The sequence below is a fragment of the Cucumis sativus genome, chromosome 3, assembly GCF_000004075.3.
Source record: "Cucumis sativus cultivar 9930 chromosome 3, Cucumber_9930_V3, whole genome shotgun sequence".
Taxonomy (NCBI): Eukaryota; Viridiplantae; Streptophyta; class Magnoliopsida; order Cucurbitales; family Cucurbitaceae; genus Cucumis; species Cucumis sativus.
The window spans coordinates 7751298-7819854 of NC_026657.2; the positions used below are offsets into that span (position 1 = coordinate 7751298).

Genomic DNA, 68557 nt, shown 5'->3' on the forward strand with positions numbered 1-68557 from the left:
GATCTTCATCTTCAACTGTAGTGACAGTAGTAACCTCTCCCAAGACTAGACCATCATTAACTATATTGACTTTATCACTGTCGACATTTGTGTCGTCTTGAAATGCTTGGGAGGTCTTCTGTGCGTCACTAGTAACTGCATTGTCTGAATCATTCTCAGAATTTTCAGCAGCTGTTTTAGTTTCTTCGTCTTCTTCCATGCTTCTCTGTCTTATAGATCCAGCAAATTACTTATTCATATTTGTAGAACGATCGCCATCTACAAGAGAGAAATAGTTTATCTTATTACAACAATAAATCTGATTCAATAATACACTATTCAATCCATAGAATACCCTCTTCTAAGTTGACCACTCAACAAGTAATTATCAGAATAAGAAAATAATATTTTGAACAAAAAATTGTTTGAAAAAAAAAAACAGATATCTCTTAAGACAAGACTTCATCGATGGCAATTCACCAAATACAAACAATCTGGATAGAATAAAATTTGTAAATATCGTCGCTGCATAGAAGTTCTAAAAGAATGTGTTGTATAGACAATAGATATAAGTTCCAAGTGAAATTCATCTTAACGTTCATCGGGCAGGTCAGTCAAAATAAACCCAACCTGGCATACTTCGTAAGATTTTCATGAAAAGATAGAACCCACGGACTAATTTCAGAGAGACGGACTAAAAAAATAAACACAAGTTGACGCTTTTATTCACCGTGTTCAGAAAAATAAACTCCCGTTCAGAGGAAACAAAAAAATATAGACGCCACCATGCAGCTAGTGGAACTTAATATGCTTCCATCGCAAGCAAACTACGTGAAAAAAAAAAAAAAAAAAATTGATTTCCAATCGTCCTTCTGTATTCAACCTAATTCAATTTTCCGCGACCCAATAAGAATGTCGGGTCACAAAGCTAGTGGTCTTAATTTGACTCGAATCAATAAATCTTTATTCTAAGCGAAGTCGCAGATCTACCTTAAAAGAGAATGCACAAGAAGATCCTTAAACCTATAATACAAATGCCAGTACCACCTGAAACATTTTATTTTCTAAATTCACCAGAAACATCAATTCTTTCAAAGATTGACCTCGTAGAAACAACCATAGTGAATAGATCAAACTTAATCAGGTGGCACACCATTCACCCACAAACGCATTGCACATTGATCGATTGAAAGAAAGAAAAATAAACATACGAGATAAGAAGGATCCAAAACAGATGAAGCGGAAAACAAAGGAATGCAAGGATGTGAGAGAATCAGAGTGAATCAGGCATTGTTGGTGCAGGGGAATGGAGAAGGAGAATGAACCGGAGAATTGATTGGGATGGGGGGATTATGGAGTGAAGCTGAAAATCTAGGAGGTGGATTCACAGCTCCGACCAAGCGAAAATTGAGAAATGAGGTCGTCGAGAAAATTAGCGGGGATGGAAGAGAGAGAAATGATGCGAATTGAGCGCGAGAGGGAAGGGGGAGATTACGGAGCTATTTTATGAGGCTCCGTCCGTTGGATTTGTTGCCCAGTCAAAAATTAAAATCCAAATACTTTTTTCTTTTCCTTTTTTTCTCTCTTTTTTTTTTGCTTAAATACAAAATTGAAACAAATTTCTTTTATATGAATTTTATTTTATTTGAGGGAGGTGTGTGCAAAGTAAATATTAAAAATAAAAAGGAGTTTTTGCAAAAATTGCAAAATAAAAATTACGAGCAAAAATAACAAATTTAAAAATTGTAAACGTTTATTTTTATTATTATTATTTAATGCAATTTCTCAAATAAAAATAAAATAAATATCATATAAAAAAATTAGCAAACTTAACTAAATATTTGTCAATCTCTGTCTCTTTTAAAAAAAAAATTGTTGTATTTCGTAGTTTGTATTTTTTTTATCGATATTAGTTTTCCTTTTTAAATATTTGGAAGAAGAAAATACCTTTAAATTCCCTCGTTTTCAAAAGGTCAAAATTAACCACATAATTATAAAATTTTAAACATGAAAGATGTGTTACATTTTTCAAATGGTAAAAAATGGTAAAACATATCAACTATTTGGGGAAAATTATTCTTTTTACGAAGGGTAATAGTTTGTATCTTTTACTATTATAAAAAAATCTTTTATTTTTTGTATCAAGATGAACAATCATGAATTCTGAAAAGAGTGAGGAGTATTGTTTGTTATAATTTTAATATCTATAATAATTATGTTGACATTTTGAAATACAAGTGAGATTTTAAGATTCATCATTTAAAAAAATTGACATTAACTACAAACCACGTAACCTAGACTTTTGTGACATTTTGCTATTTGTATAAATATTTTCATTAATCCATTTATCTTAAGTTTAAATTTATAATGTCCATGACGTGTTAAATACAATTATAAATGAATGATGTGTTTTGGATTTAAGAAATACTATCTTCTACGACGTGCGTGATATAATCTACAATGAAGGGATAAAATACTAAAATAAATTGTTTGCATATGCAATTTAAAAAACAAAAAATAAAATGTAAATTGAGATTAAAAAAAAAAAAAGTTTGAATAGTTTGAATATGTACTTATTTGGCATCATGCTACATATGGTTGCTATGTGAATTTTGACATTTTCAAAATTTTAAACTATGCAAAATTATTGATAATGCCTAGTTGTCTTTAATTTACAATGTTTATGGCTGCTTTTACAAATGCTAGTAGAAAAGTAAGAAAAAGGAAAAAGTGTGCAATAGACTTTTATTGTAACACAAGTTGTGTATTTTGACATGATCTACTTTAGCAAGTGACTAGATGGACAAATTAATTGATAATAAATGTTTGCGAAATGCTATTTGGCAGATGACAAAAGTCATTATTAAATGATAAATGTAGTATCGATGTTTATTTAAATGAACATTAGTAGCATTCATTGATGAATATCATTCCGTATGTGTCTCAATCAATGAGCCAATTTAGAGATTTTCAAACATAGAATAAATATAGATATATAAAATGGAAACATAACTCATATTTTTGTTCAATTTTTAGAATTGCGTTTTAAGTTTTAGAAACCAGAAACGTAAATGGCTATAAAACACGTTGAATTCTTCAAAAAAATAAAGAAGAAGAAGAAAGAAACATGAGTGTTCAAACGGTCATTAACTTTAAAACTCACAAATTTAAGTTTTGAAGTGTGGGTGGGTTTATATAAATAGATTTCAAATTCATATCTAATTTATAAAGAATGGTATTTGTTAAGATCTATTATTCACGGCTATTATTACAAAGTTGATATCTATTTTATAATCTATAGTATCATTGGGGATGTAGCTCACATGGTAGAGCGCTCGCTTTGCATGCGAGAGGTACGGGGTTCGATACCCCGCATCTCCAATTTTATTTTTTCAATTACATAGCTGATCTATTTAATTTACATTATAAACAACATTTATGTTGAAAATGAAAGAACAAAACCCGACATAGAACTTGAACATACGTCTCATCATAAATCTACTTCACCCACAACTTAAACATACGTCTCTAGTGTGGAAATAAATCTAAATTTACTTCACTCAACTTGAACACACGTCTCTAGTGATGATACATAGCTCACGTCAACTTAATACGACTTGAGAACATTTATGTTGTATGATATTATAATAAAATAATACATAGCTCACGTCAACTTAATACGACTTGAGAACATTTATGTAGTATGATATTATAATAAAATAATACATAGCTCACGTCAACTTAACATTTTTGTAGTATGACATTATAATAAAATAGAACATTTGCAACGTTATAAGCAAATCTACATCACCAACTCAGATCCAATGGTTGAATTTAAGGATTGATATTTTTAAGTTATTTTTTCTTACAGACTTTTTAACCGAAAATATTTACACATCTCATTTACAAATAATTTTCTTTTATATTTGTAAATATTTTTAGATTTTTAAACTAAAATTTGTATGTAGAGAGAGACAAAAAAAAAAAAAAAAAAAAAAAGAACGGAAATCGAGAGCCCAATTTCCAGTTGTTGGATCATCCACACTCCGGCGATCCGCTCCCTCCAATAGGCAAGTTCGGGTTGTTGTATTTCTAAACCTTCCGAAAGAGGAAAGACTCATCAAATTCGCCAAAGTCGAAGTAGCTCGGAGGACGATGTTGTTGAAGAGATTCCGAAGCTGGTTCGGACTGCCGTCTTTGTTTGCCTCTTCTAATTCGTTTTCATGGATTGTTAGCTAACTGTATTTATTTGCGTAGGAATGAGTTTTCTCAAAGGTGTAGTTGACTATATTGGGTCGATCTTCTCAGAAACGAGCTCAATTCACGATTCGCCGCAGAACCGGAGCCACGAGGGTGCTTCAACAATCATGGACAGCGTCAATGGAGTTCCTGTTTCGAACGAGCGATATGCTTCCAAGTTCAAAGGGTACTTTAATTTGTCGCAGGAGGAGATCGCCAAGGCCGTCAGGGCGGAGGAGTGGGGCATAATCGACGATGCGATCCTGCACTACCAGAATGCTAACCGCATTCTGACTGAGGCCAGTTCAACCGCTGTGCCTTCGTTTATCAGTTCCAGGTATTCAGAATTTTGCCAATTTGTTGGATATTTGATCCCCAGTTCATCATTTTATCAATCCACACGGTAAACTGTATTAGTGCAGATGTCTAAATTTTGATGTTTAATAGGATGGAAAGGAATCCATGTCTGAAACTCGAGAAATATATAACTGGGAACAAATGGGCAATAGTTAGAAAATAATTGAAGTTCTAGCGTGATTTATAATGTTTTGTCTTGCAAATTCTGAGAAATAATAACTCGGGAATCTTTGGTATCGTCGTTTGTTTTACCCTGGACATCAGTCTTTTCACTGCTCGACAGTGCGCAATTGTCACGATAGCATTTAGTCATTATTCTGTAGTCTTTTATTATTTGTTTTCTTTCGCAGACTATTTTTTCTTTTATTATTTTGTTATTCATATCTGCCTCATACGATATTCTTACACTCCTTATAGAAGACATACCTATAATTCTGACGGAGTACCAGTTAAAGTTCATTGATTTTCTGTTCTTTCACTTATGCATGGTTTACAATCATTTTCTTTCCCAACAGCGAACAAGAAAAGGTGAAATCTTATAGACAAAAAATCTCAAAGTGGCAAAGTCAAGTTTCTGATAGATTAGCAACTCTAAGTATTCGAGCAGGTTCATTTCTTGTCCTGTAATAACTCAAATCATTTTCATCAATGATGAGCTTTGTTATCGGGGGCATTTACTAACTTATAATGTCTCTTGTTCTGCAATCTTATAAATTCAGGTGTTACATCGCCAAACAAGGTATGGTTTCATCTTTCTGAAGTGTTAACTGTGTAAATATTCAATGTAAGATTCTATGATCGTACGTGAATTAGAAACATTGCCCTTCTTGATGTTATAAACTAGGTGCGTTAAGACTAAGTTGTCTCCCTGGACTTAGAAAAGTAGGCTTTAGAATTATTTGGCACGCTTGATGTTTATTATTCTGAAAGTTAAGGACCAAGCATGAGAGCAATGTTGGCTATCTTATGAAAAAGTATCTTTCTTCTTTTATTTTTCATATCTGAGATATGGTTCAGTTAGTAATATAAAGGTTTCAGATTCTATGTATTTTTTTGTTTCAGGTTTAAATCTCATTTTGAACCTAAATTATCTGTTTATTCTATTTTAGTCTTTAAGCTTTCAAAATGTCAATTTTGGTACTTAAGCTTTCATGTTTGTTCCAGTTTGGTCCCTAAACTTTCATAATGACCATTTTAGTTCCTAAACATTTATAAAACAACTATTTTGGTCCATGTTATGATTTTCACTTGTTCAATGCTCATTTCTAATCTCCGTGACTCGAAATCACACTCATTAAACATTGTACGATAGTACACATACTTCGAAGTTATATTGGTAAGTTAAAGACTCTTCAAAGTCAAGGATCAAAATGGAATGAATCCGAATTCAAAGAACAAAAACATTTTTGAAAGTAAGAAGCAAAATAGAATACATCTGAACTTCAGCAGCCAAAATAAGACTTAAATATTTATTTTGTTAAATTTTATTTCAGAGCTCCTCGAATCATGTGCAAAGAGCTGGAAACGCTTCAAAAATGCCAAACAAAAAGCCAGTGTTAAGGAGCTCTTCTCACAGTGGTGCAAATAATCCAATAACAAGAAGTCAACCAGCTAATGTTGGAACTTCACAATCTACTCGAGAAGTTCCCGATGGATATGATCCAAAATTGGTTGAAATGATAAACACTGCTATAGTGGATCGAAGTCCTTCTGTAAAATGGGATGATATTGGTAGTACATTTTTTTCCCTTTAACTTCATTACATTTTGTTAATTTTATTTTCTACTTTTACTCTTTAATTGGACTCTGAAATAGTCTGGTTCAATTGTAGCTGGACTTCAGAAGGCAAAGCAAGCTTTACTGGAGATGGTTATTTTGCCCACAAAGAGAAGAGATTTATTTACTGGTCTTCGAAAGCCAGCTAGAGGTATTTCTTTCAGAAACGGTCAATATACTCCTAGTAGTACTTCTTTTGAGATTGAAATAAAGTGTCATACCATCTTACACAAAATGCATTCTGTGTCAAGATTCAGGGGCCTGGACAGTATACATTACTGCAAGATTGTGGTTTATGTTGAAACAATAAGAACATTTACATTTGATATGAATGCTCGGTATATGGGTAATTCAAACTAAAAATATTAGAGTATTCGTAGGTTGCAATACAAGGCACTAGATACAGCAAACCAGATGGGGTGCTGAAATAATACTCAGCGTCTACGCAAACTTCAGTCTATTCTTGGTTTTTCCTAACATCTCAACTTGTCTGAGAAGCCTGTTGCAATTGGCAATCCTAGTCAAATAGCTGGAATTTCTTGTCATTTTCCAACACTTCTTAGTTGGATTCTTCAGTGTCTAGCTAGTCTCCATACAATAACCAAACCGATCTTGAATTTTATTAAATTTGTAGTATCAACTTACATTTGTGGAGGCCTCATATGCACAGACCTTTAATTGTGTGGAGGTCTAGGGGGACACCTCTGTGTTTACTGCTCTAAGTAGTAATCTGTCACTGTAACATCCAGTCAACTACTTCCTAAAATTTTTTATCTTCTAAGCTAGTCAATCACTTCCCTATGAATCAGGTTCACCCTTTCTCTAAAGTTTATAATGTTTTAGAGCCAAGCTTCTAAAAAAATTTGTGACTCTAATTTCGTTAATCATCATTGTGGATCCAAATCCACATTTCCTCAGGTCTTCTTCTCTTCGGTCCACCTGGTAATGGGAAAACTATGCTTGCTAAAGCTGTAGCTTCAGAATCAGACGCCACTTTTTTTAACTTGTCAGCCGCATCCTTCACATCAAAATGGGTATGTCTCAATTCCATTTCAAGAATTATGTTTTCTTTGTGGAAAAAAGTTCTTCCCCCTATATTTCTTTTCTAGTTATTATCCTTGCAGATTCTAACATATTGTATTTGCTTCAAGTTAGGAGAAAGTGAAAAGCTTGTACGGACTCTCTTCATGGTGGCTAAGTCCAGGCAGCCCTCTGTAATTTTCATGGATGAAGTATGTCTTGTTCTCTTGCCAAACCATTATTTTAAGGATGAGTTAATTGTATATTGTTTTTGTATTTTAATTTTCTTTGTACATTTTCCTGCTTGGTTGAGTCGCTTCGACTAGAGAACTTAAAACTTGAGCTATTATATTTTCATATCCGTGTATATTTGTTATTACCTTTAGTATGGTTTGATAACATCTCACATAAATTTCATTCTTGTTAATAATTATTTCAAAATTTAACAGAATTGTTTAACCTTCTAGAGTTTTCCCTTTCAGAGTTTTTCTTTTATCTGAATTAGAATCTCCTTGACATGGAAAGACTAGTTGGTCTGTCAAAACCTATTTTTATCTGTTCAATATAGAAACTGGGACTTGATGTACAGAATGCCAACGCCATGTAAAAAGACTAATATCCATATAAATTATCAGAAAGGAAACAGCTCGCAGTAAAAATACTGCTAGGTGAGGTGCCTTTCAAAGGTGCAAGTATCATTGTCATAGCAAAATAAGCTTGTACCCAAAACTGGAACTGGGTCTTTACTGGTTATGCTAGTCAGTATTAGTTGTTCATTATTTAGCCGCGTAGTCAAATAGGTACTTCATATTGACAATCTCAAGCATATGAAATCAATAAATGCTAAGCATATCCTCTAGGATGTTTTTGGATTACAAAGCAATCAAAGGTTTATTTCACAAGCTATTTTTTGTGTGAAACATAATTGATGACAATGACATTCATTTAATTATCTCATCCCCCCAAAAAAGAAGACAACAATTGATGAGATTCTGATTATCTTTTTAATTTGACCGTATAGATTGATAGTGTTATGTCGTCGAGGCATGCCGGTGAACATGAAGCTAGCAGGAGGCTGAAGTCTGAGTTTCTTGTACAGTTTGATGGCGTAACATCCAATTCTACTGATCTTGTAATCGTTATTGGTAAGCTTAGGTCTAGCTACGTCTGTTCTGCTCCTTTGCCAATTCTTCAGTAGTTTGGTGTATATGGAAGGAAAGGAATAACCTAATTGTTATACATTAGATGAAACGAAGTGCAATGATTGACTTTTGAACTTTTTGATTTCCATGCTTGGTCCAGATGCCATGAAAAGTTTGTGGGGCTAAGCTCAAAACGTATAAAATTGTTTACCAGTTCTGGAATTATGAGATATGATCCACTGAACACTATGCGGTTGATGTAATATTATCTATCAACACTTGCATGATATTCCTGTCTCCATATATACTTTTACCTCCTGTTTCTTTTTCAATTTACATTTTGTATGTTTTTATATGTTTGTTCTTTTATATATTCATGGCCGTTTTTACTTCCACATAGGATATCAACAAACTTACATGTGCCTGCAGTCTGAAAAAAATTCTTTTCCTATAATGAAATGATAGATTGCAACAACCTGAAAGAAAATTATGTGCTTTCTTCCTTATTATGAACTCGTTAGCTAGTTGAAATCCATGCGAACTTTTAGATTGCATTCTGATACGAGCTTAGTGGCTGCTGTAAGCATGCTGAATTGTTTTTGCTAGTTTTTGTTTTAGGTTTCTTTCTTATCCTTTGGACATACAAGGTTTTATGCTTACTGTGCAGGTGCAACTAATAAGCCCCAAGAATTGGATGATGCAGTTCTTAGGAGATTGGTATGTAAAATTTATAATGGTTCTGTTTTTTATTTTTTGTTTTTGTTTTTAATGAGGAACATATAGAACAAAAAACGGCTTAAAACAAAAGCCCAACAAGAGGAATTCTATCAAGTATGGGGACTCCTAAAGAAATCAAACCAAGCTGAGTCTCGAGAAACAAATCTCGGAAAGAAGATTGAGTCTAATGCTATCCAAGACTTCTTTTCAAGACCTGTCAATTCTTTTAAGTGCTACTTCACTTATTTTTTCCAAGAGCTCTTGATACTAATAGTTGAAGTGAATAGTCCCCATCTCCAAGTATGTATCAATTTCCCCAAGGCAAGTTTAGTGGTCAAAATGGCGTATACCTCTGCCAGTGAAATCAAGGTTTTTAAGATCACAGATGAATTAAGTTAAAGGATCATAATATTTATATATTTTTTGAACCAATCACAAAAGGAAGGGAAGGAAAGGTTAAAGTTTATGGTTCTACAAAAAATCATTAATATACGTTGACTAAAGGACTCTTTTGAAGACGAACAAGAATACGTCAATATGGAATTGCTCTCTTGGTCGCACTCACACGCACTCTGAGGGCATTGATATCTGGTTAGTGCAGTGTGTGACAACACTGGCCAGATACAACATCCTTTCTGTGATTCTTCACTAAAAGCTTTCTATGTATGTTAAATTTAAACTGCTTTCTCATTCAAATGCCTTTCCCCCACAACAGGTGAAGAGAATTTACATTCCCTTGCCAGATGAAAACGGTAGAAGACTTCTTCTCAAGCACAACCTCAAGGGACAGTCATATTCTTTACCAAGTAAGAATGAGGGTTTAGTGAAGTTCCAGCTAGATATTTCCTTAAAGCATGTATCAACTTTAATGCAAACATTTTATTTTCTCCAACTATATGGTGTGCAGTTTTTTTTCCTTACAAAGATGTCTATATAAGACTAAGAAAAGGCTATTTGATTCCATAAATGATGTAAAGTGTACTGGGAGCTAAAGGAGGAAGTTGCGAAATTACATGTTGAGTTTATAAGTTAAAATTATGGGAGTGACTCCCCCTAAATTATTAAATACTCTACAATTTCAACACTTCATATGAAGTGAGGTTGTTTATCCTACGGGATTAGTCAGTAGCCGATGGTTGTGACTGTGGACTTTATACCTCTCTCCCCTCGGTGAACAGTACCCTTTAGCCCCATACTTTATTTTTTTCATTATTGCCTTTTGTTGTCATTAATGCTACTGAGGTCTGATCGATTAATTTAGTATGCTAGTTAGAATTGCATCTCCTGTTCTGATAATATATTATTGTATTACACGCAAATGGACTGTGCTCATTTGCCCTTTATGTTTATCACTTCAGCCGAACCATTATAATCATCGTGGGTTGATCCAATGGTAAAAAAGGAGATGTAGCCTCAATAACTAACCAAGAGGTCATTGGTTCAATCAATGGTGACCATCTATCTAGAAATTAATTTTTTACGAGTTACCTTAACACCCAAATGTTGTAGAGTTAGGCGGGTTGTCCCATGAGATTAGTCGAAGTACGCGTAAGCTGACCCGGACACTCACGAATATAAAAAAAAACGAAAAAAACGAAGAAAACTTCAGCCGAACCATTATATCTTTTTTCTAATTTACTCGAACCATTATATCTTTTTTCTAATTTACTCTAACATAAATGTCTCATTTTTCTTGACAGCTAGAGATCTAGAAAGACTAGTTAAACAGACTGAAGGTACTATATTATTTTCTTGCCTTGTTGTTTTTCATCTTTCCATACTTCAATAGTTGAGAAATTAGCACACCTTCAAGAATGGCATGAACAGAAATGAGTTAGATAACCCCGTACATCTGATGATCTTACACTGTCCATCCAATGTCTTTGTGCATATGGAAGACTTTAGTAGAGCTAGTTGTGTTACGCTAAGAAATCAAGTTTGTTTTGACAAGTATAAACATACAGAAGCTAGAAGTAATCGTTAACTTTTCCACACACACACACACAAAGATAACAATAAATTAATAAATACAGTAGTTAGAAGTTCAAACTAGAAGGACCGTGTTGAAAAGGGGAAATCAAATAAAAGTGAATATTTGTTCCGAGCATATATCTGATTGAATTTTGCAGAAAAATAAATAACATTTGCAATTAGGAATTCCAAGGTCAGTGATCTATAATATGGTTTGCATGGGAATGCCCTGAAGAAAGCTAGAAACAGAATCCGCACTCCAAGTCTCTTCCCACCGATAACACTTATGCTACAAAACCCTTCTGGAAAGTGAATCTTAACAACTCGAAGTTTGAGCCAAAAAGCTAATGGTTTATTATTTACATGTACAGGATACTCTGGAAGTGATCTACAAGCCTTGTGCGAGGAAGCTGCAATGATGCCAATTAGGGAGCTAGGTGGAAACATTCTCACAGTAAAAGCAGATCAGGTAACTCACATAAAATCTGTTGTGAATCTGTTAACTCTAATTCTCTCTGTTTCACTAAAGATACGAGTGAAGTAGCTTTTTCTTTGTCAATTCATATCACATCACGTGTGATTATTTGCTGAACAAATCCCGTTTATCAATAGTTTCTCCCTTTTGCAGTTAAAACTTCTATATTATATTCATGATAACCTCTTTATATAGCTAATTCGGATCCGGATTTCTTAAATTCTCACTCCCTCCTTTCCCAGTTCCCCGGTTTCCTTTTGGTTGGTGAGAGAAGGAAAAATCTCACTTTCTCCTTCTGATTGATAGAATATAACCTCATTTTGCGACATATCGGATCTAAACTTCTATTATCACATCGTACTCTCACCAGTAACAGGGCAATCTCATGCAAACATGTGTCTGATTCCGTTGAGTGATTATAGAAAAGGTGATGTATAGGAAATTTGTAGTGTGTTTTAAAGTAGCTTGTTGGGAGACTCGTGCATTTCGAGCTAACCGAGAGTCGTCTTCTTTCCTTTTATTTTGCCGTATCGGGGATCGGTAAACATCAATTGTCATCAATTATCGTATCGCAATCTTATCGAATTTGGATGTTTACCTGTACCGTTTCATTGAAATTTTACATTTTTGTATGCACCAGATAAGGTCATTAAAGTATGAAGATTTCCAGGAGGCAATGAAGGTCATTAGACCCAGTTTAAGCAAAAGCAGTTGGAAGGAGATTGAAGAATGGAACCAGAGTTTTGGATCCAATTAGATATGCAAAAATTATGTTTTTTTTTTTGGAGACGGCTGTAGTGAAGAGAAGGAGAACCCTTCGCCACTATGTATTATATTGTACAGACTTAATTCAAATACCAACGTCTAGATAGTTCTATCTTTTGGTTTCTTGTTTGAGATGGCCAAAATCATACGAGAATAATCTGTATTTAGAAAACAGAATCAATGAAATGACTGTTCAAGTTTCGTTTAATAAACGAGACAACCATTGATAGTTTAATTCTCTTCCAATTATTGAAATAAAAAGAAGAAAAGGAAAAAAGGTTAGATATCTTTTAAATAATATATGCCAACTCTCCTCTACACAAATATACTTGTATAAAGAACATAAGGTGGCTCGAATTCTCATTCGATTAAATTCATACTAATTCCACCAGTGATTAGGGTATTTTCTAAACTTTGAAAGCTAAGAAGTTGATTTAATTTTTGACCTAATGTAATTTAGTTAAATCTACATAATTTTCAATGAAATATAAGATACCTACTAATGTTGTATTGTTTTTTTTTCGGGTCAGCTTAAGGGACACTCGTGATCTTATAACATTTTGGTGTCACCATAGATCGAACCTATACTACTAATGTTGTAGTGTTAACGGTTTTGTATGTTACTAGGGAGATGTTATTAGATGAGGAGGGTGTGGTATGAAAAGTTGGAGGAGTAAACTTCACTCTCATCAAGAAATTTAGACAGTCTTATCATTTAAAAGAAGAACAATTTCAAATGTTTTTTCCGAATACAATAATTGGAAGATATATTGATATTTACAATAAAATTTTCCCAACTAAAAAACATAACTTTTATGTCAATTTGTAATATTTTAATTTTTCTTCTTAAGAAAAAAAAAATTAAAGTCTTTTCACTCTTTTCTCGGCTAACGACTGACTCTGATTCTTCTTCTTCATTAGTCGTCAAAAATCTCTCTAACATCTACTGCTCGGTGATTCTCTCCTTCAATCTCTCAATTTCTTCCCGTTTCCAACTCCACAATCGATTAGTTTCATCATATTCAAACCACAATCAAGCCATATGGAACTGATCAATTTCAATATCATCACCTTCTTCTCCATCCTTCTCTGCCTCTTATTCCTCTCCTTCTTCATTCTCCTCCTCAAAACCCTATCCGGAAAGTCCATAACCAACTCCGACTACTCACCGGTGTACGGCACCATCTACGGCCAGGCTTTCTACTTCAACAACCTGTACGATCATCTTACGGCGGTGGCGAAGCGGCACAGAACCTTCCGACTGATCGGAGCGTCGTACAGCGAGATATATACAGTGAATCCGAGAAACATCGAGCATATATTGAAGACAAAATTCGAGAAGTATATGAAAGGAAGTAAGGATCAAGAAGTGGGTGGGGATTTGTTCGGAGAGGGAATATTTGCGGTGGATGGAGAAAAGTGGAAGGAGCAGAGGAAATTGGCTAGCTATGAATTATCGACGAAGATTCTTAGGGATTTTAGCTGCTCTGTTTTTAGAAGAAATGCCGAAAAACTCGTCGGAATTATTTCGGAGTTCTCCACCATGGCGCGAGTCTTCGATGTGCAGGTAATACTCACTTTTTCAAATCACACGTGGATACACATGGAAACCGTAGCGCTATTTTCACACCACTAACCTAAATATTACAAAATATTACCAAATAGTTCATCATATTTTGAAAATATCTTTAAAATGTTTGTCATTTAAAATAATTTCACATAGAATTCATTTATCTCATTTAAATTAAAATAGTATTAAAAATTCATGTTGGAGAGGTAAAGAGAACACTTACTCGAAATAAATTTAAATTAAATTTAAATTTAGTATTTTTTTTATATCTTACATTTGATGTATGAATTAACTTATATGAATCTCGACTAATCTTTAAGAAGCAACTTACTTAATTATTTATTTTAGTAACGATTAGACGAGAGAGTTGATTATTTTAAAGCTTTCTTTTAAATTTAAATATATATTTTAAAAGTATTTTTTTAAAAAAAAGGAAAAAACTTATTTCCGTTTTAAAGTTGAAAGTTTGAAATAATTTTAACATAAATTACCAATATTTCTATCATTTACAATTTTAATTAAATAATTTTGGTAACAACATTTTCAAAGCATATAATCAAGAGGAACGGTAGAAAATAAAATATTTTGGAAAATCAAAGACAATGAATTTTGTTGAATTTGTTATTGATAATTATAATTGAAGACAATTTTAGTAATAATGATTAAGTATATAGAACATTTAAAAAAGTTAAAAATATAACAAAATATGAATTTTTATCCTTGATAGACTATGATTTATTTTATTAGTGATAGATCAATATTTTCAACGCAATCTAGTATTGATAGATTTGACAAATTTTGCTATATTTGTAAATTTTTAAAAATATTACTATATACTTAATTATTTTGAATTTAATGGTTATATTTGTAACTATTGTACAAATAATTTTTAAAAAAATTTAAAAATTTCTAATAATTGTGGGATTTTTAAACCATTTTTTAAAATAAAAAATACATAATAAAATTAATTTTGAATAAAAAATTTACCCGAGTGAGTATATATATATATATACACATCAGGTGATTCTTACTAAATTAAGTATGTACAAAAATAGAAGGAATAAAAAACAGTTGTATAATGAAAAATTCGATTCCATAAAATGGTATGCTGATATTTCAATCACATTTTCATTCCAAATCGTTACTGTATATCATTTCATGTCAAGCATTTCATGTCACGCATTTCATGTCACGGTTCTTGCCCAACGTTAATTATAACAAATAGGGAAAAATAAACACCAAATTTGTACGAAAACAGTACTTAAATGGATCAATCTCTTACATTTAATAAAAAAAAGGTCACTTTTTTATAATTTGTTTTTTTCAAAAACAGTTTTTGTTTTGATTGCATGATAAAACCCATCACTCTAAAGCCAGTCTTCCGCTTCTTTTGTTAGGATCTTCTAATGCGATGCTCTTTGGACTCCATTTTCAAAGTTGGCTTCGGTGTCGATTTGAACTGCGTGGAGGAACCAAGCAAAGCTGCAGGCAGGCGCGGGTTCATGGAGGCTTTCGATAATGCTAGCGCTCAGGTTTTTTGGCGCTTCATTGATCCTTTCTGGAAATTGAAAAGATTTCTCAACGTCGGTTCCGAAGCTTCGTTTAGGAACAACCTCAAAATAATCGATGCTTTTGTGCACCAGTTGATCAGTGCTAGGAGAAAATTGCTTCATCAACCAAATCTCGTAAGCTTCATTTCATTCTTTGAATATTTCAATCCGTAGATTTCCAGTGATTCTTTTTTATTTTTTTTAATGTTTGTAAAGTGATTGCGTACCTCTTTATCTCAATTTAATGATTGAATTTAGGCATGTTATTTGAGCTACTTTACTGAGTATGTTTTTGAAATTTGTGTCAAAATTTTCATGTTTGGCCCAGAAATTTGTAGAAAGTTCAATAAGTGTAAAATGTAGATCTATATTACTTGCGCGAAAGCCATTAGAGAAGCTTGTACACAGTATATTCTACTCTTATACCATATTAAACCATCATTGATCTCAAAAGCTTAAGCTCATGGGTTATGGTAATTTTAGTTACAATACTTCGACAATGTGTACGTGTCATGGAGCTATTTTGTAAAATTAGTTGATGGCAATTAGGATTATAAATGAAAAAGACTATCGTACTCGTAATATACTAGTTAAACTAAGCAATATGCTTGACGAACAATTTCTTAGTACAATGTTCGTAGAGAGGAAATGAATTGAAACAGCCGATTAGTCCAAAAGCTAAGTTGTGGTAACTAGTAGTGTAGGCATATCGAACTCTATGTTTTTGTTAACAAGCTTGCTGAATTTTGTTTGGAACTTGAAGAAGATTGACAAAGAGGACATACTTTCGAGGTTTCTGATGGAAAGTGAGAAGGATCCAACAAGAATGAATGATCAATATCTAAGAGATATAGTCCTGAATTTCATGTTGGCTGGCAGGGATACAAGTGCAGGAACTCTATCTTGGTTCTTCTATATGCTATGCAAGAACCCTTTAATACAGGAAAAAGTTGCAGAAGAAGTGAGCCAAATTGTTGGGGTTCAAGGGGAAGAAACTGACATACATTTGTTCATACAAAACTTAACTGATTCAGCTCTCGATAAAATGCACTATCTTCATGCAGCATTGACAGAGACTCTAAGGCTCTATCCTGCAGTCCCTGTTGTAAGTTCTCAAAAACTGAGATTTTCGCTAACGTGTAGATAATTAGTATAATTTAGTTAGTTACTGTTAGTTTAGTTCTAAAATTTTAGATTAATTAGTGTTTAATAGGCCGTTTAAACTCAATTAGTTTTTTGACTTATTTTTTTCAAGGCTATAAATAATCGCTTCAAGGATTGTACTGGGAGCATTTTTTTAATCATTTTAAAACTGAACTCTGCTCTTGGAGAATGATAGATTTTCCTTGTTTTTCCATGAATTTGGCCTAATCATGAAGTAAATTAAATGTTGTAGCCCAATGAGTATTTGCAACAGATAACTGTGTAGTTTGTGAGTTTTGTGGAATCTGCAAATCATGTTCTGTTGATTAGGATCTTCAGTTTCTTTTCTTTTTTAGAATTTGTTTGTTGTTGATTTAGACTAGTTTTAGAAGCATTATTATCTAGGATGTTTGAAAGTTATTTTGACAAATGGTTAAAATCAATTCAAAACATGTTTTAAGTAATCACTTCAAAGTTGTTCGGGACGAAAAATCACGTTTTAAAGTGTAAAATAAAACCATTGAATTGATTTTGAATGATTAAAGACATGTTTCAGTGTGATCTTGAACATACAAAAACGACTTTAACTACAAACATGCCCTTCACAAGCTACACGGTGTAATTTGTTATTCTTTAACCTATAGTTAAATGCCATCAAAATAACTATAGTAAGAAGATTTTGTGTTAAATCTGTTAGGATGGAAGGACTGCAGAAATAGACGACATTCTTCCTGATGGCTATAAACTAAGAAAAGGGGATGGAGTATACTACTTGGCCTATTCCATGGGCAGAATGCCTTGCCTTTGGGGAGAAGATGCTGAAGATTTTAAACCTGAGAGATGGCTTGAAAATGGAACTTTTCGACCTGAATCACCTTTCAAATTCATCGCATTCCATGTGAGTATTGATTTCATATTTAGTTATATATCGTAGTTATACTTTTACGTGCCTTTACTGAGCTTCTTCATCGTAGGCGGGTCCTCGAATGTGTTTGGGGAAGGACTTTGCTTATCGACAAATGAAGATAGTATCTGCTGCACTGCTTCAATTTTTTCGATTCAAGTTAGCCGATCCAACGAGGAATGTAACTTATAGGATCATGCTTACCCTTCACATAGATGGAGGGCTCCCACTTCTTGCACTACCGAGAGTAAGAAAATTTACATAAAGTACTGTCAAAAAAGTGTACAAGGTGAACGAACTACTTGGTAATGTGAAATCCAAGAATAATAAAATTACCTAATGTATTATGACAAAGTGTATATGGTACAAAGATTAGCTTGTAATGTGAATTGACTTGTCCTATGTGTAAGTGTATATATATTGAATAAGCTTTATGATTTAGATGATCGTGGAAAATGTATGAGCAAAATATTACAAAATTTTAGATATAATTATATCAATAATAGTCACTTTTAGATTTACTATTTATAATAGAAGATAGATATGAATTTTTTATTTTGATTCATTTTGTTATATTTAAAAATATCATTAGTTTTACTTAAAATTTACATACTTTTCTTTTTGACATAAATGAGTTTGATAAATTTTTTCAAAGGTAGATATGCCTATATCCTAAAGCGTTTTTTTGAACCCTAAATGGTGACTAGAATAGTCATTTAACAAAAAATAGAAAAAATCAAACTCGACTTTTTTGAAGTTATAGAAAATAATATTAATAAATGAATATTTTGAAATGGGCAATATTTGTAAATTCTAGATTTCATCTTTCTTATATTTGTTCACTCGAATCACACAAACATAATATATAAAAACGAGTTAGCCAATTAAGTAAAATTGTAAAATGAAATTACTAATAAACGTAGGAATTATAAAATGAAATTAGAATTATTTACGAATATAGTAAAATAAATTATTCATAAACTCTCATTTAAAATAATTACACATGAAACTGCTTACACGTCAATAATAGAAAGGAAACGCCAACTGTCGATGAAACGATGCGTTTAAGAAGGTAAGAGAGACACAGTATAAGAAATTCAAATTCATTCAACGTTCCCATTTCCCTCGCTTTGCTCCGTCTTCAGATTTCTAGCAACCGGAGTTCGACGGTGGCGATCCGATGAAATATTTGGCGAAGAACAATAACGAATCTCCAAAGCGACAATGGTCCTTGAAAGATTTCGACGTAGGAAAACCCCTCGGCAAAGGAAAATTCGGCAGGGTTTATCTAGCTAGAGAAGTCAGGGTTCGTTTTCCTTTCATCTCATCTTCTCTTTGATTTATTGAAATTTTCGTAAAAATTTTGTTGATTCTGGAACCCTAGACCTTCTGTACTTTGATTTTTTTATTTGATTGATTTTTGGATGGCTTTGGTTCGTTCTGGTCTACTTAATATCTTCTAAGTCTGAGCGGAATTTCGTCGTTTCTGGCCGCTTCTGATGGATGGAATTGTTGTGAGTTGATGTTTCCTCTCTTCCTTTCTGGTAAATCAAGTTGAGTGTATTAAATCGCCATTTCTGGAAATTATCGTAGCTACATATTGCTATCACTTCGCGATGACCTAACGGAGTGATTTTTCTTATTCTTTGTACCGAATAGCGATTGTATGATTGTTTTCATTAAAGTTCAACATGAATCTCTTTTGTAATTTCCTTTTCTGAACATAAGATTGTATATCTGGATGTTTGTTTAACCTTTGGAGCTCCGATTTGATTTCCAGAGCAAGTATATAGTAGCACTGAAGGTGATTTTTAGGGAACAGATGAAGAAGTACGGGATTCATCGTCAGTTAATGAGAGAGATGGAGATCCAGACCAGTCTTCGGCACCCCAACATCCTACGTCTCTACGGATGGTTTCATGATGCCGAACGGATTTTCATGATATTGGAATACGCTCACCGCGGTGAGCTTTATAGGGAACTTAGGAAAAATGGTCATCTCAGCGAGAAGCAAGCGGCCACTGTAATTTTCCTCTCTATAGCCTTATAAACTTTTATTTGAGGATAATGAAGTGAATGATATTAGAAGATTGAGCCAGAAGCAAAATCTTAGGAACTCATATCCCATAAACTTCAGTATTTTGCATGTTATAATTAGTCTTTTATTCTTTTTCACTTTGCAACTTCATATTTCACTGAGATAGAGGACACCGAGATCTTGCAGCCTAAACTTAGTCATTATCTATTGTTATCTGAGGGTTCTTTTATGTTTGTCTTGTGAACTTCAGTACATGTTAAGCCTCACACAAGCATTGGCATACTGCCATGAGAAGGATGTAATTCACAGGGACATTAAGCCAGAAAATTTGCTGCTTGATCACGAGGTATAAAACTCTCCTTCTTTTGTTATTCCACAGCTTAGAAAATGTTTCATTACATGATTCTTTTAAAACCTTAGTAAAACCCTTCTTCAATTATTGAAGTAGAATCAGGATTTCACTGCCCTTCGCCGATGAAAGAAAGAAGCCCATATTATATGTCTTTCTTAATATTGTAACTGTAGGGCCGGTTGAAAATTGGAGATTTTGGATGGGCTGTACAGTCAAGAAGCAAGAGATATACCATGTGTGGAACTCTGGATTATTTAGCCCCAGAAATGGTGGAGAATAAAGGTCATGACTTTGCCATAGATAATTGGACGATGGGCATCCTTTGCTATGAATTCCTTTATGGAGTCCCTCCATTTGAAGCTGAGAGTCAAAGTGACACGTTTCAAAGGTTAGGGACTTAATTTTCGAAAGCAGCGAAATTAGTTTCTTATCTTCGTTAAGGAGTGGCCACTGGTTTAAGCTATTATAAATACTAAACTAGTTTAGTCGTTGAACTTGAAAGTTTACGTCGATTTGGTTTTTAAAATCTTTAAAATATCTAATAGTTAATCCAGATTTCAACCTTATGTTTAATACTTTCATAAAGTTTGAAAAAAAATTATACGTCCTCGAGAAGATATCTATTAGGTACAAGTTAAAATTTATGTCTAATGAAAACCAGATCCAAGATGGTACATGAAATTAAAACAAAATTAAAAGTCGATGTTTATTAAACATAAAAGTTCAAGAACAAAGATTATGAATCAAATAGAAATCTCAAAGTTCAAGGAAAACTTGTAATCTAACTTATTCGTTTTCTTTTTTGTTCTCTTAGAATTGATTACAACATGATCAAAATTCTTAATAGTTGTATGTGCCATATATGCAGGATAAGGAAGGTTGAATTAAATTTTCCTTCGACTCCTCGTATTTCTACAGAAGCAAGGGATCTAATAGGCCGGGTTAGTAAAGTTGTTGATATTGATTGGTAGGATTAGGAGTAATATGCATTAATTTTGGTTAAGTTCTTAATGTTGTTATAATTATACGCAGCTATTGGTGAAGGATTCGTCTAAAAGACTTTCACTTCAGGAGATAGAGGAGCATCCATGGATAATCAAGAATGCAGATCCATCTGGTATTTGCAATACCAGGTAGAAACATCACCTCCTCATCACTTCACTTCTTAACTAATTGCTCTTAAATCACGCCTCCCTATATTAAAAAAATAGAGTTTGATTAAGATCAGTGTGTAATTTTCTAATATCATAGTATTCATGATTTAATAGTATTCATGATTTAACCGTAACGTTAAAAAAATGAGTTGCTAATTGCACTCCTCTTCGTACAAATGAGTTGCTAATTGCACTCCTCTTCGTACAGTCTTAGGCTAAAGGGTAAATGTTCCAATTTCCCTTTTCGTATTATTTTGATCATCTCATATCTTAACGAGTTAATTTTGCAAACATAGAATGTTACAAAAATTAGGTCGAAAAACAATTTTGTTTAGGTTACAAAACAGTAAACACATATTGTCGATTAAAACTTTAGATAGTTGTGTTGTCTCAAATCTTAACGTTTTACTTGTGCAAACGTAGAATATTACAATAATTAGGTTATAGTATCATTGGGAAAAAAAAAACTATTTCGTTTAAGTTACAAAAAAATGAACATATATAGTTGATTTAAACTGAAGTAGTTAAACACATCAGACGTTACATATGTGTGTATATATTCCAATAGTACAATAGGGGCATGGGATTCGATATCTCTCGATTGCAAATAAATATTATATCAAATGCAAAAAAAAACGTTGGATATCAGTAGTTAAGCTAAGCTTGCAAGCTTGTTTTTACGTTAGAACACGTGTATGTATACTTTTTAACAAATTTATTTGATATGAATTAATTTCTTTTAATAACATTAATTCTGAATATGAAAGATTTGGACAATTACCACAACCACTCTAAGTTGCAATATGAATTAAAATTTTTATTTAATCAGTTTTGCGACACAACCAAGCCATAAATTTCTTTAATTTAGTATAATAAAGTTACTTTGTCAAAATACACATAGCTCCATATTAAACACACATTAGGGTCTAAATTAAAATATATGTATATATATACACACTATATTCATAATCATATCCTCCATGAATGCCTGCAGCTGAGAAATGAGAAAGGTTACTTAAGAAAATTGGCATCATTTTTGTTTGTTAATCATCCAAAAGCAAAACATATTTTTGTAAAACCCTATGTCCAAACAAGAAAATTTGATTACTCAAACCATCACTCTTCTTTTTCCTCTAACACAAGATTTATCCAAAGTGAGTCTTGTTGTTTATGTGTTGAAATGGTACAAATCCGAAATGAAGAAACAGCAGAATTTGAAGTTATCCGTAGCCAAAGGATTCTGATTCATACCTTTTCGATGTTTTCTTAACCTGTGATTGTGGTGTCGGTAATGGTGGTCTCGCTGCTACTGCTGGCGTTGCTCCTTGCTTTGGTGGGTCTCTGTTTGTTGTCGACCTGGATGGACATTGAAAGATTTGTGTTCGGGGTTGCAGGTTCGAGTTTAGTGAGCGGAGTTGTTACCAAAGGTAGCATAGTGCCATAGGAAGCAACACAGGGAGCAAGAACGGGTGCATTTTGGATTGGCTTCAAATGCTTCTTTGAACCTCTGTGCATGTGTAGAGCACAATACTTCTGATCTGGAATAACATCTCTCCGGCATCGCCATTTCTTACCATCCGTTCGTCGACACCGTCCTGGTTCAAGTTCAAGGTTGATCTTACTGTCACATAATGAGCTGCTGCAACCAGGAACTGGGAAAAAAATAACACGGGATTCAGATCATCAAATACAATATGAAAAATTTGTATTCTACACCACGAACTAGAATGATTTTACTAATAAAAGTAGTCTTTATCAAATGGACTATGAGCAGTAAATATTGTGTCAAAAGTAATCTTCATCAAATGTTGGTTGCACAGTTCATTGTTAAAAACCTTGAAGAACACTGTTAGGAGAGAACCCAAGACTGGGAGATGCAATCTTCTGGATATTGGGATCGTTTCTTCCAGCGTTGTTACGGCTCTTGCTGCAATTGTCACGAAAATTCATATTGCAAATGTCTTTCAAGTCGGCTATATAGCCGGTGGAGATGCTGTTAGTAGCATTTGGATTTACACTGGGAACTGTTGTAATACATGTAGCCGTGGTGTTGGGGGCACTGGCAGGAACCATTCTGTTGGTTTTAGTTGCATCAGCACAGCTGGTAACAATGGCCGCTGTACCGTGCATGCTGCCAGTAATGGTTTCAGTAACTGATTTAGTACGAGTATCAGAAACGGTTTTGGGGCCAGGGACTGCAGCTTCCACAGGAAGAAAGGGAATGGCAGTGGTAAAATTACAACTTGAGTGATTTTTGGTTTTGATATTCCCACAAATGGTGGAGGTAGGAACATCAAGAGTACATCTAGCATCTCTGTCTGGAATATTGAGTTGAATTCTCTTCGATGGAGATTCATTTTCTGAAGCTTCCACAGGCTTTCTTGAACGCTGTCGGCCTCTATGCATGTGCCGCTCACAGTATTTCTGATGTGGAACAGTATTCCGGCTACATCTCCATTTCTTCCCATCAGTCCTCCTACATCTCCCTGGTTCAGGATCCATCATACTTCTGTAATCAAATCCCACAGGACTGAATCCTATAACTGCAGACAATTAATAAAGAGAAACAAAATTTACAAGCAAATTGAAAAAAGATTGGTTCAAAATGCAAAACCCCACTCATTCTGATCATTATCCATGTTTTCAAAACAGAAGAGCACCTCATTAGACAATTGAAATAAAATTATTCTGAAATTGCTCTTGTTGAATCCTCAAAAAACTCAGCTGTCCAACAAAGATGCCCTGCCCCCTAACCCAACACACACACTCCTATGGTAAGAGAATAATTTGGAGGGCAAATATGTATTTCCCCAGATGGTAGTATATTCAACTGATAATTCATTGTTGTCTCAGAGATACTGTAGAATCAATAGAGTCCAAGACTTGGATGTTTTATTGTGGCTATAATCTTACAAACAATAAAAATTAATAAATATCAACAATATAAACGTAAAGACAAAAAAAAAAAAAAACCCAAAGAGTATTCAATTTCCTAGTAAACAAAAAGTTCCATCCTAAGTCCAACCAATGGGTCACAGATAAAGGCTATGCCCAAACAAAATACCAAAACAATAAAACAAATACAACCGGTATGCATTGGCAAAAGGACAATGCACAAAAAGGTGATTTAGGCCGTTCGTCTCTGTTGAGATGTTTACATGAAACAAACCGCAGAGGCGGTAAGTTGACAAGACAAACACAGTTCAATCAACAAAAGAACATGACTAAATTCCAATTGAACAAGCACGAAATATTTTATCTTAATAACAATAATTCGCAGTTGTTCATTGAAACCTAACATCAGTGAAAAGAAATAGTTCTTACTTAATCAAGAATTTTCAGGCATGATTCTTGCATCAACATGATCATCAGAAATGGAAAAATAAATCTCATGCAAGATTTTAAAAAATAAAAAGAAATCGTTGCATTTGCTAGAATTACTTCACACGGAGATTTCCAGACGAACTCTTATTATCCAGATAGTACCTTGACAAATTCATTTAGACCGGATTTCATAATATATGAAATCTCCAGTATACCGGTCGTTTTCAAATTCAGAGCAACTAGACTGCAAAATCACAAATCGTGTTTGAAATGAAATACGAAACAGAAACCAGCATCAATATCTCCAATTAACACAGCAGCATGAAATTAGAAACAGTTTTAGTTATCTTAAAGAATTAAACTCGCTTACAGCTACGGTAGCTCTCGTAGATACCATTGATATTAGAGCCCAAGGTCCTGGCAGCACTCTTCCAAATTGGAACGAGAAGGTGCGTAGGAACACGGACACCAGCAGCCAGATACTTGTGAATAAGAACTTGCTGCTCAAGCTCCTGCAATTGGCCAGCCGTAAGAATCGACTCCCTCGACCGACGAACAATCGAGTTCCTCTCGTTTCGACTTCCCGCCGAATTCGTACCAATCTGAAGACCGAGATTAATCGACGGCAACACCGGAGTCGATACCTCGTCGTTTTCCGACTGATTAACCTCCTTTTTCACCTCCATCATCATCACGGCCGTCGCCACCTCATCTGCCTTCCGCAGCCTTAATAATCCTCTCCCTAAACATTCACAACGAGCACAAATAAGAAGCAGAAGAATAAAAAGGTATAGAACAACAAACAAAATACGTAACCAAAAATGGTGAGAATTGAAAAGAACAGAGAGAAAGAGAGAGAAAGAGATACCAGTTTCTGAAGAAGGAAAGCTCTGAAGTGGATGAACTTCCATAGGAATTTCGGAAACATGAGCTCGATTATCAAAGCATTGCTGCAGGATTTTAAATGCAATGAAGATGAACAAATTTTTCAAATCGGAAAAAGCCAAAAAACTAAAACCTCTCTCTCTCTCTCTCTCTCTTTCTATAGAGAGAAAACAGAGAGAAGAGAGTTAAAGCAGGTGGCAGAGTTTTCTGACATATTTCAGTCTTTTCTTCTTTTCTTAAAAAAAAGTTTTTTCATTTTGGTCCAATACTCTTCCTTATTCCATTTTTCATCAAATACCCTTCATTTTCCAATTTTTTTTATCTTTGCAAACTTATCCTTTCTTCCACTCATTTTAAGTCATTATTTTCATTTCTATATTTTTATTTTTAAATGATAAATTATAAAAATAAAAATATCTAATAAATTTTATCTTTTTAATTTACTAAATTTTTATATTTTTTAAAAAATACCTCTTAAAGTTTATTAAACTTTTAGTTTCCAACATTACAATAAATCTTCAATTTTTTTATTTCTTTTTGTAGTTTTTCAACGTTATTTACATTTTCACTCTAAATTTTTAAAACATTTATTTATTGTTTTTCTTTACAAAAAAGAAAAAAAAAGATTATTTATTCCATTTCTATCCAAATTAACATTAGCGACTCAATGTAAAATTTAATCAAAGTACAAAAACAAATATTCAATATTTAAAAATACAAATACTAAGATAAGTACATATATCAAAATAGAAATTTAAATTAAGTTTCTACCTAAATTTTGTCGTAGATTCTTATTATTTGTTTTTAATAAGGTGATTTAAATTTTGATTTTAAATGTTAAACTTGTTTTTTCCATCTTTACTAATAGTGTTTTTGGTATAATTGGGAGCATCAAATTTTAACAACACATCTTATAGTTATTAATACACCCAATTAATTCAAAATAATTGTAATTAATGATTTAAATTTTTATTTTTTGCTTAAAGTTTAAAATTATAGATGATCATAGGTCCAAGTAGTCAATATAGTAAAGTGTCAAATGAATCTCAACGTTGATGAGTAAGAGTCAGACGAGTAGGCAGATAAATCGATATTAACATTTAAAAATACTTTTTGAAAATCCTCAATTTGAAACTTGTAAATTGGTCAGCTCGATTTTTTGGTTTATTATGCTCACCCGTAATTAAAATTAAAAATTAACTAAAAATATAATTTTGTTAAAAATGTCAAAATTAAAAGCATAAATCTTAAAATTTATGCATTAAATATAAAAAAATAACCTCAGATTTTAAATTATAACATTTTGAAACCTTACAACTAAATACTAATTAAAGTTAAATCACACAACTTAGACAGACGGAACTTTTGAACATACGAATAAAAAAAATTATTCAAATTAATCATTACAACTATAATTTTTTTAAAAAAATTGCATGTTGATATTTTTAATATAATTTTTTAAAAAATATATTTTTAATAATAATAAAATAAATTAAAATATTTACGAGAGCAATAGAAATTTGTTATATATTATAAATATTTAATAACTTTTCAATAGATGTTAAATATTTTGTGAAAATTGCTATTTTTGAAAAAATTTATTTTCTGAAAAAGTAAAATTAAGAATTATGGGAAACAGAAAGGTCCAAAAATGAAATAAGGGTTAACAGAGGGGCCAGATTGATATTGGATTTTATTTAATTTTGCCTCCGGAAGGTATGATATACATCACAAGAATGGCGCGTTTGAAAAATTGTGCGTGTTTTACACGCCTCTAATGGTGGAACTGCCAGTCTTTTGCTTTTGTCAGAGCTGATAGAGCCAGTCACGCGCTCTTGTCGCCCTTGTTTACGTGGCGCCCATTCTCACAAGACACGTCATTCGTCGAGCCGTCTAATCACTCCCTCCTCCTGGGCCCTTTCTCTAATATTCTTCTCTCTTTGTCACTTTCTGTTTCTCAGTTTCCAAACTACGAAATCATCTGCTCTCACTAATTTGGAAAACCATCTCCTTTTTCGTTTTTCGTTTTTCCAAAACTCTCTCTATTTTATTTAGCCAAATTATAAAACACAAATCCATTTTCAAAACAGAAATTGATTTAGATAACAAACAAATAGCTTATTACACTTTTTTTTTTTTTCATATGATAGATAAATATAACTAATAATTATAAAATAACATATGAAGTCTATTGTTGTACTAAAAACATAAACTTTCGAACTTACATTAACTATAAAACTAATAAAATATATGAAAAATTTATTAATTTTGAGGTTAATAGAATTTTTATTGATTTCAATAAACAGAATTTTGACCAATTCACAAATTAAATATGCAACAACTTTTAAAAAGTTAACAAATAAATTTGACACATTTAATTTTGTTTAAATCCAATACTTGTCAAAAAATATAATACAAACATATCGTTATATAAATACATTCACATAAATTAAATATAGTTTTTTGAAACCTTGAAATCAAATATAGTTTTTTTTTAAAACCATTGGATCAATATATAAACTTGACCTTAGGGTTAGGATAAAAACGGTTTAAAGAAAAAGAAATTGTTAGGCAATATAACATAACCAACAAAATTCAAGGGAATAGAACTTGTAATTTAGCTGTTTATCTCAATTTCTCGAGGAAATCGGCCTAAGGCCATGGAGACCATTCCCGCCGCCTCCGCCGTCGTCGTTAGCAATACCCCACCCATCCCGCCGGAGAAACGTAACCGTTCCATCTTCGACGTTCCGGCCGACTTCTTCGATTCCTGCAAACTCCTTCGTTCTCCACACTCATACACATCACCAACCAGCGGCAGCAACAGGGACGGCCCAAGCGCTGTAAACACAGTCGATTTGGAGCAGAACTCTAGGGATTTCAAAGAAAGTTCCGTCGCCCACCGGTGGACCTGCAACATATGCAAGGCCGAGTTCGAGTCCCTCCTTGACCAGCGTTCGCACTTCAAATCCGACATTCACCGGTTCAATGTACCGTTTTTTTTTGCTGATTCTGTTACTTTGGTATTTGAATTTCAGTTTTTTTTTTTGCCCCAGTTTAACTAGCTGATTGAGTAGAGTGTCTAGTAGACTGAATTATCGTGTCAAGCGTCCATTTCTGTTTAAAGTTTTTTTCTCGCTCTCCCTAATGGGACCTATCGTGTGTATCTAATAACCATTTGTCTTAAATGTTTGTAGACATCGAAGCTGAAATTTATCTGTTGACATGCTTTTGATGAAGTGAATGGTTTCTTAATTTTTCTGTGTTTCGGAGTATTTACTGGGCTATAATTAAATATTAGGTGAAACTAAGCATTGCTGGAAAGAATATTGTGAAGGAGGATGATTTTGATGAGCTGACATCTGATTCTTTCAGAGACTTTGATGTGTCAAGTATTTCTGGATCAGAGGACGAAACAGAGAAAGAGAGAAATTATCGGAATGAAGGGTCTAAGGGTACTAGTGATAATGTGAACAAGAAGAGGCTGTTTGTTCATCTTCAAACAGGCGAAAGAGCTTCGGTATGGAAGTGTTTGCTCATAAACGAATCGGACAATATTTTGTATGAAGAAGATAAAACATCAGCCAGTGGTGATGGCGTTCATGCACAGTGCCTTAGAGAGAGTGATGTTGTAGCAAGATTAAAATATTTAAACCATGAACCAAGAGATGGCTCCCATTTGCGGATAGTGTTGCTTGCAAGTGGTGGGCACTTCGCGGGTTGTGTATTTGATGGGAACTCGGTTGTAGCTCATAAAACCTTTCACAGGTCTTGAAATCTTTCCTTTGTCTTCTCAATCTTTTTTTTTTTTTCCATTTGAGGGAATTTCGATTTCCGTTGCTTTTCAGTCCCTTTTTTTTTCCATCTTGGAGTCAGTGATGAAAACAGACTGGGGATATCCAGTGAGTGGATAGAAAGTGGAACTTACAAACTGTTCTTATTTGTAACTCCAATACCTGAAATAAGTAATGCTATTGTTATCAAAGAACATGTATATTGAGAGCTTGCATTTTCACTCGTAGAGCGAACCCATTTGGCTTTGTTGCTTCTTGTTGCACTTATCTTGCATGAAGTCCAAACTTTCTTTATGTAGATACGTGGTGAGAGCCAAGTCTGGAAAGAAACAGTCATCAAAAGATGCAAGTGGCAAATCAATCAGTTCTGCGGGGGCTTCACTTCGTCGTCATAATGAGCTGGCATTGAAGAAGGTATAATAAAGTCTATTGATGACTACAAATTGGCTTGAGTTGTGCATTTCTATTTTCTTTCTCTTTTTGTAGTTTAATATATATTTTCACCCATAATTTTCTATTTATTTCATGATAGAATTCAATTATTTAATGAAAACAGTTTCCCTTCTCAAGCCAGGTACACTTAAGAGCTATTCAGGAAATGATTTTGCAAACAGTGTCATGTTTTTGTTTCAAGCCGTTTTGAAAACTGTGATTGAAGATGAAATTTTGTCCCCCTAGGAACTAAACATTCAGTTCCTAAATTTTATCTATTTCTCTTGGTACCATATGGTGACAGAATCACATTTAAGTCAAACTCGTTTCTGAACTGTAATTGTTAATTGGCTTACATATTGAATGCTTTTAGGAAATTCAAGATCTCCTTGCTGCTTGGAAGTCCTACTTTAATGCTTCATCTTGCGTTTATATTTATGCTCCTTCAAACAACCGACAATTGCTTTTTAATGGAGATAAGCCATACTTCAGCGATCAGCACTCTGCCGTGCGGAATATTCCTTTGACTGTTCGAAGGCCTACATTGAAAGAAGCTCGGCGTATTTATGAACAATTGGTGCAAGTAATGTATGAAGTAGATGAGAAGGAAATATTGTCCACCAGTGAGCACAATGCACTGTTGAGTGCGACTGCAGATATAGCAGAAAAGGGCACCCAAGATATAAGTGGTCAGAAACTCATTGGAGATTTGAAAAAGGATGCTTGTACTCATCTTGAAGAATCTGTTGAATACCCCAAAACTAGTGAGAGTGAAAGTGAAGTTATTTGTAGAACTACACCTTTGCATGAAGCATCACAGTCTGGAAATGCAGATAGGGTTTTGGAACTGCTTGAACAGGGTTTTGATCCTTGCATCAAAGACGAAAGAGGACGTACTCCTTACATGCTAGCAAGTGAGAAGGAAGTCCGGAATAACTTTAGAAGGTTCATGGCTTCAAACCTTGATAAGTGGGACTGGGATGCTGCTAAGGTGCCCAGTGCATTAACCAAGGAAATGGAGGAATCTCAAGCAGCTAAGCAGGTGACTCAGAAACTGTTTTTCCTTCTATAAAGTTTCGATTCCATATAGTATAGGTGCCTTTATCTTGTGTTTCTGCTTCTCCTATTTGAATTACCTCAAGGAATTCTCTTCTGTGATGATGGTAAACCTGGAAATATATCCTGCTTGGGGACCTAAAAGTTTTGGAGATGAAAACTAAAATATTATGGGGTCAGGAGTTATTTATTACTGAAAACATTCATCTCGTCTGAAATCTTTACACGTTATTCTAGTTCAGGTGAATGGACTGTCAAGATCTTTTTACGTTCTTACAGGCGTACAGCTTTGCATCTGCTATTTGGCAGTAATGATCGTGGTGTGCATGTTTTCAACCAGAAAACCATATTTGTTTTATTTTGTAGTTCATCATATAAGGCATTCTATTTTGTTGTGGTCTTCTTCCTTACGTTTTCTAGCATTCATAGAAGCTCCAATTTTGTTTTGGGTTTTCCTACAATTTGTTTGTCTCGGGTCTGTTTGCTTATTTTTCTAATTAGCAACGAGTGAACTTCTTCATTTTCTTTATTTATTTATTCAGTTTTTCCATGGACGTGAACTTTTTGTCTTTCTGTGATTGTTTAGGCTGAAAAAGATGCCAAACGAAAGGCAAGAGCAAAGGAGTTGAAAAAATTAAAGAAAGAAAAGGCCAAAAAAGCACAGGTTTGCATTTAACTGGTTTGTTTCTAATGTTTTATTGAAACTGGTTGAGTAACGTTAGTCTGTGCTTCTTCCTCAATTAATTGGTTATACTGACATCAAATTTTCCATAATTTTTTTGTGAACAATGTCTAGACTTTTCAACCTTCCCAAGGTTTCCTCTAATAAACCGGTATCAGGAGTACAATTCCTTGTATTATATTTCCTGCCCACTTCTCATCAACCTCCATTGTTAAGTGCACTCCAAGGCCAATTCGAACAATACGAGCTTTAAATCTTTAAGGGGGCGTTTTGAGTGCTAGTCTGTGAGTTACAGTTGTCTATAGGTTATTATAGTTTGTGTTTGAAGTGCAATCTATTGTAGTCTAGGTTTAAGGTTGATCATCGGTCTGTCAGAGGGTTTTTTGACCAAATCGCCAACTGACCTCGACCGTCGATGAGTAAATGTCGGTTGGTCGGTTTAACTCTCAGATTTTTTCCCGAAAATTCTCGATTTAGAACTTTCGCAAACCAACATCGACTGACCGGCAGTCAGTTTGGCTGATCGGTTCGGTTTTTCGGACTATCATGCTCACCTCTACTAGGTTATAATAGTTTGTATTTGGGGTATAGACTATTGGAGTTTTGTTAGGAGATAGTAAATGGAGTAACAAAGAGAGGGAGAGAGGATGAATAGGAAATAGTAAAAATTATAGCAAAGAGGGATTTGATATAGCAATACCATATTACTAATACGTTCATTGTAGATTATAGGAGTAAGTTGGAAACACTAACATGGGTGGGCTGGCCCACTCCACCCACTTGAAGTTGGGGCCGCTAAGTTTTCAATTTAGGCCTTGAACCCAAAACCTCCCTGAACATCTAATGTCCCACGTTGTTCTAAAGCTTTTTGTCTTTCAATGATTATCTTCTTGGAGAGCTTCTGAAGGATTATGAATGATATTGTCTCGGTATTCGTTAGAGTTCTTGCTTTCTCTTGCCTTCTTGTTTGAGATGTGCTGAATGGATGAGCTGGTGGCAGGCCCAGGATGCTGAAGCTCAAAAGGCTGTGAAGACGGAACAGAGTAGAGGAATCGGCTCTATTTTGAATTCTCGGGCTGACTCAACTAGTGGAAAACTGATTACCAAAGAGGTAACACGTCAAGCTGGCCTACACGTTGTCCTTTTTTAGAATCTGTTATTAAAATGAAATTTCCAAGTCAATTTTTAAAAGGACAATCAAAAGGCTGTTTTCCAGAAGGGCTCTCAAACAGACTTTATACGAGTCTTTTTTACTTAGCCTTCACTTCTCCCTGTACAATAATTCATACCACTTTTGAAGTTCCATTTCATGTGTTGACTGAGAAAGACACCGAAAACCTGTCTTTCAATTATTTAGGTCTCGCTTGGTAATTATTTAGTTTTTTGCTTTTGAAAATTAAGCCTAGAATCACTGATTTCAGCCCTGAATTTCTTAGATTGTTATCCATTTCTTGCAAATATTTTAAAAAAGTTTAAACTAAAAGTAGTTTCTAAAAGAACAGACTTAACATTAAAAAATGAAATGGCTACCCAACGGGACCTTAGTAGTTTTACCTTTTCTTATTCTTTTTTCTCTTGGGAGGAACTACAGATGGCACTGGCTGCTGAACGGGAAAAGAGAGCAGCAGCTGCTGAGAGAAGAATGGCAGCCATGGCTGCAGCTGCAGCCACCAACAATTCCTCGTCAACTACTTCTAGCAGCTCGCAGACTAAAAGCGGATCAACAGGGGATGCCAACTGCTCTTGCTGCAGTACTTCGCTGGCCGGTAAAGTTCCTTTCCACCGGTACAACTACAAATATTGCAGCTCGACTTGCATGCATGTACACAAAGAGGTCCTTGATGAAAACTAGCAATGGAACTTGATGAGGTTCGGGCTCCTTTTATTTTACATTCCCATTCTTTTTTCCTCCAAAGATCATTTTCCATTTGGGATTCTTGTATTTATGTACCATTAGCACAATAAACGGGAAATTACAAATTTTTACTTGTTCCTTTTTGAAGCTGTGGACACTCTTTGGCGTTGGTAGAACAGAAATGAGAAAGCTGCTTTGTAATTCTACTGGGTGGTGGTTGTTTGAAAGTGATTCTTAAAATTGTTAAAATCAAATTTTCTGTTTTTAAATTAATGAAAAACGTGTTTTTAATCATTTAAGTATTGTTTTGTAATTTATTTGTTACATTTCTTGTTTTGTTGGATTTCTTTTGCAATAAAAAAATTGCACGAGTGAGAAAAATAGATGTTGCAAATCTATAATAAATTCAAATGAAATATAATAACTAAAACAATTACATATTGCATGAAAATTATTTTTAATTTTCATACAAATTGGATTTTTTAGGAAAAAATAAAAAAATACGGAAACTATTTACGAAATATAATGAAAATAATAATAAAATCCTTTCTGAGTCTGTATAAGTTTTTTTTGTTCTAATAAATAATTTTAATCTTACTAATGTATTTATTTTAATATAAACTTAAATATTTATTTATCAATTTTTTAAATATGTGATTTGAATTTAAACCTACAATTTCTTGTAAGAGTTGTGAATTGTTAAACTACACAATAACGATAAAATTAAAATATATCACTAAACCACTTGTATTAAACAAAATTATATTCTAATTATTGTTTAAGGAAAATGTTAGCGTGAGTTATTTTTGTAGATGTCCAATTCTTTTCGACCAACCTAAATTACTTGAATCATAGGGTTGAGTTGTAAAATTTTTAGAAAAATATATTTCGAGATAGACTATAGATTTGGTAAGATTGAAAATTATTTTTAGAAGATTTGAATCAAAGAATTTTTGTCCTTAAAAACAACTCGACGCCAGTGGAGTTGGACTTACGTTGTAAATTCATATGATCGAATAAAAAGAGTAAATGAAAATTTATCACAGTAACAAAAATTAAATAGTGATATTTTATCCTATTTTTTTATAACATTTGTTGTCTAAAATAATTTTCTTATATACATTATAGGGAGCGAATGCTTCTCTCAATTCTCAACCATTTTCTTTGTATTTTTCCAATTGCGTTTTCATTACGATCTCGGGAACGAGAACCGCAACTTTGCAAACCAGCTCTGAAGATGGTGGGTATTTTCTCTTCGCCATTTTATCGAACACCTTGTCTTCTTCTTCTTCTTTCGATTGTCTGTCTATGGTGGAATTTCGTTACTGGCCACTGAATTCACTCTTTCTATTTGTGTTCTTAGTCTGTTACTTTGCACACAAATCTCGGAGACATCAAGTGCGAGATTTTTTGCGATGAAGTCCCGAAATCTGCTGAGGCAAGTTCTTCGCTCATTTTTTCTGCTATTAATTTTACTTCATGTTGCCAAAACTGTTCTAGTTTATGCAAGAAGTGATTGCCCACTATAAGTTGTAATTTGATTTCCTCATCTCTTCATGTGGATGATAGGACTTTTCTTTCAGTGCATACTCAAGGAGCTAGGTTGTTTTCGTTTTTTTGTGAAAACGTCGTTGTCAGTGCTTTTTATTAGCTTTTGCAATCACTTCATTTCTGAAAGGACTATCTGCCATTGCATTTAATTGGAAGTTCTACTAAACCTCGAGCGCGCAGCTTTTGCTGATTGTTAGAACTTAGAGGTCTATGGTTTTTTTGTTCTTTTGTTTTCACAATGTGGTGGGTAATATTCGAGAAATACTAATTTTGAGGGTTACGTCTTTGAAATAATATATGGGTTACGTCTCCCACTCACAATTAGTTTTGAGATGGAATTTATGGTTATCTAAGTAGGACTTTTCTGCGTTTCTGGGCAAATGATTTCTGCGTTTTCTCTTCGTTGTTGCAAATGAATGGCAGCTTGCGTAGTTCACCTAACCGGAGTAGTATTGATATGCCGTATATTGGTGATTACATTTTCTTTTGAAATGAAAATAACCCACTTCATTGAATATATTGGTGATTACATTGAGATGTTATTACTGAATTCTCATTGGCCTTAGATTATGTACTAGTGTTTCTTTTTATGTATTTTGGATTGGCTTGGCAATTGAAGTAGTGAAGTCTTTGGTTTTCAAATGTTCGTGTACTGATGACTCCAATATTTTATTAATTACAGAACTTTTTGGCATTGTGTGCAAGTGGTTACTATGACGGAACCATATTCCATCGCAATATCAAAGGTTTTATGATACAAGGTGGAGACCCAACCGGCACAGGAAAAGGAGGAACTAGCATATGGGGCAAGAAGTTTAATGACGAGATAAAAGAGTCACTCAAGGTACGTAATGAGATGTGCACCATGTCATGTAGCAGTGTAATCACACGCAAGCTTCTTGTTCTGACTGACCTAAATACAATGGGATTCTACGAACCATTGCATTCTTAACCATCCCAGTGAAGCTGAGGTTCACACTGGAAATCCATTTAGCCTTCCTGTCCTCCAAGTTGTTAATACACACACACACATATAAGGGAATGGGATTTGAACCTCCAACTTCAAGGGAGGTAGTAGTGTCAATCACTACTAAGCTATGCTCCCTTTCACCAAGCGGTTAATATTATCAAATCTGATTCTTATTTGGAAAGTAACTTTCTCTGTTCTGGTTTTACAGCACAATGCTAGAGGGATATTATCAATGGCCAACAGTGGAGCAAATACAAACGGAAGCCAATTTTTTATAACTTATGCAAAGCAGCCACATTTAAATGGATTATATACTATTTTCGGCAGAGTGATTCATGGGTTTGAAGTACTTGATATCATGGAAAAGGTACATTAATTTGGGGAGTTTTCTCCCTTCCTTCTTTTGCTGCCTCGTGGAAAAGGGAGTTCTAAAGTCTCCCTCTTATACACTCAATGCCTGCCTTGTTCACTAATCCAGCCGTATTCACTTAAACATGGCCTATGCAAGTTAAATGATATCGGTTTAACTACTGTGAGCTGGTCCTCCATCATCGGTCAAAAGAGCAAATCTAGGATGTGTTTAAAGTCATGAGCGAGCTTTGATAAGCAGCTATATAGTAGGACAATATGCTCGGATGTTTTTGAGACTGCTATTGTTATGTTGAGTAATTAGCTTTGGCAATTAGTTGAATTGCTTTTGGTAGTTAGAGAAGATTCATGTGCTTATTTTGCAGGTAGCTTCTAATGTATGATCTGAATTATAAATTTCCTACCATGGCTAGTGAATTCTTTAGGCTTCATTTGATAACCATTTGGTTTTTAGTTTTCGAAAGTTAAAGTTTACAAAAACACCTCCCCTCTAAATTTTGTATTTTTTTATCTACTTTTTACCAATGTGTTTCAAAAACCAACCTAGGTTTTGAAAACATAGAAAAAATAGGTTTTATAAACTTGTTTTTGTTTTTTTTAATTGGGCTAAACCATTGTAAGAAATTGGGAGGAAATAGATTAAAATTAAAAAGCAAAAAAACAAAAACCCAAATAGTTCTTAGATGGGATGGTAATGTATCGAATTTTATATAAACTTTTGCGCATCTATATCTTAATGCAGACACAAACTGGACCAGGAGATCGTCCTCTTGCAGAGATCAGGCTGAATCGTGTGACGATACATGCTAATCCTCTTGCAGGCTAACCTTGAATTGGCAGTAGTTGAAATGAAGATTGATGGAAGCCTCAGAACTCAAGTGGCATGAAGCGCTAGTGCTAAGGGCTGCCACGATCAGGTGGAAAGTGTGTAACAAATTAACATGAACATGAGAGGTTCGAAATAGAGAATTAGAGGTAAAGTATACGCAACCTAACAGATGGCTTATTGGATTATTGTGTCTTCAGATGTACTACGTTTAAAATCGATTTTCTGGGGCAATCTCATGAATTTGCTTTTGTATTCTTAACTTTTGTGTATATTTATTTAAACTTGTTTCTAGCATCTCCTAAACCATATTTTTACTCTTTTTTAACTGATCGAATATTCGATTTTTAAGATGAAAGGTCATGTCAATTATCACTCAACTATCCTCAAGTTGACATTTTAATCATATTCCACTAAGGAATTTTACCTTTTAACTTTATTTATTTTATTTTATTTGAAATGAGATTGTTATCAAAATTTTCAACTTATTGAATTGTTATAAAAAGATGGAGTTAGAAAGTGTTAGAATCCAACATAGATTAAAGTTTAGAAAACACCTCCAAATTTAAACCTCCAAATTTTATACCTTGTTAATTATAAAAATATTTGGAGGTTTCACAAGTTTCATACATATCTTTAATTTTTTTTAAGAAAAAACAAGTTTTAAAATACAGTTTTGTTGCAAAGTTGCTTTCAGACTTTCAAAAGTATTGTGAATATTCTCACACTTGCTATATGGTTAAAACATGGCCTAATATGTAGACATAAACTATTGATATATGACCGAAAGCTGCAGTATTTTTAATCTTTTCATAATCATTTATATTTTTTAAAATATACTTTTAGTAGTATTATTATGTACATAAACTTTACCAATTCTAAAATACAATAAATTTTATTAAGGTCTTCAAATTTTAAAAATACAAAAATTTAATTATTACAAATTTGGAAGTATATTTATAGATTAAATTTGGTAATAAAGAAACCGTTACAAAGTAAGAAGCACATACGTAGACGTGACGTGACCATGACAAATAAAATGATCATTTTTTGAAAAGATGAACTCAAATCTTTTGTCTGATGAGTTGAGCTCATGTTCGCGACTACTCAATTTTATTGCATTTGAAATTTACATAGGATCCACTAGCTGTAAACATGACTTATTACGTTTAGCGATAACGATAACAATGAAATTTACATAGGATCCACTAGCTGCAAACATGACATATTACGTTTAGCGATAACAATAGCAATAAAAATGAAGATAATAAATTCATAATTACAAATAAACAAGACAAAAAACAATTCAATTACGTTCACGATGATTAAGACTCGATACAGTTCATCCGTCAATGAATTTGAGTAGGTCGAGACCACTTTTGATTACGGTTTAACCTAATTTGGTTGAAAAAAGGAAGAAAACAAAAAAGAGTTAGTATGCCAGCAGTGCAGTGAAACCGGTAAAGTGTAAGTGGCACCGCTCCCACTGAGCTTCTTCCGGACGCTACGGACATGTAATTCACCAATTCTAGGGTTTCAAAATCCCCGCCAAAATTCTCCATCTCCATCTCTCACTCTCACAACAATGGCGGACCAAGATTCTCAACCAAAATCCTCCACTGATCCTCCCAAATCCATTGAATTGCCCAAAGATGCTACTGACTCCCCATCAAACTCCTCCCTCCCTCCTCCTCCTCCTCCTCCTCCTCCTCCGCCTCCGCCTCCTCCTGCCCCTCCTCCTGCTCTCAACTCCGCAGATGAAACCCTCCCCAAAAAGCCATTGACTACTCGGGAATTCGTCCTTGCAATCGCCGCCAACCTCGCTTCCGTCCCTCTTCAGATCATCGATTCTAAAGTTTGGGGTGTTCTCACTGGCATTTCCCCAAATGCCTGTAAGCGCCAACAGGTTTTTATCAGACCCATCCTCCTCACTGTTACTTGTACTTGTGGTTTTCTGATTCTGGTGTTTCATCCTTTCACTGCAGTGTTGGTAATGTTGTATTTTGATTGTCTTAATTATGTTGGTAATGTGAGATATGTGATGTGTAGTTAAATGAGGGAGAATTGTGGTGTTGGGTACTTGAACGAGCTTTTGTTTTGGTAATCTAACTATGTGATTTTCATGTGTTTGGAAACCAGGGTAGACATATTCTTTTGACCGATGATGAACACTGCCTTGGTCGATTGATATCAGATAGCCGATATCAGATTGACTCTAATTCAGTTAGCGCAAAACATTGCGTAATTTATAGGAAGAGCACTGACGATGGATCTTGTCCATCAGTTTTCCTCAAAGATACAAGGTTGTCTATTGCGAAGTGTCTCTTGTTATTCATGTACTTTTGCATGCACATTATTAATTTAGGACACGTCGTTATCTTGTTATGTGCAGCACAAATGGAACATATATAAACTGGCAGAGGTTGAAGAAGAATAGTCAGGAGGCTAAACTCTGCCATGGGGACATCATATCACTTGCTGCAGTTCCACAACATGGTTACTTTAAATTTCACTTTTTACTACTGTCGTTATACCTGCATTTAGTTGGCATTACTCTAACCGCCGCAATTGTATTCATAACATAGAAATGATTCTTCCTAATTAATTAAATTGTGTCATTTCTTCCTTTTTGTATCGTCCTTAATTATTTAAGTACCTATCTCTTTTTCTGTTATTTCTGCATGAAATCCAGTTTTAAAATGATTTAGTGTTCATTCAAGGTGACATCATTTAGTGTTCATTTATGACTTTTTTTCCTCCCCTGATACATAATTTCAGAGGTCGCATTTACATTTGTCTATAGAGAGGTGGCTGCAGTTACTTCATCATCAGGTGGTGGATCTGCAAAAAGAAAAGCAGATGAGGATACAATGAAGGGTACAGTACATGCTTTTTTTTTTTTTTGGTTTACATACTGTTATATATAATTATTTGGTGGGCGAAAGAAAACTAATTTTTAAACCTAGTGCATTGTGTTACCCTAATTTTGGAGGGAAATGTGTGCTTCCCTTTAAAACTTATTTTTAAACTTCATGCTTCCCTTGAAAGGAAGCTTGGAAAGTAATTTTGCTTTTGAATGTCAATTTTAATATAATCTGACCAATGTAATATTTGTGCATTGTGTTACCCTTTTGACAGTGGGATTTGTTGCTGAAAACAAAAAGTTAAGAGGTCTTGGAATTGGTGCTCCTGATGGTCCGATATCACTTGATGATTTTCGAAGTCTTCAACGATCAAATAAGGTATTGTTCTTCAGGATCTTTGATCACGATCTTGATTTTCAGTGTCCTTATTAATCCTAAATTTTGTCAAATGCTTACCAATTGTTTTTGTCCCACGTTTTCACATGTAGGAGCTTAGGAAGCAGTTGGAAGATCATGTGACTCTGATAGATTCATTACGTAATGAAAATCGTGCATCCGTGGAGCACCATGAATGTGTATTAGACTTGTCACTTAGCTCTCCTAGTATGCCATTCATATTTGAATGCATGTGGTTGATAGTAGATATGATAGAAGGAAAACTTTAAAAAAATTTACGGATTTCTCGCTTAAGGTAGTGTATCAATACTTAGTATTTAGCACGAATCAAATGTGAAAGTTGTGGTTCTTTTTACAATATCACTCACAATAACTTGCAGAAAAAATAGCATTTTAAAAGGTTACCTATTGTGGTCCCATGAAGACAAGGGATCTTTTTTGTCTCATGTTGCAATATTCCTTTGTGTCAAAAGGTTAGAGCCTTTTGATTGTTGTCATCAAAAGCGGAACCCTAAGGTGGAATCTGTGGTTGGAGCGGAATTATTACAATTTTTAGGGTAGAAAGAGATTTCAAGCTGCCTCTTTGGCTCAATAATATTAGTACCCTATGCTGGCAAGTGGCATATTACTGCATTTTTTTCAGGAGTGGAAAGTGATTTTAATGTTTTATAAGTTGTTATTTCTAGACTCTCTTTTCAATGCTTTAGTTATTAACGCTAAAATTTTACCCTCCATCCATATCCCTATATTTTTGTAAATTGATGACAAAAATGGTCTAATTCTTTTGTATAACAGTAGTCTATGATTTATTGCACCATATGATAATGAATTTAATATTGATTCTGGCAGGAGGTGAAAAAGCTTAAAGAGTCCATATCAAAATCTTATGAAGATCAAACCATTAAGTTGCAGCAGTTGATTGATGAAAAACAGAAGGAGCTTGGGGAGGTTCAAAGACTATCTTCCGAACAAAAACATCTTATAGAAGATCTTCAAGAAAGACTCAGTGCTACTACTCAATCATGCAATGAAGCAAATGAAATTATAAATAGGTATCATATTTATTTGTATCTGGATCGAGTTGTTTGAAATTCCATTTACTCCATCAATTTCGTTTAGTTTGGGATTTTAGTTGGAAAAAGAAATTAGCTTGGGATTTTGTTACTTGATGGATTGGAACAACCCATTTTATGAATCATCGAAATCTTACAAAATATCTGTAAAGATATTGTCAGGATCCAATAATTCTCTGCGATGATTTACACATATGAGATGTGCAGATCTGCAAATTAGAGAAATTTCCCTTCTGTTGGCAATAAAGTTGCTGCAATTGGCCAATTTTCATCCTACTTCCTATCACATCTTAATGACCAACTTTCTTGGCTTAGTTTTTCAATGTGTTCAAAATTTTTGGTTGTTGGTGGAAACCGATCCTCTTCACACTGCATGAAGAAGCTAACAGTAAACTGTGTTATGTTCCTTCTATTTTCTTTCAGCCAGAAGGCATCTTTAAGCGAATTGAAGGTTCAAATTGATGAAGTGTGTGATCAGAGACGAGAAGAGCGAGAGAAGGCTGCTGCAGATCTGAAGGCAGCTGTACAGAAAGCTCATGCGGAGGCTCAAGATGAATTGAAACGCCATGCGGATGCTACCTCAAGGCGTGAAAGAGAACAGCAAGAAGTAATCAATAAACTTCGGGTTAGTTTTTTATTTTATTATTTTTCTGGCAATGCGTTGTTTAAGGAAATTTCGCAAAGCATCCCTTTAAAATCTATCTGATCTTCGGGTAGAGAGGACTGAGGAGTGGATCTATCTTGTGCATACTTATTACTTATCATGGTTCAATATGATAAATTTAGTATATTCCTTTGTTCTTTTGAAATAGACTGCTTGAAAGAAATAGGATAACATTTCAGTAAGAGCATAGAATTGGAGGGAAATGTATGGAATTTATAGTTTTTGGGACTTCTTTTCAGAGACAATCTTCTGAAATAGTTCTATAATTACTGCCTTGCTTATAAAATCCATTTTCTTAATTGAAAAACAGTAGTAGAATGCCTTTTTTAATCCGTTGGAAGCTTTTTTTTCATCTTTTTTCTATCATCAACCAGGAAGATGAGAAAGATCGGTGCTTGCTGGTGGAAGCATTGAGGTTCAAGTTGGTATGTCTACTAAATGACCCTTATCTATTCCCTTCCAAGTAATTTGACTGTTTAAGATTTGATCATATATCAGTTGCTTTACTTAGTTGCCATATCAATTTTAGGAGGGGACTAGACAGAAATTAGTCATGTCAGACAATAAAGTTCGCCAGCTAGAATCTCAACTTGGTGAAGAGCAGCTATCCTGTACGAACGAAAGAAAAGTAATGCTGTTGCATTTTGATTGTGTTATTCAATCTATATACTAGAACTAGATCTGCAAAAAGATTCTAATGCCTCTTATATGGTAATATTGAAATTGGAGCAGAAAGTTGAAGAACTTGAACGTGGAATAAAAGAACTGCAGAAAGAGTTCGAGAGTGAAAAGGTAGTTTTAATTTGTGTTCTTGACAGGATTGATTTCAACTAATGGGTCGCTGCCTGTTTGAAACTTCTTTCTCTCTCATTTTTCTTCACAAGTTGAACCGCTAATTGGTTTCACGCTGCCTCTTCGAGCCAAATGGCAAGTTGCAGGCATTGTAATGCCGCAAGTGTTATATCTCTCACGACCTTCCTTTGACTCTGCTCTCCTTTTCCCACGCCCTTGCCTCCCTTTCTGTGTACAAACATTTTTGTAGCTGAATTAGTTGATACAATTGGAAAATTAGAAATTGAGCATAGTCTTTGCCGCTGCAATTTGGAGTAAACTACTTGTAACCATTACATATCTTCTAGTCTGTAGTTTTTTTTTACCTTAACCAAGTTTGCTGCCCTGTTTTTGCATGCCCATGCCCCTTTTGTGTTATTTAATTGTTCTGAACTGAATGTCATTTTTCTTTTGGCTTTATTTTCTGATGAAAATACCTTCTTAAGTACATTTGTTGTATACCTTTCCTTTTCAAACTAACATGTTTCTGAAAAAACTGGCTTAATTGCACAAACTGTTGCGAAGAGTTGCTCTCTTCACATTCTTAATCTGAGGTTGTCCTACCGTCGGTAGCAGGGAGCAAGAGAAGAGGCTTGGTCTAAGGTATCATCCCTGGAACTTGAAATAAATGCTGCAATAAGGGATCTTGATTTTGAGAGGAGGCGGCTAAAAGGTGCTAGGGAAAGAATTATGCTTCGGTGAGAATTTCTCCAGCCAACATATGATGTTTTTACTTCTGTTTAAATTATAGTATTGTTTATACGATTCATCACATGATTCAAAAGAGATTTAAATGGGTGAGCAGCCGAGGTTCAAGAACTCTTTCATATTGCAGAGGTCTGGTGGACGTCCTTGAACAATCACCTTGATAATATTATTAATATTGATACAAGTTTGAAGTTGTCTTTTAGTAATCTGCGTGCTTACTTTAGTTAATCTAGTATTGTTGGTGGATGTGTCGATAGTCTAATTTTCTTCCATTCTAGCAATTTTGGGTTGTTCATTCATGCTAGGAAGTGATCTTGGTTAAAATTTATTCTAAAATACATCTTTAATCACTCATAATCAATTCAATGTTTAATTTGACATTTTTATTACTTATTTTTAATTATTATAACTAGAGTTTGAATGGTTAAAAGCATTGTCGGAATGATTTTAAAAATGACAATTAATTTTAACCCTTTTTAAAATCACTACCAAATATGCCTTAAAATCCATAATTGTTCATCTCCCTTCTTCAAGCAATATTTATTGGTTATTGCAATTTTCTTCTCTTTTATATTTTAGTTCAATACCGTTATTAATTCCATTCATTGCATAAATGCATGCAGGGAAACACAGCTACGAGCATTTTATTCTACTACCGAAGAAATTTCAGCTTTGTTTGCCAAGCAGCAGGAGCAATTGAAAGCGATGCAAAGGACTCTAGAAGACGAAGACCATTATGAAAATACTTCTTTCGATTTTGATCTCAATGTCTCCCCCGAGCCTGCGAATGGAAATTTACTTGGAGAAAATGCGCGGATGAACTATTGTAACAAATCTGCCAAAACTAGTTCGGCTATGTCAGCTCAAAGGTTCGAGCCAGTTCAAGGTGAGACGTCTACCGATGAAGCTAGCACTGAAAGGCACGACTGTGACTTCAGAAGTCAAGAATGTCAGAATACCCAAGAGGCAGAATTCACAAGTGCTGATGCTAGTGTTAAGGGAGGAGGTTTTGGTTCTGACATTGATGGTATTGGCACGGCTCCTGTTTTGGAAGAAGACATAGTTGGGACTGAACGGGTTCTTGAAACTGAAAGTCCAGGAGTTGACGTCGACCGAACCATGGATTTGAACAAGGGTATGACCTTAGCCGGGGAAACTATGTGTTCTGATGGTGAAGGTTGTGCAGGAAAGATGGATGAACAGGACAAGATGGTTGATCGGGAAGCTTATTGTCACTCTCAGACAAATCAAACATGCGATGCTGTTGATGCAATTGAAGACACTGAAGCTGGTGGAACAGTCAGAACCGATGACCTCTTAGCTTCCGAAGTTGCTGGTAGCTGGGCTTCTAGTACTGACCCATCGATTCACGGTGAGAATGAAACTCAAAGAAGCAGCAAAGGCGACGAGGAAGAAGGTGGTGGAGCTCTTCATGACTCCAACAGCCCGGTCACAGGGAGTCAAAGTACTCTTTTCAAACCTGTTGCAACAAGATGGAACTCTGAGCATCAAACTTTGAGCGAGATGATCAGAATAGTTTCTCCTGAATCAAAACAGTTTTTTCCCTCAACGAAGGATCGTCCCGAGGGGGAAGAGAACATCGCATCTGGCTCAGAGACAGAAAACTGCTCGGATAACGATGACGATGCACATGATAATAACGAAACCAATGCGGAGGAAGCGAGAGTCTCAGATTCAGAAACGCAAGGAGTGGATGTAATAGAACCAAAACTAGACGATCCAATGGATGAAGATGACGAAGAAACGCAAGAAGATTCTGTAGGATAAAATTTGGAGAGGCTGGAGCTGTAAATATGTTGACATTCTGTTCTTCTCATATCTTCTTGAGGTATCTTCCTTACATGTGTCCATGTAAGAATAATAATATATATCCATTATGTTAATATCTTAATTTTATTTTCATTTCTTTTTTCACAGCTCTTCTGGAATGATTAAATGCTGTGTAGTGTAGATGATATTGAAGCTCATGAAAGTAGTAAGTTATTCTCTTTTACTTATTTCATGGGTACCATATTCCTAAAACCATTTAAATAACAACAGCTGCAATGACCCGAATGGCGATTCTATACCTAAGTTAGTCTATAGTGTCATACTCAACTTATCTCACCAGACAACTTGATTCTAGAACATTCAGTTGTGAAGTAAGGTCTACAAGATTTCGATATTTCCAACTTTATTTGTTGATTTTTGGAATGAGAGATTTTATATTCAATCTTAAACCTTTACCCAAGTTTGATATTAGCCTCTACAATGAATGTCGACAAGACCATGTAGCTAGCCACTTCAGTTGAAATTGAATCTCGAAATGGAACTTTTAGCAAAATCGTCTTTTGAGCTATCATTTTCTTAAGATTAAGAAATGGAATGTGATCAAGAAGCTACAAGAACTAACTTCAATCATTGCTTGTTTGAAAGTAATTTGGGTTAGCATAATACCCAAAGAGCATTTAGAGCTGGCAATATATCTCATGAAATTGCTTCCTCATTGTCAGAGATATTGACTTCACTCACCAAAGTGGATCTTGAAATTATTATATCCTTTCCACTTTCTTCAAAAGATTTATCATTTAAGAAATTTTGTTTCGTTTCTAATAATAATTAGACAAAAGAAATTTTCAACTCTTGCCGACAATTTTTTTTTTTTAAAATTATATTTGTATGTATAAATCATGTTTTATCTATGATATTTATTTTATTTAATGTAATTACATATTTCTTTGGTCAATTTTTCATTTTTTGTTAGAGAAGTTTTTCTATAGAAAACAAGGTAAAAATTATCAATACTTTGAATGGAAATGTTTATTTGGTGAAGACTTTCAAGCATTTTTTAAACTATTAGAAGAATCATAGTATCCTCTTTTTCTTTTTTTAAAAAAATGGGTTTCAATTTTGTTTTTATTCCCCAACTTTCGTTTTCAAGAACAATGTAATGCATATTTAAGAACTATTCAATTACTTATAAAAAAAAATAATTTTAAATATTACTTTGATTCATGTACTCTTGGTTCCGGATAATGTTAATACATTTACTTTCAAAATGTTTATTTTGATTTAGCAAAGGAGCATTTTGTCTCGAAATGAACCAATCTTTTTAGTACGTTAATAGTAGGAGGATCCAAATCTACATCTTTTAGTTGTTGACATATCCATATGTCAATTAAAATATATTAACTTTGGTTAAGTGAACTGAATCTCGACCAACATTTGAAGTATAAGAACTAAAATGTAGATATAAGAAGAATCAAATTTAAAACCACATCACCCAAATTAATACTTGAACGAAAAGAGAGTATACAACAAAGGAAATGGCAAAGGCATGGATGATAGATGGTCATGGCTATGGTTGTTGTGTCAAAAAGTTTTTGAATTGAGTTTAGGACTTTTGGATCCGACTCAAGTGGACGAACCGACGGCCCAACCCTTTTTGACAATTGATCACTAAATTTGTACTCTTTTTTTCCTAAATGCCCTTTTATTTCTTTATATTACCAAATAACCCCTTACATCTAAAATTTCTTTTTAGACAAACATCAAATTCCAACATTCAAAAGTAATTTTAAAAGTAAGATTTTAAAAACAAACTGTTTTTCAAAAAAAGATGGAAAAAAACAACAATCCATAACTTCAACGATGATTTAGAAATCGAGTGAAAATATTACAAATTTTTAAAATTAATTAGAATTTGTTAAACTTTCAAGACAAAATAGTTGATAATATTGAAAGTTTTGATACAAAACTAACTCAAAGTATATTCTAGATTTATTCCTTGAAAATTAATCTTTTCTAAGATTGATTAAATTTAAAACTATAAATATATGTATTGCTTACTATCTATTTAAATATTTTAGGAAAAGAAATGAGACAATATAAAATTTGAAGGGAAAAAAGGGAAATAATTTCTTATGAAATGTAGAAAATTATAAAACAAAAAATGGAATGATGACAAATGGTGATAGAATACAAGCAGATAATTTGATCCTTGAGATGTGAGGACAAAATAATAAAGAATGCATATATTTAGAATAAGAAAATTCCATAAAATTCACTAAGACAAACTTAAAATGATCACAAAATGGGATCCACAACACAACTTCTATTTGTTTTCTTCCATTCAAATATATTTGACCAATTTTCTCTTATTAATATTAATTTCTTCATCAAAAAGTCATTCAAGCATGCATTTTTATTTTTTATATTTTAATTCTACTATATATATATATATATATATCAATTAGGGAGTTTATTTCTGAAAATATAAAAGAGGAAAATAAACAAACAAAATGATGATGAATTAGACTCTTCACTTTGTTTAAACAAAAATTATCATTTAGTGATATTCCTCAATTTATTTAAATTACTTTTAAAAAATGTTAAAAGTACATGAAAAAAAGTAATTTGAAGAAGAAAAAAAGTTTCTCTAAAATAATTGGATAAAGAAGGAATTTATTACTACTTCACAAAAAAAAAAGTTAGAATTGTTGGACGTCCTCCTTTTATGATTATTGAAATAAGCCACTAAGTAGTCGATAAGTCTCCCTTACGTTAATACTTAACATTTTCATATTATTCTATTCTCCAACTGTATTTTTTATTTTTATTTTTTAATATCCATTCAGATTCTTCTAATATTATTTTTATATTGATTAAAACATTCTCTTAACAAAAATAAATATATATCATACAACATTTTAGAGATAAAAATTTTCAATATCTATAATCTCTAGAAGTAATATAATATCAATATCACTAACAATACTACATTGACTTCAAATTTGAATATTACAAATACAATTTATTTAGTTCATTCCTTAACTATATGATTTTTTTATACTCTTCCTTGAATATAGTTACTATACCTAATTTAATTTTTTGATAGAGACTTGTAAGTTCAAAATCCACTTTCATTATTCATAGTTTTTATATTTAAAAGATTCATTAATCTTTTTTAAAGAAAAAGTAAATATAAGTAAAAGTAATGTTAACAATATATTAAGTACTAATTAAAATTTAGACCACCAAACACTAATATATATATATATAAGAATGGTTAAAAATAGTAAATTTGACGAAATATTTACAAGCTCAAGCAAAATGTCATATTTTATTAATAACAAACATTTGATCGACACTAATATCATTCAATCAGTTTTTATCACCCATAGAATTCAAAATTTTTGTTACAGCCGATAAGTATTTTAATTTATTTTATTATTTTTAAAAATGCTCCACACACACACACATATATATATATAAAACATAGATAGAACAAATTGGTAATTTATTGAATACATTAAAGAAAAATTGTTGAAAATGGTAAAATAGATAAACTATTTCCACGCTATTGCAAAATTTCAAATTCTATTAATAACAAACATTTGATCGACACTAATATCATTCTATCGGTTTTTATCATTGATAGAATTCAAAAAAATTGTTATAGCTTGTAAGTATTTACTTTTAAAAATGCTCTATATATGTAAAACATAGATCAAACCAATAATTTATTGAATATATTAAAGAAAAATGGTCAAAAATGGTAAAAGGGAGAAAGTATTTAGATAATAATTAGTTGAGATATATAGTATAAATAGTAAAATCATAAGACACAAAAATGGGTTTAAAATAAGATTAAAAAAAGAAAGAAAAAGAGTGTACTTTTTGATGTACCTCTCAACATCAAAGAGGGTCCACATCATCACCATCTTCTTCCAAATTCAAACTAGAAATCCAATGTTTCCTTGTGCCACTCAATTCAATTATTAAAACTATATACATACACACACACACACATATCTATATATAATCTTATGAGCAATAATCACTTGTAATTGATTGCTCATAAGATTGGTACAATTTCCCTTTCTTTTTTTTTTTGTTCTTTTTTATTTCTTCTTATTCATTATCATCTCATCTATATTTTTCATCATTGCATTTCATTCTTATGCAATTTACAATAATATCTCTTATGAATTTTATTTCTTTCCAACCATAATAATGAATATGTATATCAACAATGAAAGTCCGTGAACCATTTTTCTATTTATATATATTCTTTTAGAAAAAACAAAATTGTATAAATATATAATGTGAAATTATGAAAATGCCCCCTCGTCTTTTTTATATTTTAAGGTCTTTTTTAACCACGGGTGCCTTTAAAGTTTATTGTATCATATTCGGTAAATATGAGTGTTTCTTCAAAAAAAACCCAAAAAAAAAAAGTTATGATCACATGAAAATTGTCATCATTAAGAATTTCTTTTGGTTAATAATTTTGTACTTTATGTATTAAAATGAAGTATTTATTAATAATTAAAGAGAAATTGTAAAAAAGAAAAATACAAAGATACACAAATTCGAAACTAAAATAAGGATGGACTGAAAACATATAATCTATTGTAAAATAAAAAAAGACGGTTGAAAATATTAATAAAGTATAGTAAAATTTTGTAAATATTTTGGTATAAATATTCAAAAATAAATAAATTTTAAAAGAAATTGCATGGAATTGTTCTTTTTTTTCTCTCTCTTTTAATTTGAGATTTTCATTTTCCATCCAAACCGGTAGTTATTTGGATATAATTAGTTTTATTTTTTAAAAGATACTAAATGTTCTCTCCATCTATCTTTGTTTTTTCAAATCACAGTTTTTTTAGTTTTTTCAAAATCAGAATGACGAACTATTTACATTTTCTCTAACAAAAATTAGTTAAAGATATAATTTATTATCCTTGATTTTTCTATAACACGTAAATTGTTCTATTTTTTTTTATATCTTTTTCATTACTAACAAGTTGGCTACTTTTCTAAACTATAATTAAAAGATTTTGTGTGTGTTTGTGTGATAACAGTATAAAGATTCAAACTTTGAATATTATTGATACCATAACCATCACTCTTATCTTTATATATATAGTTTATATTATAAGGTCAAATTAATAATAATAACAACAATATAAGTATTAAAATTGTATAGTAAGAGCGGGAGAAAGAATTCAAGTTTGGGCATTGATTAGATTGTTTGATGCAACTTTACTTTCAAAACTTTACTTACTTATGAATCCAATATAACACTTCTTTTCCTTTCCTTTCCTTTTCTTTTCTCTTTTCATTTTCTTCAAAAACTATACTAATCTAAATAATTAAAGTCGATGAATATACATTCAAAAACACATTTACTTATGCACTAACTTTTACACTCTAAGTTTGTTGGTTGTCTCAATTATAACTACTTATTTACCTTTTTAGAACTAAAGCTTATAAACATAACTTTCTTTCTCCTGTCTCCTTATTTTTCAAATCCTAATGTAATTGATTTTAAGAACTAAAAAAGAAAAAAAAAGTAAGATTCATTCTGTAACTATTTGATTTTAATTTATATTTATTTTTCTTTTCTTTCAACTTCTACATCATAACTTCCGTTCAAATTTCCAAACCAAACATATATATATATGTGTATGGTTGTAAAAGAATGTATAGTGAAGTAATGGTAAAAATATATGTTAGAAATGAAGAGAGGTTGAATAATGAAAGAAAGAAAAGAGAGGGAGAATTGAATATATAATGAAGGGTGTGGGTGTGGGGATGTGTGGGGATGGAGAGGGGAGGGACCATGTGAGGTTTGCTCACCTAAATTAGACAAATTTTGTGAACACAAGTCAATTTTTCATCATTATTATTTTATTTATTTCTTCATTTTTTCATCGCTCTTCGTCTCTTCTTATCACATTTCTTTTACAAACACATTTATCTCTGGGGTGTTGTGCTCATCAATCCTGATCGTCATTCATTACGAACAACCCACTCAAATTATCAAAGTTCGCACAAGATAAATATAGCAATTATCGTGTCTAAAACATTTGCATAGGTATAATGCAAAACTTAAAATTTAGATCTAACCTCAAAATAGTTTATCAATGATAGATCATATCGTTAATAAGAGTTTATCAGTAGATTTTGTTGTATTTACACTTTTCAAAATTTATATATATCCTAACTCTCTCAAAGCTTATTAACGATGAATCATATTGTTTATTGAAATTCACCGATAAATCTTAGGTTAAAATATAATTTTGGTCTCAATACTTTAGAGTTGGTTTGATTTTAATTTTTATACTTTCAAATGTTTAATTTTAGTTTATTATGAACTTTAAATAAATCTTAAATTTAATTTCTACTACTAGTTCATTCTAGTCGATTACTTTTTTTTTATTTAGCATTTTTGCTACAAATCTTTAAAATACATTCACGTATTGTGTTTCTTTGTATGAAAATTATTCGAGAGACTAAATTTAAATTTTTCTAAAAGTACACCGACTAAAAGTGAACATATAAAAATCTAAAATCTAAAATCGAAAAAATTCTAAAATATAAGGATAAAGATTTTATTACAACCTCGTTACACAAACAATTATATTATTATTTTTAAAAGTAATACACATTACGATTATCAATTATCTATTATATATATATATACATACACACATACATAGAAAGAGATGAGATTTTGTTAATGAATGAGGCATATGCTTTTGTACTCAATTGCATGAAGAAAACGGACAAAAAGAGAACCTAACTATATTGACTACATACCCTCACTTTTTTTTTCTTCCTTCAAATAAATTATTATTGGAGAAAAAAAATTTCTTTAATGTTGTCCATAAATTAAAAGTGATTTCCAAAATATACTTTAAAATCAATTTTAGTGCTTTCTTTTATAAATATGATAGTGATAATTTGTTAAATATTGCTTCATAAGATTTTTTTTTTCTTTTTCTAATTCTATATTTATTTTCATAATTTTTTTTTAAAAAATTCTTTAACAATAACTTTTCAAAGTGTTGTAACCTTACGGAAATATGAACATAATTATAAATAAATAAATAAAATTTGAGCAATAATTAAATCAATAAATATATTTTCCAAAAATAATAAAATAAATTAAAATATTTACAAGCAAAATTTTGGATTCTATCAACAATAGAAACGGATAGATTTCTATCACTATCTATTAATATCACCGATAGAAGTATATTAGTATCTATCAATGCCTATTGTTTATAGAACATGAAGTTTTGCTATACGTGATAAATATTTTGTCGAATATGTTATTTTTTACGAGATATATATATCTATCTATATATATTAAAAAGAAAGAGTTGGGACTTAGGAGTGTGTAAAAGGAGAGAAATGGCAAAGAAGAAATGGGAAAAGGGAATGTGTATATGTCTGCTTTTCAAAAACAACCTTTCTCTCTTAAAATATTTTTTATTTTTCTCACATAACCATACAACAATTATTAGCTTTTTTGACCTAATCTATTCATCTTTCTTTTCTTTTCCATTTTAATTATTATTTTACACTATAGTGTATACTTTCAAGTTTCTTCCACTTTTATAACCATTTTTTAAATGTTTATTTTAGTCCATTCATAAATATTTATAACCATTTTTAAAAAATAATTAATTGTATCTGATAAATCATTTGTTTTTGAAAATTTTAAATTTATTGATAGCATATAGGACAAAATCAAGATTTATTAGAATAATTATTAGATATGAAAGTGAAACACTTTTGAAATTTTAAAAACCAAACAAATACGTCTACAAATTTCAAGACTAGTTTAATTTAACATACTCTATTTCAACTGATATCTACGTTCCAATTGTTTCAATTTCTTTCTTAGTGTATTTTTTTTTAATTTATCTTGTTTTATATAATGTAAAAACAATAATATTGTTTATTTAATACAAATTTAGCCGTTTGTTAGGTGTAGTAATCAAATCTAATCTTCTTGGCAATGTATACAATTAATAGATATATTAAAATATATGTTCTCTCAACCTTGACAATGTTTATAATGTCAATTTGAGTACAATAATTCAAATCTTCATCTTTACACGAAGAAAAAACCATGACACGGTTGGTCGTAGTCATTTAAGCATGTGAAAAGAAATATAATTTGGAAGAATTAGGTTCAAATCTCATTATAGTCATCTACGTAGGATTGATCTATATACAAGTGGTAACGAGTAGTTTCAAATGGTAACGAGTATTTTCATCTACTCTAAACTATATTACAGCCTCACAATTTTTATTTTCACACGAGTAGAGAAAAACTCACAATCTTTTAGATGTGATTGATATATTTTATCTACTGAGCTGTATGTACTTGGATTAACCGTATAAGAAACAATACTCGTGAAAACTAATAATTGCTTGAAGAAAAACTACTTAAACGAAAAGAGATGTAATTGATATATTTCATCTATTGAGCTACACTTGGATTGACAGTACAAGATATTCACACATTTAAAAATAATCTTCTAATTCTCACAAGTTCTTAACAAATACTCATACGTATAGTTGTTTTCGTAAAAATAGTCAAGATTCAAGAAAACAATACTCGTAAACATTAAATAATAGTAAATAATAAAGTTAATAATGAGTAATAAAATAAGAACTAAAAAAAGAGATATCTCTCTCTCTCTCTTATTCTCTACATACCAACAAGAAAATCTTGAAGTGTAAGAATAATAAGATGAGATGTTTGCTGAAAGATAAAACATTCTCAAAACTATAGTTGAAAAAATAAAGGGATAAAAATAATAATAAATAATAACAACAACAATAACAATAACAATAATGAAAGAAAGAAAAAGAAAAAGAAAAAAGGGGAAAGAAATTAAAAGTAATATTTATGGATATGAAATGTGGAAGGTAAAGGTTGTGCTGAGTTTGGTACTTTGAAGGAGTGATTTAAATTTAATATTCAAACATTTAATTTCAAGCCAAAGAATTCCAACTTCATCATTGCACTAAAGTTTGATTGTTCCACACGGCTATATGTATATTTTATCTTACCTTATAATTTCAATACATTATTATTCATATATATATTATATTACCCTTTCTTTTTACCATATGCTTCTTTATTTCTTAATTATTCATCTCCATTATTGTCATTTATTCATTGGTGACTAATATGGTGTTTCTTTTTCAAAACATTTAGTCTTTCTTTGTTCTTTTCGATTTTATAGACACCTTAATCGTTATCATCTTACTTATATTATTAGTTGAGTTGGAGTTGATTTATCAACTATTTTTTTAAGCTTTTTTAAAAAATAATATTATTCATAAATGTTTTGTGCAACTAATTTTTTATTTAAAATTTAGTTAATAAACATTTATTCAAATTCAATGGACGATCCTAATTATAGTGGTGGGTCAATAAATTTGGTTGACGTGGGACTTTGTAATTTAGTTTAAATAATTTTTTAAAAAAATGTAAGTAATGAAACTCGAATTTGGGTGTAGGGGTTGGATGATAGCTTTGTCACTTGTATATATAACATAAAGTTAGAGATGAGGCTCGAGATCCCTATGGACATTTGGGTGGGTGTCAATGAAACTGGATCAAACCAATGACCTCTTAGTTAGTTATTGATTTTTTTAACCACTAGATCAATCCATGGTGGTTGAAAAATTAATTTTAAAACACTATAAATCTCACCCTATTAAAAGTTATTTTATATTTATCGTATAGGAAGATTTAAAAGAAATAATAATAAATAAACAATGTTATATTTCACATTTCCCCGATTAGAATAATTGTGGATTTGGATTTTGGTTTTAATAGCATTTAATTTGTTTCAAACCTTTTAATAGTAAAATTCAAATACAATCTTAAGTATCAATTTCATATATAAATAAACTAAACCAACTAAATAGAACTTTGCTAATTAAATTTACTAAATTAATTAAGTGAATTTAAGATCAAGAAATCAACCTCAACCTTTTCTACTATTTGTTTTCGTCCCTCCAAAAATTATTTCAAATCATAAAATTATTAAAAAAAACATTTATAAATATAGTAATCAATAATACACTCAATAAATTCTAATTAATTTTATTAAAAATCCATTGCGTAGATTATAAAATTTTGTTATATTTATAGACATTTTGATTTATTTTTCTATATTTGAAAACAATCATTTTTATTAAACAATAGTGGAAGGTATAAATGTAATCACTAGAGCATTTGATTGGCTTTATAATATAATTCGACCAACATAACTTAACTAAGATCAACCTCAAAATTAGATTAGAGGTCTAATTCTTTACATTTTAGGAGAAAAACGAAATTGCAAAAGCTACCCTTGAACTAGAAGCTTTGTTACCTAATTAACTTTTAATTTTATTAATCACTCTCCTAAACTCTCTGGTTTGTGATAATTTCACTCATGAACTTCTAATTTTGATCATTGAACCCTCCGTAATTCAAAAATGTAATGAAAACAAATGAGTGTAAAATTATTATTAAAAAAATCTAAAATAGTAAATAATTAACTATTTGAATCATTAAAAAAATAACTATATCTATTTAACACGTAGGGTCAACTCAACCCAACGAAAAAAATATGAGTTTACATTTTAGGTTTATATATACATAATTGGGTTGGGTTGGCGAACCCGACTACCCTTACTTACACAACCCACCTCAACCAATTCAACACAAAATTTAATGTAACCCTCAAACTCAAGATTATTATCGAGCTCGACCCAAGGTGGGGCCAAAATTACAAAATGGTCCGAACCAAACCCTAAATCTTCCCTACGGCTCTAGGTTTTATTTTTATTTTTTATTTATTATTTTTTGGGTGTCATTGTGATCGATCGTCTTCTAATTCTGCATTGTTCGTCATCTACTTGCTACCCCTCCCTTTGCCATCATGAGTCCTACTCTCATCATTGCTATGGAAAAAAACCCTCTTTTTCTCTCTCTTCTTCCTCAATTTCCTCTTCTATTTATACTCTCAATCCCCCGTTCTCCGCCATTGCTAACCATTTCTCCACCTCCTCAATCATGTGCCATTCTTCCCCATTCATCCTCACTCCTTCCTATTTAGCCTGCCGCCAACGTCGACGTCGCCCCGTTCGAGTTTACAGCCTCTTGAGGTGATTCATTTGCTTTTATTTCATTTCTTTTTTCTTCTTATTCTCTGTTATTTACAGAGCTTTCTTCTTTTTTTTTTCTTTTCATTAATCCTTTTTCAGAAGGATGAGATTTGCCAAGGAAGAAGCCAATTCGGCCGGCGTTAAGGTAGAAATGGAGATCAAGAATTTGAAACTGTATATGGAGAATCAAAGCATTATTGAAGAGAACGAGAGATTGAGAAAGAAAGCGTTTCTTCTTCACAAAGAGAATCAGGTTTTGTTATCTCAACTTCAGAATTTCTCCCACTATAAACCACCGCACTCTAGCTCCGATTTGAGTGCCTGCAGTTGGGAAAGTAAACAAAATCATCTGTAGCGAGTCAATCAAGTAGATGATTCTTCAATCTTTGATAAATTTTCTTGCTAGTGATTTTTTCTTTTTTGTTTTTCGATTTTCCTACGATTCCTTTGGTTTGTAATCTGTTATTTTGACAATAAATTAGGTTTTTGATTTTGAGGGGAAGGGAATAAAGGGTAGAATTTGGTTAATTAGGGGATAGATTTTTTTCAGAATCTAGTTTTAAGTTTATGTGATGGAAATATTATGAAGCAAAACTCTGTTAGTAGTTTGTACTGTTAAATTCGATCTTATCTAAATTCTCCATTGATGAAGCAAATTTCATCCATTGAAGAAGCAAATTTCATCCATTGAAGAAGCTTGGTTGGTTTGATCTTGAAGCTGGAGAATGATTTGTTATTTTATCCTAAAATTTGAATCAAATTGGTGATACAATATTTTGAAACTTAGATTTTGTTTTGTCAAATTCTCATTATTGTTAAGACTAATTTAAGTTACGTCTAGCCTTCTTCATCGATTAGAGAACCCAAAATGAGCAATTAGAGAAAATTTTGAAAGAAAACAGTTGAGTAAAATCTAAAATTTATAAGTTACCTATTAAATTTGTTTTTCAAAATAAAAATTTTAAATTATTGATACAACTAGGTTTTTTTCTATATTATGAACTCCATTGGTAATGAATAAAATATAATTAAGAATAATTCAATCGAAAAGTTGATTCACACTTACGTAGATAACACTGTCAGTTTGTGTTGCCCAATTCAAAGGTAAATGTTTAATTGCTTATAGTTTGTGAATGTTTTCTTTAATCAAAGAGAAAACCACGAGCAAGATTAGTACTAGATCTTAATAAAGATAAAATAATGATAATGTATATGTATTTGTGGATACATGTACATGTATGTTATGTATGTATAAAATAATGTGTATGTATGTATGAATAAGAGCATGTTGAACTAAATTCCATGATTTACATTACTTTGTCCTACCATCGTTTTGAAAATGAGTCGAGTGCATGAGATCTTGGTCGAGAAGTTCTACCAGGAAATCTGATTTAAAACTCAGGTTCAAATTGAACATTTTGGATACAAAAATCGTTCTTTCATGATTACTAATCCTCCAAACACCCTCACCCCTCTCTTTCCCTAATATAAAATTCCAAATTAAAATTGGAAAAAAGACCCATCACAATGACCATAGACTTTCAATTTTCCACTCGAAGTACTAATAAATATAGCAATTTCAGTTAGTATTCAAAGGCGTTACTTTATTGATGGGTCAACTGAATAATAAATAAACGAATGAAATTTTGGACAGAATCTTAGATAAAAACAATAATATCCAAGCATCACACATTTAACACAATAAAATATTCATATACATTAGACTCTTTCTTTATTTCTTGTTGAAGTAGATAAACACAACTTTTTCTTTTCTTAATATTTAGATAAACCCAAACTTAAAAGCTGTTTTTTTCCAACAAAAATAATAGTAAAATAATTTTCAAACCGTTGACAACTCGTCTATAGGTCAATAAAGTGAGAAGGAGAATATTAAGAACAATAAATTCCTTTCAAATAAAAAAAACATAAGAAAAGAAAAACAATATTCAAATCAGAAATATAATTCTCTATTAAAAAAACAATATGCTCATGTACTTATATACAAAATAGTAATAATAAAAAAAAACTAGAACGTAACGTAAGGGGAAAACTGAAAGAATTGTGTGTGTGTGTGTGTGTACATATATATAATATAAAATTTGAAAATTGGGAACAAGATATCTCAACAGAATGAGGGCAACCAACAGGCATCCTTATTTAATAAACACAGTAGACGCCAAGAAATGAGTTGAAGACTTGAAATACACGTCGTCCATTCATTCATATTGTTATTATTATTGTTGTTGCTATTAATTTATTACTATTACTACAAATTCTAACACCACAAAATGGATAACAGCATTACTAGAGAGACACAACAAAGAAAAGAAACCTCAAGATTAAGGGCATGGGATAGATCTCAAAAACACGAAAGTAATGCAGCATATCAAGGCCTAGTGAGGAAATGAACTATTAATAACGACTAACCAAAATGAAGTCGTCGTCATCGAGAACTTGTACATCTTTTACACCGACGAAATGCTCACGTCCAATTTGCTCGACCAATTTCACAAACTCCTCCCTTTTGGTTTTTGGTAGAGGTACATATGGTAGCCTAAACACAGGTCTCACAACACCAAGTTGAGCGAGGGCTGTGTTTAGGCCAATTGGGTTGGGTTCGCAGAATAACCAATCCATCAAAGGTAACAGCTTTGCATTTAAGGAAGGGTTCTTCCCTTCAAACATGAGCTCCCTCATTAAACCAGGCACCAAGTTGCTAGTGACGGAAATAACTCCAGTTGCTCCATGATTCCACCTTGCATCGTGACATTGGTCATCGTTTCCACTCCAGATCACGATTCCTTGTTTGGTATACTGCTCGATACGATCATTTCCTACACACTCTTTCACACCTGCAAGATTGGCACTTTCAGCTACAGTTTGAATGACATATGGGGGAATGTCTTGGCCTGTTCGTCCTGGTACATTATATATAATAGTCGGGCCCATAGAAAGCACACAATTGAAATGTGAGATTAGTCCTTCAATGGAGGTTTTGCCATAATAAGGATTTATATGAAGAGCAGCATGCATCCCAACAGCAAATCCCTGCTCTGAAGCATGAATTGCTTCTCTAGTAGAGTTACTTCCAGTGTTGCCAATTACCTTGATTGACCCACCGAAACAGTTGACAGTGTGACCAATAAGCATTATGTGCTCATCCCAGCTCATCAACTGACCTTCACCAGTTGTGCCACCCACAATCACGCCATCAGCTCCATTTTCAATCTGCCGATTTACCAAGGCATCATATGCTTCAAGATCAAATCTACCATCGGGAAGATAAGGAGTTTTAATGGCAGTTACAAGTCTGAGAGACTTGATATCATCTGCTATTGTCCTGAGCATAAAAGTTGGAGAAATTGAGCCAATCTAAGAATACTTTATGATCCAGCGGATACACCAGCACAGGATCATAATAATAACTATTCTAGAGCCAGAAAAGATAGTCTAAGCATTGTCGACATTAGTCTATCACATTGCTAAGTAGCTAGTCACATCATACGGTAGTTGTTGTATAAAGAATCTTTACAATTGAATTTACGTCATATACAAAATTCCCATGACAGTGTCTCAAAAGAAAAGGTTCTAAATTTAAAACCATTTTTCTCAAAAGAAAAGATTACAAATTCCCATGACAGCGTCTCAAAGGAAAAGGTGGGTGCCATGGGTAATAGATACCTGGGAATAAGATGTCAATCTTATAAATTTAACTTGAACATTAAAAAGTCAAAATAAAATAAAACGAGGATATTAAATAAAAAGAAAATGCTAAAAAGGAGGAGAGAGAAATGAGAAGGGGATTTAGACAAGCCTTACGTTTGGATGGTATCTAATTTCCTTTGACATCAGTATAAAGAAAGCATGCGAACCATTCATTCCCATGTCCCATCCCATCTTCGGTAACATTTTTTTAATCGTGTACCAGTCAATGGCCTTGTTTGCTTATGACTTCTACATTGCATGTTCATTTCCAATTTAATATCCTTGAACCCAAGGGCCCCTTAATTCTTGAAGAGCAGTCAATTGTCACCAAATATCTAACAATCGAAAAAAAAGCTTGCAAACAAAAATTTTTGCAATGAAAAATAATTTTAAAAGAACTACTAACATGGACCGGAAAAAACAGAACGCGACACTTAAATTTCCTAAACATTCAATGTAAATAAACCGATGAAGAAGACGAGAAAACGCAATCAAATGCAAACAGCCCACATGTAAGCACAAGTACAAATACTATTTACAGACATTAACACGGCTCCTTAGGAGTAGGGAGGGTTCTCCCCACCTTAATATCCATATTCCACAGGAGAGTGGCAGTTTAGCATAGAAATAATTCGACAATTTAAATGTCTCACCTGTTCTTGACTTCCAAACTACGCATTGGGAGATGTAAATTGGGTAGAATGGCAGCCTGTGGAGATCTCCATCCGACAGTTCTCTTGGTACGTTGTCTGACAGTATCGAAGGAAGTAACATTAGCAAGTACATAATTTGACAAGCATTGTTCAAACAGCCCTCCTTACCCAATTGAACCATTCATTCACAATGGAGTAAATTGATATTCTACATTAAATTTCATTTACACTTTAGAAAATTACAGTCATCAACGATGAAGTAATTTTTGGTCAACATCAGTTGAAAACTTTATGGATAAATTATTCATGTCTCAATAATAAAATATGTCAAGCCAGCTACTAAAAATGCGTGTATGAATTTATTTCAAGTAAATCCAAAAACTTTAACGCGTTGTTTAATAATTAAACCCATAATGGTAGGTATACCTTTTGGCGTTGCAACTGGGACGCGGAAACTGAAGAGCATGTTCCCGCAAGCACGCGCCATAGCCCTTAACACTGGCCATCTCGAACAGCTAACCGAAAACAAAACTTTCACTGACAACCAAGCTTCTTCACGGACTAAACAGCTGCCGGATTCGATACCGGATGAGAAAGCAAAAAAAACCCCGAGGAAGATGCGTGGAAGTGCTCTGAAGTCAGAGAATGATGATGGCGATAGTTGTGATTGCAGCGGTAGTCATGATAGTGGTCGAAGTAGTTCCGGTGACGGTGCGTGGAAGGGAGCGGGCGGAGAAGTTCATGTGATTGACTTTGAATGGAGAAATGCTTTTGATTGGAGCAGAGGAAGAGCGATGAAGGCTTTGAAGTTTGGAGGGAGGATTTTAATGGAGGTCAGTCGAAAAGGCTGGTCGATGGCTAGGGCTAGGGTTTGGAATCTTTTGGATGGGCTTTTGATTCTGGGTAAGGTCAAGTGGGCTTTCGCATAAGCTCGGCCTAATTTGAGATATTGGAATGGCCCGGTATCAGCCCATTTATTTAAATTGGAAAATAGCCCAAACATTTTTAAATATCAAATATGACTTTCTAGTTTGAATTTACTCTTTGTAAAGAAACTTCTTCCAGCTATTTTTAGAAATAGAGTCAATATCCAAAAACTTTATAGGTAATTATTTCGTTTTTGTTTAAAAGTTTTTTTCCACTGTCACAAAATTATATGTGGATAATTATAATTGATGGTCATTTTATTAATAATAATTAATAATATAGCAACATTCTAAAAAAATTGCAAATATAGCAAAACTATCGTCGATAGACTTGTATCGTTGATAGACTTGTATGGTCTATCCGTGATATACTTTTATCATTGATATAATTTTACAAATTTTGCTATAATTGCAAAGTTTTTTAAATGTTGTTATATACTTAATTATTTTAAATCTAATTGTTAAATTTATAATTATTCAATTATATATATAGTAGTTTATATTTGATTTTTTGGAACTATGTAAAAGCTACTTAATTTTCCTTTTACGAATATGCCTCCTTAGTTAATGCAATGAATGTTATAATAAGTGTGAGTATTGCAAATTGATGTATTGTGTGACTTATTTAATGGAGTGATGACAACAAGAACAATGTCATAGTGGTGTGACTTGTTATCAATGAGTATCACTTATAGTAACATACACTTTCAAAGAAGGTGAGTTTGGTTCAAGAGTCTCCCTATCTCGTAGTATATATCTCATAATATGTTTGAATGGTCCTAACACATGGACTAGTTATCAATTCACGTGTTTGATCAGTAACTAACAAATCAAGATGAATCTTATATGTTATAGGTGAGATATCTATCAATTGGCGAATACCGACAAACTACTACATTTAGATAGATAGGAAGTAACACCAATATGAGTTGAATACGTGGATTGTGAAGCATCTTTTAAGTGCACAGTAAATTTGTTAAGCTAACCATACCCTGTGTATGCATGAAATTAGTTTGTGCATATTGGAGGTTTCGAGTAATTGTTGACATATGATTTATGGTAGGGAATGAAATAATATTGGGTTGTGAATCCAATTTGAAAGAAAAAAAATGCCTAACTATTACGAGTGACCCAAAAAACCAATTTGGTTCGATGGTTTGATTTGATTTTGTAGTAGTTTGGAAGAAAAAAAAAAGGAACGTTTAAAAAAAACAGAAAAACACTACAAGTATTTACAAAATAGCAAAATTCGCAAACTCACTACAACATATTTAAGTTTTTTATTATTTATTTTTATAATATTTTGCAAATAGTTTCGTTAATTTTTCAAATAATAGTTTGATATAAATAAAACCATTCAATTAGTTTTGTTATTTATTAAATATTAGATCAGACTGCTAATGTATGAAACTGATTGGTTTAGTTTGACTCCAAAATCAACAAAACCAACCAACTATTATCACATACTAACAAGAGTGAATGGCTATTCCGTTCCTTTAGGTCTAAGAAAAAAAGCCTTTAACATTTAAGTTTGAAATTCTCTACGAAGGCGGGGTTTTACGAGTCAAAAAGGCCTAAATCTAACATCATAATACTTTGCCATATAAAGAAAACCTCACCTCATGATTAATACCTTTTATGGTCCCCTATTTCTTAAGCATATTAATTTATTATGCATTCTTTTTCATCTATTTAAAACTTAAACACAATCATTAGCCACAAGACAATGTCGAAATTAACTATCAAATAAGTAAATTTTTTAGGATTAAATTTTTAGAAAATTGTCAAAGATGGCAAAATGAATAAATTATACAGGATGAATTTTTTTCATTAAAAGTTTTTTCGCTAAATAGTGTGTATATTGTTAATGTAATTTTAAATATCAAGAAATCTTAATTTTCGTAGTGCAATTTATATTAAAATTAGTCAAACTAAGAAAATATCATTTTAATAATTAGGTATTGGTCTAATCTAGATTTAATTTTCTAGCTTCAAAACGGTGTGTTTTACCAATCAGATTTCAGTGTAATTTTAATATATTTTGAATAATAATAAAACGGACATTTTAATAATAGATATAAACAATGCAAATGGTTATCCACTAAATTTTTGTAAGTATAATATTCTTAAAAACTAATAAAAAGTTTTTTCTAACCACAAAATATTTATATTTTGTAAAAAAATAAGTGTAATTAATTTGATAATTTTTTTATTAAAAAATTTTAATTGATTAGGAAGTGGAAATGATTTTTAATTTTTAATTTTTGTTTACAATTTCCTTTTAGTTAAGTAAGCAAATTCAAATAAAATTCAGAAAATAGGACGAAAATGATATTAAACGAAATTACTTTTGCCGCGAAATCGCTATCTTTTGTTTTATTCCATTAAAGATTATTTCGCTTTCTCTCCTAATCTGTAGAATAATCGACACAAAGGGTCGCTGTGAAAACCGTCGGCGATATTTAAGAGTGGTCGCCGACGTGGGGGCGTTTCCGCCGCTGCACGGTTTCCTCCGACGAGGTTGTTTCACATCGTGGTCGATTGATTTTCTCTCATTTTCTTCTTCGTAGGACCTACCGATCTGCGACCATCTCTGTCTCCTTCTCACTTCGTTGGGCTCCACTCCTTTCTCCATCATTTCGCAGTGTAATCAAGCCAGCAAGCACAAGCAAACGATTTCTCTTTGTCCCATAACTACTGGTTTTTTCACTCGTTTTCACTGTCTGCTTGTACCAAGCAGCTTAAGAAAGCTAACCAGGACCATACGTCTTTGAATCCTCGAATCAACGGTGATTTTTCTGTTGTTTATGTTCGGATTCTATGGCTTCCAATGGTGCTTATCGGAACGGTGGGTCTCAGAGAGGTTCATTTAAGGCGGATCGGCCACCGCATGCTGGTTCTAACCTCAGGACTTCATCATTTAAGGCTAGGCCATCTATTCGTCGGTCTACTTCAGGGTCTTTTGGTTCCAATGCAAATAAGGATGGGGATGGAGGTATGAGTATCTGACTATGTATCCTTGTTTTGATTTTGAAAATTTGACTTGCGAAATCTTGTAGATAGAGAGCTGATTTGCTGTGCTTGTTTTCGTTGCTATTAGCTTTTCTTTTTTCCAGTCGAGTGTTCTGTAATTACAATCTAGAGTTGCTTTGACTACAGCATTTTCTTCACAGCTGTTCGATCTACGGGCTATTTTTTTTTTTATCCCTCTTGAATGTTGTTTATTTATCATATTTCGAAGTACGATTGTGGGTTTATGCATCCCTGTTTAATAAATCGAGATTGGTGCTGTTCCAATGTTGGTGCATTCAGCGCGTTAGGATGAATCGGTAGGATACTTGGAAATGGACCTCGAACTTTTAGTGTTTTACTGGATAGAAATTATTTTTGCCATTTTCTCTCCTTCTCCGTATGTGGTGTGCAATAACCAAGCCTCGGTTATTTTCTTCCATGTTTTATATGCTTTGGTCAGTGCCGGGAAGAGTTCGTGTGGCTGTTAGATTACGACCCCGAAATGGAGAAGAGCAGGTTGCAGATGCAGATTTTGCAGATTGTGTGGAACTGCAGCCAGAGGTCAATATTATGTTATTATTGTTATTTTTGTTCCATTCAAACTCTGACAGAATTGCTTCTTGCTCAGCTCTTATCTTTTATGATCTAGATTAATTTCCACTGGCCGGTCCTTTAGATGCACATGTGTTTCTTAGCAGGCTTGTCATGGTTGTAGGTTAAGGATCGTTCAATAGTCCTTACCAGCTCTTCGTTTGAATAATTAAATCTGGAAAACCAACATAAATTTGCTTATAATTTCTGCGCAATGATATTGAAATTTTTATCACACCATCTTAAGCTGAAGAACAGAGCAAATAGCATCAGGAGATTAGAAAAAACATTTTACTTGCGTGCTTAATTGAAGTAATTACATCTGTCAAGAATGGAAGATAGTGAAGATTTACTTACTATTAGAGCAATCCGAGAATTATTATATTATTTAGAAGTTTTCCCCTGGGCCAATAACAACAACGCATTGACATTGAATTCCGAAATATTGGAAATCAATTTAATTAATGGTGATGGAAATAGAAAACATAGGAAATCACCTCCCCACAATTAATGGCCAAATTCAATTGAACTTTCTTTTCATATTATAACATTCAAGTTTGACCTTATTTTGTTACTTCACGGCAGCTTAAAAGATTGAAACTTCGAAAGAACAATTGGGATTCTGACACGTATGAATTTGATGAGGTGCTCACTGAATCTGCATCACAGAAGCGTGTGTATGAAGTGGTTGCAAAGCCAGTAGTGGAGGTGCGTATTGCGATATTATTTAGCTTTGTGAGTGGGACCCAGATATATGTCATGCCAAAAAGTAGTAAATTTTATCATTCATCTGGTCTACTGTATTGTATGACTCACGCTAGCACGGCATATTTTTACCTTCCTGTTGCACAAGATTTTATTTTATTTTCTTCTGATGGTGACAATCTGCTTCATTTTTTAGAGTGTTTTAGAGGGTTATAATGGTACCGTGATGGCTTATGGCCAGACTGGTACGGGGAAGACATTTACGCTTGGACGGTTGGGAGATGAAGATACTGCCAATCGTGGCATTATGGTCCGTGCAATGGAGGATATTTTATCCGATGTATCACCAGAAACCGATGCAGTTTCTGTTTCTTACCTACAGGTGTGTTAATCCACTGGAAAACAGATGACATATATTGGTTGTTTATGCTGTTTAACACTAATGGTTCTCTGGATTTGTATTTCCTTCACACTTTGTTGTAGCTCCAGATTTTTAATTTATGTAAGTCTTTCAGTACATTGCAAACAACTTACTGTTTTATGTTCGGGCTTCTGCTGTTTAGCTTTACATGGAGACTCTACAAGACTTGCTTGATCCAGCAAATGATAATATCCCATTTGTGGAAGATCCGAAAACTGGTGATGTTTCTGTACCTGGGGCAACTGTAGTAGAAATCAGGAATCAAAGCAGTTTTCTAGAGCTGCTACGTCTGGGAGAGGCCCACCGGTTTGCTGCCAATACGAAGTTGAATACTGAATCTTCTCGTAGCCATGCAATTCTGATGGTGAATAATTGGCATCTTACTGTTTGCATATCCTTACATGACTGTAAATTTAATATTTCATGATGTACAACCTACTTATCAGGAAGGAGACTTTTGTGGGATCTTGATAATTCAAATTATGTCAACGCTGTAGTGCAGGTACATGTTAAAAGATCCATTGTGAGAGAAGATGTTCTTTCGGGTGAAGAGGGTGAACCTTTAGAGTTGGGAAGACCTTTCAGGCCAGTTATTCGAAAGAGCAAGCTGGTCGTAGTGGATTTGGCAGGATCAGAGCGTATTCACAAGTCAGGTATGTTCCACTTTCATCTCCAGGGACAGTAACAGATTATATGCTGAAATCTTGCTTGGCTTTACTTTTGTTGCGGGGATGATGCCTTAATAATATCTTCAGTTAGCAGCGTGGTTGAAATAAATATCAGGTGTTGCTATTGAGTATTATTATTTAATTTATTTATTTTATAAGAACTGGTGTACTATATAAACAAAAAGGGAAAGTTGCTCTTTTTTATTATTTTCCATTAAGGATGTTCCTAATGGAACAAAATAGGTCGTCATCTGGTTAAGCAGCAGTAAAGGAAAAGAAAAAGAGGAGAAAAGAAAGAACAACAATCTTGTTCTTTAAGCATGATCGACATAGAAATGGATAGCTATTATCTTTGGGGGAGATACTGAAAAGTTCCATAGGTGGCTCAATTTATCATTTTGGAGTTTAATTTTATAAATGAATTACATTATATTGACATAACTTTGTAGTAGTATTTACTTCAATGAATTTGTTTGATTTATAGTCAATGTTTTTAACTAATATGTGGAATAGTTAGTTCTTTTGAAAATCACCATGGGTTGGCCTAGTAGTCAATAAGGGTGATTGGAATATTAAAATGGCTCAGAGGGAATGGATTCAAGCAATAATGGGGTTTAATTTTGTTTTGTGTTTTGTGTGTATGTGTGTGTTTTTTAAATGAAAAAATTCTGACCTTCCTATAAAAGATGAAAGAAGGCATACACAAAGGCCTAAAAAGGGTTCATATTTCAAAAAATAATATATCATTTGTTATTTTGAAATGTGCATCTTTGATCCTTTTCTTGCAGGGAGTGAGGGGCATCTGTTGGACGAAGCCAAGTCTATAAATCTATCCCTTAGTGCTCTAGGAAAGTGCATAAATGCTTTGGCAGAAAATAGTGCTCATGTTCCAATTCGAGATTCCAAACTTACAAGATTGCTCAGAGATTCATTTGGAGGTAAGACTTGCAGTTCACAGGTTTCTATTTGCTCTATTGTAGTAATTGTTGACTCAATACTGATAAGGAATGGATTTGATCAATGAATGAAGGTATAGAGGAAATCAGAAAAGAGATCTAATCCTAGCATTTTAATATATACCAATAGAAAAAGGAAGTGGGACTAAAAATATGGTAACCTTCTGAGAGACAAAATTTAAAGGACAGTAATGGAATAAAAATTTACTGAAGTAATGCTCCTAGCTGTGTTGAGTACATGAAAAGGAAAAACCTTCTCGAACATACTAGCAACAAATGCTCACAAAGATGCAATCAACTGATATCAGTTACACTCTGACAGTCGTAATGGAAGGGCCAAGTTGTCCTTGAACTGTGCTTTTCCCATGGGTGCCATGCAGTGGGCAAGTAATCACATTATTGAAGCACAATGTTGGGATTATTTTTTAAGAGAATAAGCCTCTTCAGAGTTTAGTGAACCATTTTTTTTCCCTTGGATATTGCAATACAGTTTATTCTCCATTTTTTTGATTT

General features: G+C 32.8%; 10 protein-coding genes and 1 non-coding gene across 22 annotated transcripts in view; 8 read left to right on the forward strand and 3 right to left on the reverse strand.

Moving 5' to 3' along the window:
- Positions 1–1482, reverse strand: part of LOC101215970 (BEACH domain-containing protein C2) — a 24725-nt gene extending 23243 nt beyond the window's left edge. Inside the window, exons 1-2 of the mRNA XM_011652478.2 lie at positions 1191–1482; positions 1–258 (exon numbers count right to left, since the gene is read on the reverse strand). The exon at positions 1–258 is cut by the window's left edge and continues 1824 nt beyond it. Of these exons, the coding sequence (XP_011650780.1) occupies positions 1–199 (199 nt within the window). The 5' untranslated portion in view covers positions 200–258; positions 1191–1482. The remainder of the gene's footprint in view (positions 259–1190) is intronic.
- Positions 1483–3287: 1805 nt separating this feature from the next.
- TRNAA-UGC lies at positions 3288–3360 on the forward strand. The gene has a single exon. It is a non-coding gene; the product is annotated as a tRNA-Ala (tRNA).
- A 584-nt stretch (positions 3361–3944) lies between these two features.
- Positions 3945–12676, forward strand: LOC101210488 (spastin). Of its 2 annotated transcripts, none has more exons than XM_031883052.1 (14): positions 3945–4160; positions 4288–4555; positions 5091–5182; positions 5295–5314; positions 6069–6306; positions 6407–6502; positions 7270–7385; positions 7503–7583; positions 8393–8516; positions 9181–9230; positions 9946–10036; positions 10931–10966; positions 11573–11670; positions 12317–12676. In XM_031883052.1, exons 2-14 carry the CDS (start codon positions 4347–4349, stop codon positions 12431–12433), a joined length of 1368 nt encoding a protein of 455 aa, XP_031738912.1. In that variant the 5' UTR covers positions 3945–4160; positions 4288–4346; the 3' UTR covers positions 12434–12676. The 2 variants fall into 2 exon arrangements, with proteins under 2 accessions (XP_031738912.1, XP_011650781.1); XM_011652479.2 differs by having other exon boundaries at positions 3946–4160; positions 4237–4555.
- Positions 12677–13313: 637 nt separating this feature from the next.
- On the forward strand, positions 13314–18096 carry LOC101210732 (cytochrome P450 704C1). Of its 2 annotated transcripts, none has more exons than XM_004133852.3 (5): positions 13314–14008; positions 15409–15696; positions 16325–16666; positions 17402–17602; positions 17679–18096. In XM_004133852.3, exons 1-5 carry the CDS (start codon positions 13484–13486, stop codon positions 17871–17873), a joined length of 1551 nt encoding a protein of 516 aa, XP_004133900.1. In that variant the 5' UTR covers positions 13314–13483; the 3' UTR covers positions 17874–18096. The 2 variants fall into 2 exon arrangements, with proteins under 2 accessions (XP_004133900.1, XP_011650782.1); XM_011652480.2 differs by having other exon boundaries at positions 16328–16666.
- A 606-nt stretch (positions 18097–18702) lies between these two features.
- LOC101210975 (serine/threonine-protein kinase Aurora-3) lies at positions 18703–21398 on the forward strand. Of its 5 annotated transcripts, none has more exons than XM_031882292.1 (6): positions 18703–18914; positions 19431–19631; positions 19897–19992; positions 20172–20386; positions 20867–20939; positions 21031–21398. In XM_031882292.1, exons 1-6 carry the CDS (start codon positions 18789–18791, stop codon positions 21133–21135), a joined length of 816 nt encoding a protein of 271 aa, XP_031738152.1. In that variant the 5' UTR covers positions 18703–18788; the 3' UTR covers positions 21136–21398. The 5 variants fall into 5 exon arrangements, with proteins under 5 accessions (XP_031738152.1, XP_004133901.1, XP_031738154.1 ...); XM_004133853.3 differs by having other exon boundaries at positions 18705–18914; positions 19389–19631; positions 21031–21329; XM_031882294.1 differs by lacking the exon at positions 18703–18914 and adding an exon at positions 18921–19161 and having other exon boundaries at positions 19389–19631; positions 21031–21329.
- A 599-nt stretch (positions 21399–21997) lies between these two features.
- Positions 21998–25559, reverse strand: LOC101211224 (growth-regulating factor 9). Its single transcript, XM_004133854.3, has 4 exons — positions 25345–25559; positions 24847–25218; positions 22988–23695; positions 21998–22804 (listed from the first exon to the last, which is right to left on the reverse strand). The coding sequence occupies exons 1-4, from the start codon at positions 25385–25387 to the stop codon at positions 22419–22421; spliced, it is 1509 nt and encodes a 502-aa protein (XP_004133902.1). The 5' UTR covers positions 25388–25559; the 3' UTR covers positions 21998–22418.
- Positions 25560–27930: 2371 nt separating this feature from the next.
- Positions 27931–34403, forward strand: LOC101216211 (ankyrin repeat and zinc finger domain-containing protein 1). Of its 3 annotated transcripts, none has more exons than XM_031883341.1 (8): positions 27931–28351; positions 28663–29129; positions 29455–29569; positions 29961–30629; positions 31230–31307; positions 32326–32436; positions 32917–33194; positions 34309–34403. In XM_031883341.1, exons 1-7 carry the CDS (start codon positions 28022–28024, stop codon positions 33175–33177), a joined length of 2031 nt encoding a protein of 676 aa, XP_031739201.1. In that variant the 5' UTR covers positions 27931–28021; the 3' UTR covers positions 33178–33194; positions 34309–34403. The 3 variants fall into 3 exon arrangements, with proteins under 3 accessions (XP_031739201.1, XP_031739200.1, XP_011650787.1); XM_031883340.1 differs by lacking the exon at positions 34309–34403 and adding an exon at positions 33329–33479; XM_011652485.2 differs by lacking the exon at positions 34309–34403 and having other exon boundaries at positions 27932–28351; positions 32917–33474.
- Positions 33071–37299, forward strand: LOC101211474 (peptidyl-prolyl cis-trans isomerase CYP18-1). The gene is made up of 6 exons (XM_004133855.3): positions 33071–33194; positions 34309–34420; positions 34544–34618; positions 35414–35575; positions 35910–36068; positions 36813–37299. The coding sequence occupies exons 1-6, from the start codon at positions 33190–33192 to the stop codon at positions 36894–36896; spliced, it is 597 nt and encodes a 198-aa protein (XP_004133903.2). The 5' UTR covers positions 33071–33189; the 3' UTR covers positions 36897–37299.
- A 1043-nt stretch (positions 37300–38342) lies between these two features.
- On the forward strand, positions 38343–45776 carry LOC101216456. Of its 4 annotated transcripts, none has more exons than XM_004134296.3 (14): positions 38343–38802; positions 39036–39199; positions 39289–39392; positions 39675–39773; positions 40035–40138; positions 40249–40335; positions 41006–41208; positions 41653–41854; positions 42268–42318; positions 42423–42521; positions 42626–42685; positions 43298–43422; positions 44056–45281; positions 45371–45776. In XM_004134296.3, the coding sequence occupies exons 1-13, from the start codon at positions 38482–38484 to the stop codon at positions 45218–45220; spliced, it is 2784 nt and encodes a 927-aa protein (XP_004134344.3). In that variant the 5' UTR covers positions 38343–38481; the 3' UTR covers positions 45221–45281; positions 45371–45776. The 4 variants fall into 4 exon arrangements, with proteins under 4 accessions (XP_004134344.3, XP_031739199.1, XP_031739198.1 ...); XM_011652486.2 differs by having other exon boundaries at positions 38344–38802; positions 43301–43422; XM_031883339.1 differs by lacking the exon at positions 40249–40335.
- A 12815-nt stretch (positions 45777–58591) lies between these two features.
- LOC101211954 (4-hydroxy-tetrahydrodipicolinate synthase, chloroplastic) lies at positions 58592–61652 on the reverse strand. The gene is made up of 3 exons (XM_004133857.3): positions 61192–61652; positions 60766–60861; positions 58592–59747 (listed from the first exon to the last, which is right to left on the reverse strand). Exons 1-3 carry the CDS (start codon positions 61269–61271, stop codon positions 58820–58822), a joined length of 1104 nt encoding a protein of 367 aa, XP_004133905.1. The 5' UTR covers positions 61272–61652; the 3' UTR covers positions 58592–58819.
- Positions 61653–64095: 2443 nt separating this feature from the next.
- LOC101212194 (kinesin-like protein KIN-UB) overlaps positions 64096–68557 on the forward strand; it is a 10065-nt gene continuing 5603 nt past the window's right edge. Inside the window, exons 1-7 of the mRNA XM_004133858.3 lie at positions 64096–64686; positions 65164–65264; positions 65880–66002; positions 66196–66381; positions 66563–66784; positions 66923–67073; positions 67877–68026. Of these exons, the coding sequence (XP_004133906.1) occupies positions 64512–64686; positions 65164–65264; positions 65880–66002; positions 66196–66381; positions 66563–66784; positions 66923–67073; positions 67877–68026 (1108 nt within the window). The 5' untranslated portion in view covers positions 64096–64511. The remainder of the gene's footprint in view (positions 64687–65163; positions 65265–65879; positions 66003–66195; positions 66382–66562; positions 66785–66922; positions 67074–67876; positions 68027–68557) is intronic.

Bases quoted from the DNA above. Each gene is read 5' to 3' on its own strand.
- LOC101210488 (XM_011652479.2), top strand. From the start codon at position 4,239: ATGAGTTTTCTCAAAGGTGTAGTTGACTATATTGGGTCGATCTTCTCA. The intron at 5,315-6,068 runs GTATGGTTTCAT...ATTTTATTTCAG, and splicing joins GTGTTACATCGCCAAACAAG to AGCTCCTCGAATCATGTGCA. The intron at 10,967-11,572 runs GTACTATATTAT...TTACATGTACAG, and splicing joins ACTAGTTAAACAGACTGAAG to GATACTCTGGAAGTGATCTA.
- LOC101210732 (XM_004133852.3), top strand. From the start codon at position 13,484: ATGGAACTGATCAATTTCAATATCATCACCTTCTTCTCCATCCTTCTC. The intron at 14,009-15,408 runs GTAATACTCACT...TTCTTTTGTTAG, and splicing joins CGCGAGTCTTCGATGTGCAG to GATCTTCTAATGCGATGCTC. The intron at 15,697-16,324 runs GTAAGCTTCATT...TGGAACTTGAAG, and splicing joins TGCTTCATCAACCAAATCTC to AAGATTGACAAAGAGGACAT.
- LOC101210975 (XM_004133853.3), top strand. From the start codon at position 18,789: ATGAAATATTTGGCGAAGAACAATAACGAATCTCCAAAGCGACAATGG. The intron at 19,632-19,896 runs GTAATTTTCCTC...TGTGAACTTCAG, and splicing joins GCGAGAAGCAAGCGGCCACT to TACATGTTAAGCCTCACACA. The intron at 20,387-20,866 runs GTTAGGGACTTA...CCATATATGCAG, and splicing joins CAAAGTGACACGTTTCAAAG to GATAAGGAAGGTTGAATTAA.
- LOC101211224 (XM_004133854.3), bottom strand. From the start codon at position 25,387: ATGGAAGTTCATCCACTTCAGAGCTTTCCTTCTTCAGAAACTG. The intron at 25,219-25,344 runs GTATCTCTTTCT...GTGAATGTTTAG, and splicing joins CTTTCCTTCTTCAGAAACTG to GGAGAGGATTATTAAGGCTG. The intron at 22,805-22,987 runs GTTTTTAACAAT...TTTTTTTCCCAG, and splicing joins TCCTAACAGTGTTCTTCAAG to TTCCTGGTTGCAGCAGCTCA.
- LOC101216211 (XM_031883341.1), top strand. From the start codon at position 28,022: ATGGAGACCATTCCCGCCGCCTCCGCCGTCGTCGTTAGCAATACCCCA. The intron at 29,570-29,960 runs GTATAATAAAGT...GAATGCTTTTAG, and splicing joins ATGAGCTGGCATTGAAGAAG to GAAATTCAAGATCTCCTTGC. The intron at 30,630-31,229 runs GTGACTCAGAAA...GTGATTGTTTAG, and splicing joins AATCTCAAGCAGCTAAGCAG to GCTGAAAAAGATGCCAAACG.
- LOC101211474 (XM_004133855.3), top strand. The intron at 34,421-34,543 runs GTGGGTATTTTC...TTGTGTTCTTAG, and splicing joins GCAAACCAGCTCTGAAGATG to TCTGTTACTTTGCACACAAA. The intron at 36,069-36,812 runs GTACATTAATTT...ATCTTAATGCAG, and splicing joins TACTTGATATCATGGAAAAG to ACACAAACTGGACCAGGAGA.
- LOC101216456 (XM_004134296.3), top strand. From the start codon at position 38,482: ATGGCGGACCAAGATTCTCAACCAAAATCCTCCACTGATCCTCCCAAA. The intron at 39,393-39,674 runs GTTACTTTAAAT...ACATAATTTCAG, and splicing joins TGCTGCAGTTCCACAACATG to AGGTCGCATTTACATTTGTC. The intron at 41,855-42,267 runs GTTAGTTTTTTA...ATCATCAACCAG, and splicing joins AAGTAATCAATAAACTTCGG to GAAGATGAGAAAGATCGGTG.
- LOC101211954 (XM_004133857.3), bottom strand. From the start codon at position 61,271: ATGGCCAGTGTTAAGGGCTATGGCGCGTGCTTGCGGGAACATGCTCTT. The intron at 60,862-61,191 runs GTATACCTACCA...CGATACTGTCAG, and splicing joins CCCAGTTGCAACGCCAAAAG to ACAACGTACCAAGAGAACTG. The intron at 59,748-60,765 runs GTGAGACATTTA...TTTTATGCTCAG, and splicing joins AGTTTGGAAGTCAAGAACAG to GACAATAGCAGATGATATCA.